This window comes from Heptranchias perlo, chromosome 3 (assembly GCF_035084215.1).
Source record: "Heptranchias perlo isolate sHepPer1 chromosome 3, sHepPer1.hap1, whole genome shotgun sequence".
In the NCBI taxonomy this organism is placed as follows: domain Eukaryota; kingdom Metazoa; phylum Chordata; class Chondrichthyes; order Hexanchiformes; family Hexanchidae; genus Heptranchias; species Heptranchias perlo.
This window is the reverse complement of record NC_090327.1, coordinates 111759802-111820768: the sequence shown is the minus strand read 5'-3', so window position 1 is coordinate 111820768 and position 60967 is coordinate 111759802. Positions and strand designations below refer to the sequence as shown.

The window sequence follows — 60967 nt, the reverse complement described above, 5'->3', positions numbered from 1 at the left end:
ATCCCAAGATAAGTGCAATAAATACCCTGCATGTTAAACTATATAAGGAAAAAACACAAATAATTAAAAGTTCTGCTGAAAAAGCATGAAGCCAAGTCTAAGCAAGCCAGCATACCAATCTCCAGAAACAACTGGTGCTCCCACAGCAAGCAGTAATAGCACACGTGGAGAGAACACACCAGCTTCTCTTGATGGTTAAGCTGGTTTGGATCATGAGTAGATGAGCTATACAGACCAGGTAGGTCCAAATCTCAACTAGCCTGCGGTGAGGGTGCTGCCATTGAACTCTGTGCTCCTGGTTCAGGGAGGGGAAAATCAGTCAGCGAGTTGGAAGTGTACACAAACGGACATCTGTTGAGGCCAGGATTGGGTTCCTCCCACAGTCTGCCAACACCGACTGTCCAGGCTCACATATAAAGAATCATCATAGGGACAGGTTACTGAATGCAGAAAGCACCATGGAACCGCACTCAAGGTAAGCAACCAATGCCTTTCAGGAGGAAAAAAATATAAAACTGACCAAGCCAAGCACCCTGCAAAGGCAAGAGCAAATTATTCCACATCCAATGGCTGAGAAAACATGAAGCCACCAAATCAACACATCTAAACAGAGTCTGGAAAAAAAGGTAGAGATCATTGGAGGAGGGGGGAGGGGTCCAGGGGATGCATACTTGAACATTTATGGCAGACAAGTGGTTTAGCCATTAATCGCCAGATCTGGCTGGACCACATAAAGCACCAATGGATCCTGCTCTCCTCTGCCAAAACTGTTCAATATTACAGAATCATCCTTGAATGCAACAATAACCCCTGGCTTCTCTTCTCCACTACAAACAGTCTTCTTAAACCTCTCACCTCCAATAAGTGCGAGGAGTGAGGACTTTTTTGTCACTAAGATTGAGACCATCTGTTCAGCTGCCTCTGCCGCTTCCCTCCCTTCCCCCTAGCCCACCAAGCCAAACTTCCCCCAAGGTTCCCCCCTGCCCTAGCCCTGAACTTGCATCTTTCTCTAGTTTCTCTCCTATCTCCCCATATGCCCTCTCCGAGGTCATCTTGTCAAAAAGACCCACCTCCTGCTCCCTCGACCTATTTCCCACCAAACTGCTGATGACCCAACATCCCTTCCTGATGTTAGCTGATATTGTTAACGGTTCCCTCTCCTCAGGTACTGTACCCCTCTCCTTCAAATCTGCCGTCATCACACACTCCTCAAAAAACCCACCCTTGACCCCTCTGTCCTTGCAAACTACCGCTCCATCTCCAACCTCCCTTTCCTCTTGAATGTGTCGTCTCCCAAATCCATGCCCATCTTTCCCGCAAATCCACGTTTGAACCCCTTCAATCAGGTTTTCGCTCTTGCCACAGCAATGAAATGGACTTTACCAGTCACAAATAAGATCCTATGCGACTGTGACCATGATAAACTATCCCTCCTCATCCTTCTCGAACTGTCTGCAGCCTTTGACATGGTTGACCACATCATCCTCCTGCAACGCCTCTCCTCCATTGTCCAGCTGGGTGGGACTGCCCTTGCCTTGTTCCATTCCTATCTATCCAGCCGTACCAGAGTATCACCTGCAATAGTTTCTCTTCCCGCTCTCACACTGTTACCTCTGGAGTCCCCCAGGATCTATCCTTGGCCCCCCTCCTATTTCTCATCTAGATGCTACCCCTCGGCGACATCATGCGAAAACACGTCAGGTTCCACACGTCTGCTGATGACACCAAGCTCTACCTCACCACGACCTCTCTCAACCCCTCCACCGTCTCTGATTTATTACACTGCTTGTCCGATGTCCAGTATTGGATGAGCAGAAATTTCCTCCAATTAAATATTAGGAAGACCGAAGCCATTGTCTTCAGCCCTCACCACAAACGCCGTTCCCTAGCCACCAACTCAATCCCTCTCCCTAGCCACTTTCTGAGGCTGAACCAGGCCACTTGCAACCTTGGTGTCCTATTTGACCCTGAGCTGAGCTTCCAATCCGATATCTTATCCATCACCAGGACTGCCTACTTCCACCTCCGTAACATCACCAATCTCTGTCCCTGTCTCAGCACATCTGCTGCTGAAACCCTGATCCATGCCTTTGTTACCTCTAGACTTGACTATTCCAATGTTCTCCTGGCCAGCCTCCCATCTTCCACCCTCCATAAACTTGAGCTCATCCAAAACTCTGCTGCCCCTTATCCTAACTTGCACAAAGTCCCGTTCACCCATCACCCCTGTGCTCGCTGACCTACATTGGCTCCCGGTCCGGCAATGCCTCAATTTTAAAATTCTCATCCTGGTTTTCAAATCTCTCCATGGCCTCACCCCACCCTATCTTTGTAAATCTCCTCCAGCCTCAGAACCCTCTGGAGATCTCTGCGCTCCTCTAATTCTGGCCTCTTGCACATCCCCGATTTTCTTCGCTCCATCATTGGCAGCCATGCCTTCAGCTGCCTAGGCCCTAAATTCTGGAATTCCCTCCCTAAACCTCTCCACCTCCTTTAAGGCGCTCCTTAAAACCTACCTCTTTGACCAAGCTTTTGCTCACCTGTCCTAATATCTCCTAATGTGGCTTGGTGTCACATTTTGTTTGATAACACTCCTGAGAAGCACCTTGGGACGTTTTACTATGTTAAAGGCGCTATATAAACTTAAGTTGTTGTAAGCGAAAAGAATTGTTCATCTCAAGATTGTTCTGTGCCAAGTATTGTTTGGTGGGTTTGGACACTTAAATCCAGACAGACACACACGTACAAAAGACTAGAAAAAGAAAGACACCGGTGGGCATGAAAGGAGTCAAATCTGCAATCAAATGTATATTATATGAATGCAAAAAATACTAGAAATAAGATGCCTGAGTTGGAGGTTAACGTGGCAGTAGGGAACTCTGATATAGTGGGAATATCAGAAATATGGCTAAATCCAGAGGATGGTAATAAATATATCATGTAAGGGTATAAAGGTGAACGAAGTTGAACCTGTGGGATGGGGAAAGCTACAAAATTAACTACCCTGATTAGACATTTCTAATGTAAAAAAAATCCAAGCTAACACTAGCAGAATATTGCAGACCTGTAGATCAGCATAAAAGGAGGATAATTTGCTCCATGAGGAAATAAAAAGGGTTTATGAGAACATGAAATTTATTTTAATGGGAGACCTCAATCAATATAAAAACTTGGGAAACCCAAGTGCTTTAGAGTCAGAGTTGATAAATGTAATGCGTGGCTAAATCATGACTCAAGAAGCAATGTTCATCTTAAACTAGTATTCGTTAATGGTCCAGACAACATACAATAAATGGAAGCGTTCTGGGGACAGTGACCACAGAAACAGTTTAACATAATCTGGGATCCAGATATACCCAAGACCAGCAGCCAGATACATAACGTTAAAATGGCTAAATTCAAAGAAATGAGGGTACAACTAAAATAAATGGATTGCAGGAGGATGTTCAACAAAACTTTAGCAAAGGCCAAATGGAACATCTTCAAAGTAATAATGCTGAGTATGCAGTACAAACATACACCAAAAATCAGCAAGCTCAGGCTAAACAAGCATAATCCTGAATTGATTAACAAAAATTAAATGCCAAAGAGAAAAAAATACCTCTACAAATTTTACAGGGAGAATGGGGGAAAGGGTTCACAAGGAGGAACACAAGAATATACAGGATCACGTTAAACGGGTGATCAGAGGGGCCAAAAGAGACTTAGAAAAATGCACATGATTGAAACAAAACATAACAGGCACTCAAAATCATTCTAAGGAGTCACTAGACACTGGAGAGGTATCAGTAAGCTAGTGTAGTTCTGGTCACCACATTACAGGAAGGATGTAATTGCATTAGAGTGGATACAGAGGAGATTTAAGAGGATGTTGCCAGGACTGGAGAATTTTAGCTATGAGGAAAGATTGGATAGGCTGGGGTTGTTTTCTTTGGAACAGAGGAGGCTGAGGGGAGATTTAATTGAGGTATATAAAATTACGAGGGGCCTAGATAGAGTGGATAGGAAGGACCTATTTCCCTTAGCAGTGAGGTCAATAACCCGGGGGCATAGATTTAAAGTAATTGGTAGAAGGATTATAGGGGAGCTGAGGAAAGATTTTTTCACCCAGAGGTGGTATGAAGCCTGGAACTCACTGCCTGAATGGATGGTAGAGGCAGAAATCCTCAACTCATTTAAAATGTACTTGGATATGCACCTGAAGTGCTGTAACCTACAAGGCTACGGACCAAGTGCTGGAAAGTGGGATTAGGCTGGGTGTCTCATTTTCGGCCGGCACGGACACGATGGGCTGAATGGCCTCCTTCTGTGCCGTAAATTTTCTACGATTCTAGTGTCTGTAGTTTTTTAAAAAAAAATGTAACAAAACAGACACGTGCAACTATAGATCCATTAGTCTCACTTCAATTCTGTGTAAAATAATGGAATTGATGAGGATTAAACTTGAGGATTATCTGTACAACAATAACATGGTTAACAGTAGTCAACATTACTTCAGAAGGGGAAGATCCCGCCTGACAAACCACCTAGGTTTGTTTGAGAAAATGACCACCAAAGTAGACTGTTGGAAACCCCATGATGTATTGTACTTAGACTTCCAAAATGTATCTGACAACGTTCCACACAAAAGGGTACCAGTTAAGCTCAAAGCTGTAGAGATTTGGGGTAAATGCTGGAAATGGATAAGAAACTGGCTGAAGGGTAGGATACAATAGGTGCTTGTTAGAAGAGTTATTTGGTGGGAGGAGGGAGGGGGAGTTTCAAGTCGGGTGGCCTAGGGCTCAGTGCTGGGACCACTATTGTTTCTAATTTACGTTAGTAACTTGGATTCAGAAATTGTATGCAAACTAAATAAATTTGCAGATGATACCAAAGTACGAGTGTCGGTGGGATCAAAGGAGTCAGCTGAGAAAATACAGAATGAAATGGACAAAATGTGTGGTCAGAACAAGCCCAGGATTCAGCAACAAAAATCCACTCCTTGGTAATCTCTGAATTCCTGCATTGCAGAATAAATGGAGGTTTGCACGGCAGGAAGCTCAGCGGGAACAACCTTTATTCCAAATAAAGCCATGATTGATAAAGCTAACTGGGCATCAGATAGAAAGAGCAGTGAATTTTTAGCAGCAGAGGAGGGAGAATGTGGGGCAAGAGGACAGCACAGAAATGTCCTTATGGTAATTAGAGAAGAAATTTTAAAAAAACATTTTTTTAAAATTATCGCTTTTAACCGCAAGAAAAAAAAACAAACATTCAGAGCCAAGAGAGATTATTTGGGAAATTAATATTTTAAAAAATGGCACCAATTTTTTTTTTTTGAGAACTCTGCAGGACAGCAGCCTGTCCCGAACATGACATCACTAGAAGCCACCTTTGACTTTATCAACATTTAAAAAAAAACTTTCCATTGCCCAACGGAGCTACTGAGGAGGCACAATACAAGTGATTGCTAATAAAACTTTTACACTACTGGTACTGGGGTTCTGCCCACCAGAGGAGGGCAAAGCATCAAGCGATATACATGGATGCTGCCAGCTCTTTCCATTGATGAAACCATCCCAGAGGCTACAACCAGATCACTGAGGCCAAAACCATGAATGCAGAGTTGTTTTTAAAAATAGGTCCAAACTATGCACTGCTATTTGTGAAACTGCCCATTTAATGCCAAATTATGGACCACAGCCACAAGGAACTGGGTTAATACTGCCCAAGCTCATTTCATGTAGGACCCTTACAGCGAGCAGAGAGAGAAAACTTTTATTCTATCGGCCTGGACTGAATTGAAAGCCAGATTCCCTCGATATTTACTTTCCAACTTGACAGTGCAGTTTATTTTTCTTTTAATCTGTCATATCATGTCCATCAATTGAATTCAAGATTTTTTTTTATACATAAAGCTCAATCAGAATTTAAAATTGAAAAGCAGTTATATCTCAAAGCAGCTCAAGAAATTAACCAACATGTAACTCAGCTATTTTCATTTGCTTATACATTCAAATGCTAAACGTAATTGCACCAAATCAGGAAAATAAAACTGCATTCATGCTGTTTACCAAAAGGTTTTAGCATGTGTTTTTCACTACAGCAAAGTTACCATGGATAGTTCAGATGGAAATGAATAGCTACTCCAATGTTACAGTCACTACAGCTCTAACAATATCTGATAGAACAAGCGATGGAACAAGCATGACAAAGTTTTAATTACTTAAAAATGATAATGCCCAGATTCAGCACCTGCATGTAGACTCAGAGTCACATCGAATCTTAATATTCTCCTGTCCATAGTTGTGCTAAAAAGGGTTAAAAAGTGTTGGATCTGGAAGAGAATGAAGAACTTAGAGATGTTTTGCAAAGGTTTAGGCTCAGTAATGAGGCACAATGAGTTTAGTCAATTGAACTCTATATTTGACAACTCTAGAGTTCCTTAACGATTTTAGACTTTATCAAGGGTTCATGTCTCTCTCTGCACTGTGTCAATGAAAGACGAGGAGATTCATGTTTATTGTGAGTTTTAGCACATTAAGGTTTGTAATGGTACATGACAGCAAAGTGAAGAAGTGAATATTGCTGTGTTCAACCATAAATAATTGCAAAACTTTGCACTCATTACATTCAGGGTTTGTATTTTGAAATTTCTTTAGTCACTTTTTAATGATTTGCTCCTCACAACAGTAGCTTTGATGAAGCAATGGAAGATTTAGAGACCAAATAATTTTTTAAAAACCCTCAATTTTTGTGCTAAACACTAGCACAAAATTAACTACAAAATGAAGGACCATCACGTAAGGCAACACGCTATCAAAAAAACTTTGCCTAGAAGTGTAAAAAATGGTTCCACTCACTCATGCTATTTTACAGCAGTTCTGACATTTGTGGTGACTGTCCAATTATATTAAAACTTTATATTTACTCGTTAAGTTCAAAATATTTAAGATGCGTATCTGTAGTGCATTTAAACTTTTGTTTCCATGACATTTCTATGGTCCCAGAGTTCAGGAACCATCATGTTCCACCAACATTTAATAATTGCCACCCTAAACCTCATACCAATCGCAACCAGATATACTTCCACTTTTAATCAGATCAGGACCATGTTAACTGGGACTCTATTCCACATAACTACTACTCTGTGCGCACGCAGGTGTGTAATTCTCTCTAATCTCACATCCTGCTTGAGGTTTGTTAATTTTGTACTTGTCCTGTAGTTACTTATTTACACATCCTAAAGGTCACGGTATGAACAGTATATTGTGCATTACTTGTTGTGAACGTAAACTGATTGCTTGCCGTGCAACCCAATTCTAGAAGTAGTGAGTTTTTCTTAATTTAGGGTTGGAAAACTGACCTGTGAACAAATCAAGGATTATGTAATATATTGGAAGATAATTTCCAGATCAGATTTAACTGTTGTGCAGCTCAGAAGCTGGGTTCCACCCAAAACATTAACCCATCTTTCCCTATCAGGATGCATACTAACTCACTGTATATATGTAACATTTTCAGCCTTTATTATAGATTTTTTTCTTCAATGCACCTCAGTTCTGAAATCTGATCTGAAAGGTAATCGATGTGACTGACAGGGCTATTGCAGTGATATGCTGAGAGTGCACTTTGCTTGCAAGCAAATTTTTTTTTGTGCTCACTTCTCCAGTCCTTAAAGCATTAACTGCTGCTGGTACACGGTTCCACGGGTATCAGACACCCTCCATACCTCACCAAGTCACCAGATGGCAATCAGGAGTCGAAACCATGGCTGTTTCTTTGCCTCTGCTGGATCTGGAGTACTGAGGCCAATTGTGGTACCCCCTACTGCAACCCTAGCAGAAACCAGCTAAGACAGTACCACCAGGGAAGCCTGAACACAAACTTTAAACTTTTCTACCTGGCAGTTAATAAAAGGGAAAGACCAAAACCATCATCTTTGGCTGCCGCCACAAACTCCCTGACCCAGTGTTTGTTTTACTTTAAACCACTCGCAAGCTGGATAAGCTGGTAACTTCACTGACACGCAAGAGATCAAGGCTCCAGACCTGCTAGGTCAGTTGCCCAGTTTTGCTTTCCACCTCACAGTCTGCACGTGCCTGTTTTTGTGCATGCACATCCTGACAAAAAAAAATACCAGGGGAATGATAAATGGCCATTTAATTTTGTAACTATAAATAATCATTTATATATTGAAATCTTTTCAATTTATAATATTCTCTACCTTCTTCCAGTGAATTTGAACATATAAAAATCTCCAGCTTATTTGCCCTGGAAAAAGTTAATTCTTCTAAAAAAGAAATGCCTGTCTTCTATCTTCTATTTTGTACTTTCTGTACAAAGCATACGCACTTAATCCTGTTGAATCGACTATTGTAACTGTTGCGTGTGCAAGAGAGTTATCTGAGGAGACTACATGATGGCTGCAACAGTAGCTGCTTAGGGAGTGTTACACCTCTCTATCAATATTTCAAGGCACACCAAAGATATCATAATTACATAACCACTAACCACTGCTCAAGATAAAATAACATTTGAATTTAGCAATTTAAACTACCATTCGATTGAACAGAAAATTATACCACATAAGAGCATTTCTGCCACTGTCTACTTTGCAATACACGAAGATAAGGCTAACTATTGACTAAACTCAATTTCTCCCTCCTCCCATAAGCACAAAATTAACTACAAAATGAAGAACCATCACATAAGACAATACAGTATCAAAAAATCTTTTCCTGGAAGTGTATAAAATGGTTCCACTCACTCATGCTATTTTACAGCAGTTCTGACATTTGTAGTGACTGTCCAATTATATTAAAACTTTAGATTTACTCGTTAAGTTCAAACTATTTAAGATGCATATCTGTAGTGCATTTAAACTTTTGTTTTAAAAATAAAAAGAATGTAACGAGCTCACAAAAGTAAGTGTTATGGATGCTAATTTCACAACACATGTGCTGTGGTCAAAATACTTTATAAAGACATGTAAAGCCACCAAACGTCTCAATCCAAACATCCTCAGTCATTGTTCTCGGGGTCTTCAACTTTGCTGGAGTCCGGCAATGCATGTACAAGGAGAGAAGCGGAACCCTTGGTACTACTTGGCCGTGGATAGTGGGGCACGAGGAAACAGCTACTTTGTAGTGTACGTTCCTCAGCGTAGTCGCCTCTTGGTGTTAATCTGTATTCAAGGATAGACATCAATTAAATAAACAATAATCAATGTAGTGTAGTCTTCAGGTGAAGCAGGATTAGAGGGTGGTGGATAATTGAAGGTCGTGCAGATGAAATTCAGTCCCCATTTTAAAATTATACATAGATTTTATATTATTTAGCAAAACGTACAGCAATTTGGGAAGGAGAAAAGTAGAATGGTTGGAACTGTTCTCTGCAGAACAGACGGGGGAACCAGGAGAAACAAAACTGTGATGCTACAGTGGAGGTGTAATTACAGCGTGACAAGTTTACATAGGCAGTTTCCATTATAAATGTGGATATAGGAATTTATAACGGGATAAGATTGAAAAAAAGCGTGACAAAAACTTGACAGCAGGAAGTAATGTTTGCAGATAGGAAATGTGAGCTGACACAAGATTTTTAATACATTCTAGATTTAATATATACATGCCAGAGACTGACAGCAATCGTTATACCACCCAAAGGGCACATGTAGTCCCTCTTCTTCCTCACCTGTGGTGGTTTGGGAAACATGCTCTTTGCTGTGTTTCTGGTACTCCATTCATAGCACACTTGACATGTTGCTGGATTTGGGCTTAAAGTTGTTCCCTCTCCGTATCTTGCTCTCCAGCAAGATAAAACTAGGGAATACTATTAGAATTGTGGTCCTCAACAAAATTATAAGGATTCTGTCCCACAACAAAAAGTTTGTGGGCAACACTGTCAGAAACCTGACGATTTCTTGAAGCAATATAGTAACATAGTAAGTAACAAAGTAATAGTTTCAGGCAGGAGAAGAGCTTCGATCCATCTAGCCCACCTATCCACAGTATCTGCTCGGTGCATTTCTAATAACCCTGAATCCCATTTGTTGACCCCGGAACTTGTCTAATTCCTTCTTGAAACCCATTAACGTATCTTGTTCTACCACCCATACCAAAGTTAACTTCTCGCAGATGTGAAATGAACACTGCGGCTTTAAGGCAAATTTCATGTTACCCATCAAAATAGATGGTACCCATTTTGAAATTAAAGTACAGTTGAATACAGCTACAATCTACTTTAAATTCCAAGTTGCTTCAATCAAATCTAACTTTTTTTTTTTAAGCACTACATTCCCACTTTGCTCCGTTGTATAATTCAAATTATTGGCCAATTTAAATTTATTTAATGCAATAAAACTACTTCAAACTGTCAACATACTTTATAATGATCAATATGGGCCCGCCTCCAACTGGTCATAACATATAAATTCCTGTGTTTCCATGCACTGTGCAAATGCGACAGAGGATTAGAACTGATTTTATGATTTTTATTTGCAGAAAAACAAAAGTGCAACACTAAAAACAGCAAACAACAAAGAGAAACTGAGTCACATCAATCCAGTTTGAAGTGTCTTTAATAGACATTCCCACAGCTTGTGTGTGAAACAGCAATGCAAATCATTTCAAAATTGATTCTTATAGCCGAGGGCCTATTGATCATTGCAACAGAGTGTGATCGCACTAGCATAAATGGGAAGCAATTTTGGAAAGTAAGATTTGATCCATAAAGTTGAGTGTTCACTATGGTGATCGTTAAAGGCGAATTCCACTGTACTTTATATACCTGTGCTGTAATCATTAAATTATGCAGCAAACCATTTGTTTCTTACCGTCCATCCGGGACACGCTGCAAGCCTTCAGACTGGGTGCTAATTCTGCCGGATGCACTTCCCCCCTTACTCCTTTTCTCTGGCAGGTCGGCAGACACCACTTGGCCCGATAAACTGAGTGAAGCTTGTTCCCCGGTGGAGGCGTTCAATACAGAAGGGGTATCGGGAAGAAAAGCATCATGCTCATCGATCTCCTGGGCGGATATTTCAAGAAAAGGTTTAGCCTCTGAAAATGTCCCTTGACTGAAGGATTCGTGATTGGTTGCAGGCAAGGTTGATGTCCCATGATTTGCCATGCCTGTAGTGGACGTCCCCATGGATTTAGAGATTACCCTGAGCTTATGGGAACTTGCCTTGTGTTTCTTTTTGTGCTGAACTTTAGAATTGTGCTTTAGGAAAAATTCACAGGACTCCTGCAGCACCTTCCGACTTTCAGTTATAGGGCTAAGAAGACGAGAAGAAGAGAATATTCAGAAAAAAATAATTGCCAGTCATTGATATTGCTTAAAAAAAATCTTTCAATATTTTCGAGGTGGACATGTTGGTTATGGCGCTGGACTAGCAACCCTGAAGTCACGATCCAAATCCCACCATGTCATGTTGTGAAACTGAATTCAATAAATCTGGTAATTTGTGGGCTAGCAACAGAAAAAAATGACCATGAAAGGTGCTGGATTGTGTTTAAAGAAAAAAAAATTCAGTGATGTGCTTTAACTCCATTAACAGTTACCAAATTGCCGTGTGTTCAATTGCTGTACATAAACTAAAACATTACAAAAGGCCAAAAGATTAGTGCTGCTCTGAAACTGATGCGTGCACAAAAGCAGCCTGGTGGGATTCTCCTCCACATGGGGAAGCACCTGGCTTCTCCTCACTATATCCCATGGCTGAACTCCGTATGTGGAGGTTTGCAAGTGGAGGCCTATGTCCCATCCCTCCATTGCTGCTCTGAATATCCACCACCTCATTGCAGCAGAGCAGCTAAAATCCCATTCTGCCCTCCCCCACCTTCCCTCTCTCACACAACGGACGCACTCTTAGTGAAGAGATTAAAAGCTGGTCTTACTCTCGCTTGCGGGCACTGTGAAAGAAATTGGCCCATTCAGAACAGGTCTTTCTACTGCCAACCCAGAAAACTGCTGGTATACCGACAATTAGTGTCATCAGGTATTTCATCATAAAAAGAGACAAGTCAGGCCTGGTCAGAGTTTTTACCTAAAAAAACACAAACACAAACACAACCAATTACTGCATCAAAAAGATATTCCAGAGAAATACCAGAAAGCAGCATCAACCTAATTAAAACAATGTGCCACAGCACCAACAGTTTACCAAGATAAATAGCACAATTCATTTAATCCAAGACCACTGTCAAGGACAAAATTAATTCTCGCTTGGAGAAGCATGGGTTAATAAGGGATAGCCAGCACAGATCTGTTAAAGACAAATCGTGTCTGACTAACCCGACTGAGTTCTTTGATGATGTATCAGAGAGGGTTGATGAAGGTAGTGCAGTAGATGTTGTATATCTGGATTTTCAAAAGGCATTTGATAAAGTACCATATACCAGACTTATTTGGAAAATAGAAACACATCGGTATAAAGGGATGTTGGTAACTTGATACGTAATTGGCTATGGCATAGGAGGCAGAGAGTAGTGGTGAACTGATGTTTTTCTGATTGGAGAGTAGTATGCAGTGGGGTCCCCCAGGGATAAGTATTAGGACTGTTGCTTTTCTTGTTATATATAAATGACCTGGACTTGGGTATAGGGAGTACAAATTCAAAGTTTGCGGATGATACAAAACTTTTCAACATAGTAAATAGTAAAGAGGATAGTAGTAGACTTCAGGAGGACACAGATAGACTGGTGAAATGGGCAGACACATGGCAGATGCAATTTAATGCGGATAAGTGTGAAGTGATGCACTTTGGGAGGAACAACATGGAGAGGCAGTATAATCTAAATGGTCCTATTTTGAGGGGGATGCAAGAGCAGAGGGACCGGGGTGGGAGGGGGTACATATTCACAAATCTTTGAAGGTGGCAGGGTAAGTTGAAAAGGCGGTTAAGAAAGCATATGGAAAACTTGGCTTTGTGTACTTGGCTTTCTGTATTTTGGGCACTGAATACAAAAACAAGGAAGTCATGCTAAACCTTTACAAATCACTTGTTAGACCTCTGCTGGAGTACTGTGTACAATTCTGGGCACTACATTTTAGGAAGGATGTCAAGGCCTTGGAGAGGATACAGAGGAGGTTTATCAGGATGATACCAGAGATGTGGGGCTTCAGTTATGTGGAGATTGGTGAAGCTGGGATTGTTCTCCTTAGAGCAGAGAAGGTTCAGGGGAGACCTAATAGAGGTAATCAAAATTATGAGGCGTTTAATAGAGCAAATAAGGAGAAACTGTTTCCTCTGGCAAGTGGGTTGGTAACCAGAGGTCATAGATTTAAAATAATTGGCAAAAGAACTAGAGAGGGAATGAGGAGAAATTATTTCACACAGAGGAATAAGATCTGGAATACGCTACCTGAAAGGGTGGTGGAATCAGATTTCATAGGAACTTTCAAAGGCAATTGGACATGTACCTGAAGAGGACTAATTTGCAACGTTATGGGGAAATAGCTGGGGTGTGGGACTAAATTGGATAGCTCTTTCAAAGAGCCGGCACAGGCCGACAGGCCGAATGGCCTCCTTCTGTGCTGTAAGATTCTAAGATTCTAAGTTTTAAACCAGGATTACAGACTGCAATTCATCAATAGAAAGAATCTTCTAAGCAATACTATTATTAACACAATTAAGCTCCAGGTACAGACTGCGCCTGGAATTTCTGTGGTGGTTCTTCCGATTGCGTGCCGTAACTTCGACAGAAACCTCGGAGAAACGGCGTAACTAGCTGTTTATGCCCTTTCTCCAGGGTTTCCTGGGACTTTTTACTACGCTAAAGGCGTTATATAAATGCAAATTGTTGTTGTTTCTGTCAGAGTTATGGCAGGTGATCAGGGAACACCCCTCCCCCTCCTGGAAATTCCAGCCACAGGTCTACAATAGCCTCAGAAGTATGGGGAAATAAAAGAGAGCAGAATTCTGTGTAATTAAAAAAGTCAGAATATGGTTGCCAACAGAATCTTCTAAACATTAAATAATGCAAAAGCAAAATGTATGTTATTAAATAGAAGTTTAACTCATGAACTATTACTTGTAGCAATTACTTAAGTGTAGCACAGTTTACCTCTGAATATCTATAGACGTGCAATTAACGAATTGTACCTTACTTTAAAAATAAATTGCATTTAGCAAACTACATTGAATATATCCCTGCTACACATTTGTTAAATTTGATCACAAATGCAAATCATTTTTTTTAAAGTATGCCTTGTGTATATCCCCTTAAATGTACAATTGTGCAAAAATGTAAATTTGTGTTGCCCCCTGCAACAATTACTAAACAGCTGAAGGAACATTAAAAGGAAAACATTTCAATATCCAGTATACTATGCACAGAGTTAGCAAAAATCATGATGAGATTGCATTTGATGATCAGGATGTAATTAAAGATCCCAAACGCCAATTGGATCACAATCGTCTGGTCTCCATATTATACCATGGTACATGGGAGTAAAAAAAATTCACAAGTGCTCTGTAATTCACTGATCTCCTGAGGCTGGCTGTACAGAGTACCCTGCCCTTTCATTGTGAGTGTGCTGGGCTAATTTTTTGACACCTGTTCTTTTGCACACAAAAACACATTGAGAGCTGCTCACAGAATAAACATTTTTGACCCATAAACGATCAAGGTAAATCAAGTAATCCAAAATCCATGCTTTAGCTGCCAACATACCACAAATAGAATACAGCAACACTGTGATACTGAGACCGAGCTAGCTCGTCCTGGGATGGCAGGACTGTCATATGAGGAGAGATCGGGTCGACGAGGCCTGTATTCAGTCGAGTTTAGAAGAATGAGAGGGGATCTCATTGAAACGTATAAAATTCTGACAGGGCTAGACAGACTGGATGCAGGGAGGATGTTTCCCCTGGCTGGGGGCTCCAGAACGAGGGGTCACAGTCTCAGGATACGGGGTAGGACATTTAGGACTGAGATGAGGAGAAATTTCTTCACTCAGAGGGTGGTGAACTTGTGGAATTCTCTATTACAGAAGGCTGTGAAGGCCAAGTCACTGAATATATTTAAGAAGGAGCTAGATAGATTTCTAGACGCAAAAGACATCAAGGGGTCTGGGGAGAGAGCGGGAATATGGTATTGAGTTAGAGGATGAGCCATGATCATAATGAATGGCGGAACAGGCACGAAGTGCTGAATGACCTACTCCTGCTCCTATTTTCTATGTTTCTAGCCTGCATTCCCCAATACTTCCCTCTGTAGGTTCATTTCAACAAATCCTTAACAAAATGTCTGTAGACATGTTTATGGATTCATTTAAACTACTGGCTTGAAGGAGGAGGGACTGTTGACTTTGCCATTGATTACTGCCCATCTAGCTACCACCTTAAAACTCTTACACCTCAGAAATGGAAGCCTCAGTGGCTACCTGTAATCACTGAGCAGTAATTGCAATGAGAATTTGAAATACAGAAAACATTCTGAAATATACACTTTCTTTGAATGTACCTGATTGGGGCATGGGATGTGATAATCCTGACAGTGATCATAAACCCATGTAGTTTCCCAAGTTGTCCGAAGGGCTTGCTCATAAATATAGCATCCCAGGAGAGCAACCAAAGGTACCAAGTACAGGCCGCTAAAAACTCCGATTCGAATCATAAATTTCTTCAGCTTCTCTTGATTTCTTCCATCATGTTGGATCACCTGTCGTACGTGATTCAAGGAAATAATTCCTGCCAACAGAAGGGACAATCCCACCACCACACAGAGGCACAAGGGCATCAAGATAAAATAACGCAAAGCATTCAAGTCATACAGCCCGACAAAGCACACGCCACTGATATTGTCGCCTTCAACTTTGTTCAAGGCAAGCAGCATTATTGTGAATATCCCAGGCATTCCCCAGGCAACAGAATGGTACCACATTGCTTTCTGTTCAATCGCTTCACAACTCCACTTCAGTCCTGCTGCCAGGAACCAGGTTATGGTCAGGATTACCCACCAAACAGTTCCTGCCATGGTAAAGAAATACAACAACATGAAAAGGATGGTACAACCCTTATTCTGCGCTCCTATGACAACTGTTTCCACGGTGCCCAGTTTTTCATCCGCCTCGTTGCAGACTATGTTATTACCAGCGACAAAACCCACAAAGTACATTAGAGATACTATGCTATAGCATACCGCATAGAAAATGATTGGCCGTTCAGGATACCGAAATCTTCTAACATCGATAAGGAAAGTCAGGAACGTAAAGAGAGTTGCACACAGACAAAAGATGGAAACAATTCCAATGAAACATTTGGCAAAGTTTAGTTCATCTTCTTTGAAGAACATGTTAGGACATGGCGGCAAACAATCACCTACACCAAGAAACGAAGTGTCGTGCCCAGTAGGGGTCTTCAAGGGCCGCGGACACCAAAATCCATAATCCCTCACTACCGTTTGTGATGTCTTCTCTGTAATTGATCTTGAAGTTGGGGCTACTGCTGAAGAGTGTTGGCCATCGTCACAATCTTCCAACCTTGAAATAAAAATTCACATCAAACTCCTCTTAAAATCAGGTTAAAACTCAAATAATGCCCATTTTTAATCACACGCCACCGGGAATTTTATATACTCCTCTGTTTTTTTATTTTATGTAGTCATTCCTCACACTCATTATTCCTGCTGAGAAGATGAGAAACCAACTTGCTACCTAACTTCTACTTTTAGTGCTTTATACTCATCGAAAAACTGACTAATTTTAACTTTTGTTGTACAATTAATTCTCCTTTACTTGAAGCCTCCCCTTGTCAGAAAGGCCGACAATGGAAACTGACCGGGATGAAGCCAGGTCTTCCTATATAAAATGCAAAATACTGCGGATGCGGAAATCTGAAATAAAAACAGAAAATGCTGGAAATACTCAGCAAGTAAGGCAGCATCTGTGGAGGAAGAAACAGAGTTAACGTTGCAGGTCGTGACCCTTCGTCAAAAGTGGAAAAAGTTGAAGATTAAGCAGTTTTTAAGCAAGTACAGAGCCAGGGAAAGGGGGGGGGGAAGGAAAGAACAAAAGGGAAGGTCTGTGATAGGGTGGAGGACAGGAGTGATTAAATGACAAAAGAGATGATGGTGCAAGGCAAGGAGGGTGATAATAGGACAAGTAAAGAAACAAGAAGATGGGTCTAGAGGAGCTGTAAATGGCAACATCAGAACCATTACCAGCACCTGCTGTCCAAAAAAAAGGGGAGCAGGGGTTATGATCTGAAGTTATTGAAATCAATGTTGAGTCCAGAAGATTGTAAAGTGCCAGATCTTACTATGCCTTGATGGAGCAAACTGCAACTCTTGGCCACCACTAATACAGTACTTTAAACACACCTGTTTCAAGTCTATAACTTGTGTACAAGAGCAAGCTCTATCCCTTCGCAATATTGTTCAAATTAAACATATATGGAACCTTTATTGTAGTGAAGCCTCCCAAGGCACTTACCAAAAAGGCCAAGGACGAATTGTGAAAGGGTTAGGGGAGGTGATTGAAGGAGTACTTGAGCAATTAGCTTTTAAAAAGGCTTTTGAAGGTGATGAAAGACGTAGCATAACTACATGTGGCGGTATGTAGAAGGGAAATCCAGAACGCAGGGCATGACAGTTCACTGGAAGGAAGAGGGACTGGATAAAATGGAGCTGTGTGCTTAGAAGTTGGACTTCAGGAGGTTGCAGATTTAGGGTACTACGAGGCTGTGGAGGAATTTAATTTCAAAATCCCCATCCTGGTTTACTTTTAGCTGGCAGAAAAGCAGTAATAGAGGTTGGCAAGGACAGAGGGTGATAGGCAAGTGGGACTGAGCATTGAATAGGGTATTAGTGGCAAAGTTTTGGTTAGAGTGGAGTTCAGGAGGCCAGCCCAAAGGGCACTGAAAACGTCGAGCCTGTAGGAGACAAAGTGTGGATGATGGCTTCTGCGGCGGTGGGAGTGAGCTGGAGATGCAGGCAGGTAATATTTCAGAGGTGGATATCGCAGTTTGACGATGGATGGGATGTGGAGTTTGAAGCTCAGCTGAAAATTGAGCAGACCAAGTTTGTGCACTTAAATTAAAACAAACATGTAAATTTAAATACAGAAACAGAAAATGCACGAACAGTTTCTAAAAGCAGAAGAAAGGTTAGCATTGCCTCCGTGACCCGCCATCAGATTTGTTTGTTTCGGATTTCCAGCGTTTCTTTTTATCTCGTAAATTTTTCTTTTTTTTTGCTCACACTTCACTGCCAAACATGGAACAGTTGCCAAACAGCTTGTACTGTAAAGGTTTACTTTTTCTTCTCTCCAACAACGACAGAGATGTCTACCATGCGATCTAGGTCAGGTACTAGTATTACTCCTCTTACCGATCACACTGCAGCTCCTCAGGCCATGTGATCCCAAATGTCTCGATGAGTTTTTCACAATCCCGGAAAACGTTCTCACAAAGTTTTCTGCAAGGTGGGACAATCTGAAGTTTTTCTGTACAGGCAGGCACAAACGCGCTGCACAGAAACATTTGCACATCCGGTGAGCAAAGCAGGTTTATAAGTGGAAGAAAAGGCTGCAAGAGGAGAAAAACATTATTAGTTTGGTCTACCCTGCATTATACAATTTCAGCTCATTTCCTATTGGATAGTATCACATCTTTCACAACTATCTGGAACTACTTTAAAAGGGTATGAACAGTGCAGGATGATCTCTGCTGTATGGTACTGGATTATTGGGACACGGGTCAATTGCCAACTTTAGTTTCTCCTTTTCGGGCCCTTGCACACTACACACCATTCCTCTGGCTAGTATTTTGAATTTTTAACACCATTTGCATTTCCACACCATTCACCTGAGGAAGGAGGAAGCCTCCGAAAGCTTGTGGAATTTAAAATAAATTTGTTGGACTATAACTTGGTGTTGTAAAATTGTTTACAATTGTCAACCCCAGTCCATCACCGGCATCTCCACATCATAGTATTTTGAAAGGGAAGGGGCAGAAAGAGTTGAGAGTGGAGAGTCTTCCCCCTGAGTCTCTCTCAACTGCTTGCTAGGAAGTGTGTGGGAGTAGCAGAAGTCTCACTCCCTTAGCAGAAAAGTATTTTAGTGCTGACTATATTAAGTGTAAGGAGTCTTTCAACACCAGGTTATAGTCCAACAGCTTTATTTGAAATCACAAGCTTTCGGAGGCTTCCTCCTCACCTGACGAAGGAGGAAGCCTCCGACAGCTTGTGATTTCAAATAAAGCTGTTGGACTATAACCTGGTGTTGTAAGACTCCTTACATTTGTCCACCCCAGTCCATCACCGGCATCTCCACACCATGACTATATTAAAGGTCTTAGACGACAGATTCACAAAGAAAAAATCTCTTCATAAGGTCAATAGGAGATACCCCTACACTTAACATCGCAGCCTTCAAAACTACTGCAATGTCTCCCAGTTCTACAGAATACATGAGGAAATTAATTGATTATACCAACCAGAAGAAGAGACATAATTACGTACAACTGCGGCTCTGACAGTCGGTGGGAAGCAAATTGGATTATATTGCTTGAGAATGTCACTCTCTTGGGAGGACACATACTCTTCTTCCCCCTCTCAGTCCAATTTTCTTGAATTTAACTCCAATGCAAAAAATATTTACAGCTACAGATGCAATTTTGCAAACCAGCAATCACATAAAACATTCTCTTTCTGTGAATGATAGTAGAACATACAATCCATGAATGAGTGATAAATTATGCACGATGCATAGTAATAGGTTTCATAATGCTGACTTGCGTTGATCTGTAAAAGAGATTCATTTTTGCCAATGAATCATTCTGCAATATAGTTAAATAACCCGCTTACATCTACATTGCCCACACTTTCTTGGGTGGGATTCAGTTTTCCAGCAGCACGTGCTCTAAAATTGTATCTAATGCGCGCCTGTTCCGCAAGTCTTTCCTCCCAACTACAGATTTAAGTCCCTGAATCAACCCTATTTTCTGCTTTTTTTCTCTTCAATCGCTTGTTCCCAATTTACTTCCGATATTGACCATTCCTCCATCCCCAACTACAATTCACTTCAGTTTTCTCAAAGAGTTCTCTATCTACCACTTCCCTTGAGATGGAGGTTGATGGCAGTTACTAAATACTATTTTGTTGCGTCTTAACATTATTATCCCAAATTTCTTGGGTCATCTCCACCTCTGCTGTTATTTGATCTCTTTATTAATAATGTCGCTATCGCCATTCCTCTGCTTAGCTTAATAAGACTGCCTTTGTAAAATATTCTTTATCCACTTGGGTTCACCTCCATCCTGCAGCCATGTTTCTGTGATGTCATGGTCAGTATTTTATATCACATGTATCAATGAAAACGTGAGTGGGTGCAAAGGAGATTTACTAGAATGATACCGGTTATGTGGAGAGACTAGAGAAGCTGGGATTATTCTCCTTAGAGCAGAAAGGTAAAGGGGAGAATTAATAGAGGTGTTCAAAATTATGAGGTGTTTTGATAGAGTGAATAAGGAGAAACTGTTCCCACTGGAAATAGGGTCAGTAACCAGAAGACACAGATTTAAGATAATTGGCAAAAGAACCAGGGAGGAGACAAGGATAATTTTTTTATGCAGCGAGTTGTTATGATCTGGAATGCACTGCCTGAAAGGGTGATGGAAGTAGATTCAGTAATAACTTTCAAAAGGGAATTGGATATTTACTTGAAAAGGAAAAATTTGCAGGGCTATGGAGAAAGGGCAGAGGAGTGAGACTAATTGGATAGCTCTTTCAAAGAGGCACAATGGGCAAAGCAAATTTAACTGAATTTCATGAGGTCTGTCATATTTATATTGTTACACATTGGTACATTAAAACTGAGGATACCGCTCTACAAGATAAAATAGTGACACAGAGCTAAATGTAGAGAGACAGAGAACATGTGCTGGAGAATTAGAAAAAAAACCAAGGATTTTTTAAACGGGTTTGAACGTATTTTACATAGTGTGCTTTATTCAGCGTAATAGCCATAAGCAAGACAACTGATTTGAAGCTTTCAGGGATAAATGGACAGAATCATGGAAGGCAATTTCCAGAACATCAGTAACAAAGCTCTCAATCCCATGTACTTAAAACAGAGTTTGACTGATTCAGTCATTAGTTTTTTTTCTGTACAAGTGCTATAGCACCACCACTGGCAGAGAGGACATGAGGAAAAACTTTTTTACCCAGAGGGTGGTGGGTGTATGGAATTCGCTGCCCGAATTGGTGGTAGAGGCAGGGACTCTCAACTCTTTTAAAAAGTACCTGGGCCTGCACCTAAAGTGCTGTAAGCTGCAGGGCTACGGATCGGGTACTGGAAGGTGGGATTAGAATGGGCACCTGGTTGTTCTTCGAGCCGGCGCGGACACGATGGGCCGAATGGCCCCCTTCTGTTCTGTATCTTTTCTATGGTTCTAGGAGGGTGTAATTATAGCATGACAAGTTTATATAGGCAGCTTCATTGTAAATGTGGACATAGGAATTTCTAATAGATAAAGCGGACATAAAATTGTGACAAAAAACATAACAGGAAGCAAAGTTTTGTTTAGCAAGAACAACAACTTGCATTTATATAGCACCTTTAACAAAGCAAAACATCCCAAGGTGCTTAAGAAGTGCATACAAATGCAAGATTTTTAATGTATACGTGAGTAAGTTCAAAAACATTTTATTCTGCGGTGCGAGCCACTGGTCTGTGTGACCAAGTCAGTCGAATTCTGTTTTTGTTAACATGGAATTATGGGATTTTTACCAGTGTTTTGGAGGTCGTATTCTAACCATTTCTCTGTGAACACAGCAAACAGGTAGGCTTGCTCATGATCTAGTCCCCCTCACAAGTTGTGTAAACATTAGTTAGCTTTTCAGTATCTGTATTCGAAAAATGAAGACCAGCGCAAGCCAGTCACTCCCTGAACTGCAAAATGAAATTCAGTTTAAAATGTATCCGAGAATCTCATTAGTGAGCATTGGGTGTTTCACAATTCCTATTGTGAGTAGTAGTCTTATTTCACAGAGTGCTAATGGATATACAGTTACAGTTTTACTTGTCCTGCAAGACACAAAACTGAAACTCAAAATGATAATAACTGCTGTTATTCACCCTTTTACTGAAGTGACTGTTCTGTGAAACTTGGTGCCACATTCTTATTTACATTCTTTGTGTGAAAAGTAAAATATTAGCTACTGCATCAGGTGTCGAGAGATTTGATATCCATCAAAGTGCGACCAGGGGCAGAGCAGGCATTCCATACATCCTTCCTGCACAGCTAGGAGGAAAAGAGGTATTGTCCACAATCATCAACTTGCTACTCCCAGCTTACTAGTCACGCAGCACAAATTTTAAAAAAACTTTCCATTTTTAACCTCAACAAAGAGAATATTTTTTACAACTTCAGAGAAAACTCTGCAAGTCCTATTTAAACACACTATAGATTAAAGAACGGGTCTCTTTATAATATATACTCCCATCAACACTGTCACTTTACAATCTGTCTTGTGATGTAGTGTCTTTATTACGAAAACACACCCTTGCAAACCTCAGCCTGCTGTGGCTTGTGAATACATGACTGAAATGATACTTTCACCCCAGTGAGAAAGAACATTTGAATATGTGAATACAGTTAGCAGTTTCAAAAGCACATAGTTCTAAAACAAAAAATATGAACATTTATTTTCTGGAAATTTTTAAGTGGATTTAAATTTCTGCATTAAGAAAACCAATGGAATCTTAAATTAGTTTTTTTTCTGGGTAACAGTACCCCAATTATACTTGCCAGAATGCCCACAACTATGACCTAGAAAGAGATAATCATAGCTCAAAAGCGCAAGATTAAACTCGATTTTTCACTTGTATTATTCAATAGACTGTATTTCTACAGAACGCTACAGTTCAAAAGCCATTTCTTCCCAATTTACTTCCCCGCCCACATGAACGTTCAAACACTTCTGTGTATTAAGCGCTGATTGAAAATAAATGAGCATTTGAAAGCTAGGTGACGCGGTTGAGATTTTCGCACACAGATTTCATAGGAGAATGAAGAAGCCAGTGAGGTACACTGCAGCGATCAAGCATACTAAAAACTGGCAGCAGCAAAACAATTGGTTTATCCTGAGCGATGAACATTGGTGCGGAGCACAGTGCAAGTACCTTTGAAGAGGCTTAGGCTGTTAGAAAAACATTTGAACATCTACACGTTCTAACAAACTGCTTCTCTCCAAAAAGGCTGTTTTTGCTACATTCCCACTCGTCTCAAGAAAAATATGTCGTCTTAACAATTGCTTAAGTTCACACATGATATGAAAGGGTTGGCTTCAACATGAAAATTGGTTTCATGGCTGAAGTAGAGCAATTTAGCCAGGGGTGTTTAAAATTTATTTAAACCTGGAAAGGGAGGAGGGGGAGGGGTCAGATACTGCACAGTCTTTAGTTGTAAAACAACCATTATAAAAAAGGCTTTCTGGGCACTTATTAGATTTTACAAGTCATTACTTACTATTTCAGTTCCATAAAGCACTGAAATCTGCCCATTTGTACTCTATGAGGCAGAGAATTGCTTCAATCTATGCCTGCAGTTAAAATTACATTTACCAAAGGGTATTTCCTTTTGTGCCAACAGACACCACACCCTGTCCCTTATGAATCCATTTCAGTAGTCAAATTGGCAATCATAGACTAGCTGATTTTCTTCAAAGTGGTTAGAAGGCCTGAACAACATGACCCCAAATCGGCATTCATCAGTGAACACGTTGGGGCTTGTCTCAATTGTCAGATGAACTTTCAGAATGAGTTGAATTGCAGCAAAGCCAAACTCATAGAACATTAGTGGCTATAATTCTGAGGTCTTGATCCTTGAGAACTTCTGTTGTGGAAAGTGATCAAAAACAAAATCTATTTCCAATAAGATCTACTTTCAGATCAGTAGTTATGTTTCTTCTGAACGTAATGATTTTTGTGATAAACTTTGTCCTAGCCCACCACTACACCTCTCACTCCACCCGGCTGTTGGGGCTATTCAGCATACCCTAGCCTATAATTATTAGCCAAACTGGCTGCACGGGGTCCATGATCCAGTCCAATCCATTTGTTGAAAAATTTCACTCTTATGATGCTCTCTCTTCAAACACACTGAATTGACTTATTGGGCTCGATATTACCAGGGCTGCGGGTTCGCGGCGGGGGGGCTATTGGGTAACGCGCCTGGCGAAATCAGTCTGTCCCCCCCCTCCACCGCGATCGCAGCCTAATTGGATCCACTTACCTGTTCCTCCGGGTTCCCCACTGCTGATCTACACGGCGGGCGGACTGCGCATGCGCAGAAAGGTCTGTCAGCTGGAGGAGCTCCATTTAAAGGGGCAGTCCTCCACTGACTGATGCCGCAACAAATAGGAAAAATTACAGCATGGAGCAGCCCGGGGGGAGTGGGGGGGGGGGGGGAAAGGCTGCTCCCAGTTTAATGATGCCTGACTCCAGGTATCATTGGATGGGGTGAGGAGGAGGGGGAGGACAGAGATCTTCCCCCCGGCGGACGGGAGGAAGCGGCCTGCCTCTGCCACCAAGAAGGCCTGGCTCGAGGTGGCAGAGGAGGTCACCTGCACCACCAACATATCGCCCACCTGCATACAGTGCAGGAGGCGCTCCAATGACCTAAGTAGGTCAACCAAAGTGAGTACACTTACTCATTCCCCTACACTCCGTCTGCCACATCACCGCCCCCACCCCACATCTCCTTCTGCACTGCCAACACTACTCTGTCACATCACCCCTCATACCCACTCAAACCTCATCCTCATCTTACCTGCACTTACTCACCTCGCCAGTACTCATCCCGCCACTACCACTCAACCCAATCCTCATACAATCTCATGGCTCTATCTCATACTCACCCTCTCATGCATCTCTTTCACGGTCAGCCTCACTCAACCTGCCACTACCTGTGCCGCAGCCACAGGGCATGCATCACATATGTGCAGTAGGCAGCGTAAGGCAAACGAGTCGTGAACATGAAGGGGATGCACAAGGGTGTTTGAGGGTTTGTCATGGTTTTTACTTATATTGAATTTCTGACCAACTCACATTACATATTATATTGGCACCACTACTGCCACGTCTTTGCGAATCTTGTCTGGTTTGTGCAATAATGCCCTTTCCTGAGGATCACAATGAAGACCCACAACTGATGACACCCATTGTGTCACTGCAGAGTGGGTGTAGGTGTATTTGCAGGGCTCTTTTGTGCAGATGACTGAGAGACGTCGGCGATGTCCCCGGTGGCACCCTGGAAGGATGCGGAGGAGAAGTTGTTGAGGGCAGTGGTGACTTTGACAGCGACAGGTAAGAAGATGGTGCTCGGGCCAGCCAGGAACAGCTCGGCATGAAGGAGGCTGCAGATGTCCACGACTACATGTCGAGTGACTCTAAGCCTCCGTGTGCACTGCTGCTCAGAGAGGTCCAAGAAGCTGAGCCTCGGTCTATGGACCCTATGGCGAGGGTAGTGCCTTCTGCGACACATATCTCTCTGCGGTTGCCCTCCCTCCTGCTGTGCAGGTGGATGTGTCACAGCACTGTGTTGTGGAGCTCCACGTGTCAGAGGTGGACGGCGTGGCCGGCGAGGCTGGTGATGCTGTTCGCCCTCCGAGGAGGACATGACTGCAGCTACGGTGGCCCCCATCCGGAAGATGTACATCTGAGGGGGTCCGCAAGGTAGGTACATGTCTCTGGACCCCCCAGAGTAAGTGTGCAAGTTGGTGAATTTTCTTGTCAGGAGGAGGGTGGTGGAGGCCAAACTTTGTCCGAAGTGACAGAGTGACCTCCTGCAATGAGTGAGGGTCTCCCTCCCCCCCCCTTTGCAGCTGCCACAGGCTGACAGCTGCAACACGTCCATTTGAACTGGGAGTGTTTCCCCCAGTACGGGAAACAATCCCAGTTGTCCATAAAATTCCACCCCTCCTCACATATTCCCTTAATCAGGTCTGTTAATGACCTGAAATAGCTAGATAAATATTGTTAAGTGGCACCCCGCCGGCTTTAATTGCCTGCGGGAGTCCCACATGCGGGGGCTGCGCGCGCACGTCGGCGCGTCTGTGGGGAACCCGGAAGTGGGCGGGTTGGAGCCGGGCTCCCTAGCCGCCCCGGGATTCCCCGATTTTCAGAGCCCCCCTGCCAGGAACGCACCCGGTAGCGGGTGCTAAAATGAAGCCCATAGTATCTGCTTCTGGAGAACCATAAAGTTCACCAACCCATAGCTAGTCATGCAGGGTCTTTGGAACTTGGCATTTCTCCAACCAGGTCTTCCTTGAGTGCCTGTGAAAGTAGCACTGGTGGGGATGGGGTCACTGCCGATAGAAAAATGGGCTTGGTGTCCCAATTGGGTACACCGTCTTTCTGCTGTTCTACTGGCAACTCCCCCATGACAAATAATGGGCTGGCATGTGGCAAAGCAGTTGGTTCCTCCAAGGGAAGGTGAACCTTCCTAAATCACGTATGGACGTAAGCTTGAGTACTTTTTAAGTATTTTTATATAAAGCGCCAATGATGCTCAGGCAGGGGAAGTTACTCATAGATTGACAACTTTAAATTATTATCTATGAATGAAAGGCATGCCTCCCCTGACTGAGTTAACAGAGGCATTCACTGACTGATCGCTACACTCTCAGGTCTCCTTGAGAGTGTAACACAGCAAAGTTAACAATGACTTGCAACTGCACCCTTCATATACAATTTGGTGGGAGGAGGGAAGTATTTTTAATTGAAAGTATTTCCACACAAGTGATCCCTCCTCTTAAAAAAGAACAGCATCTGGAACAAATTAAAGCATGACGCACTTTAAACTCATTTGTGTAGCTTTTATGTGCAGCTTCATACAAGAGAAAAATACACAGGTAGTCTTCAAATAGGTCTTCTTCACTCATGGAATAAACTACATTCCATTGTTTGCCTTTTGTGTAGATTCTCTATCATATGGAGTTTCAAGGACCCATTCCCTTAAACAGAATACCATTAGTGTAAGGATCCTTTTACTCAATAATCCTTTGAGCAAACTGTCACCTCAAAAATGTGATCAAAACATCAAAGCTGTATACTTTAGGTAGGAGTTATAGACTCGTTCACTTTTGCTGTTTCATAAAATTACATACAAGTACAACACAGGAACAGGCCTTTCAGCCCAACCAGTCCATGTTAGTGTTTATTCTCCACACAAGTAGTAGTTCCAGTCCCATGTGCTCTCTCTGTTCCCATATCCCTTTATCTCCCTTAGTTTGAGTTTAAGAGGGCAAATAATTTATAGAACAGAAAACAAATCTCTGGACAGCTATTTTAAGGTGCATTTATACTACATGTTTAGCATTGGTACAACGTTTTTCACTTTGCATTGATGATAAACTTGTTTAGTATAATTCAGGCAATTAGGCCCAAACTGACTCCTAACTTCACTCTGGTATCGTCAGTCCTGACTCTGGATTCAGGCTGACTTACATATGTAACTGTCGGTGTGAAGCAAAACCACTTTGCATCATCACTACAGTTGCAGTGTAAATGCACTGAAAGTTATCTTTGGAGGATTAGCACTGGCTGCATGTAACTGACTACGGGGCCATTTATAATTGTCACTATGTTCAGAAGAACATATTACTTAACAGGAGGGGATTAATACTCCTTTTATAGCTTAACAAACAAAAATAAATGATTCATTCTCACCATGTTTTATAGTTTTCTTGTGTAAAAAAAAACTACAATTACAGATGGTCCTAAACAAGCTCAAGTTCTTTTTGTACTACAGTTGTATGTTTGGATTTGTTTGAATTTAAAGACATCTCTGAAATGTATCTAAACTGGGTGGGATTGGGGTGCTGGTTGAAGCTTCAATGTACTCATCCATGGAATGGTGATGCGCAGGATCTCATCCACAATACTATATGCTCTTTATTTTTTTTTAAAAAAGCAAAAAGTTGGTGGGATACTTACCCAAAACCACTCTCATATGCCTCCTACTGGCTGGTCAGAGAACAGCAAAGACAGGACCCTAGAGGCAGCTTGCCTGTCTGCACTCAGTTGGGAATGGTGAATGAAGATTGTTAGAGAAGGAAAAATAATAAACTATGACATTTAAACTACGACAATTTATTTCAAGGTAAAACGTTCCTCAACTCAGGATTTAAATTAGGCTTCACAGTACACCAAAAAGGTTCAGTAAACTATAATTTGATTCCAATACTGGTAGTTCACTGGAAAAGATGCAGTGTAATGACAGAGAGTATTACCATCAGTTCAGAATAAGATCTGTACTTGATCTGACCTTTCTATAACAAAATAAAACACAAGATACTGCAGAAAAATAATGGGAGAAAAATAAGTTAATTGGATAAAAATAACAGCAATTAAAAATGTTTAAATTATGAAAGAACACTAAAAGAAAGGGGCATCACACTGTCTGCAGAATATTACATTACGTTGCCCTTATGCAGAAACCGACTAACAGGTCCAACAATGATAAATATCACAGTGAAGTACACTAGACTGCCTGGCTAATTATCTGTAACTAATATCTTTTTAGACTTGTCAAGGGATGTTTTCCACCCACTGGGCTGATGCCAGTAAATTGGTGTTATTCTAATCCCTTGTCTATGTACTCAAGATCAACTTAAAATTATTCCAATTGTCATTAGTATATCGCTGGGAAGAGCAAGTAGAGTCTGGGGCTCCTCCAGCCACCAACATACATCACTCATGCAAACAACCTCAAGGGAAGGTGGTTCACATAGCTCACAATGCATCTCCTGTGTGGTTTACAAAATTAAAGATTGAACCACCTAATGTTAACCTAGATTAAAAAAAAATCTGAAGTAAATCTATTCTGAATACAGGATTCATGTGCTCAGAGCATCTTTCTGGAAAAATACAAGTCGTATGCGGCAGCAGTCTGTCAGGTTACCCAATTGACTTGATCTGTTAACCTTCAGGTAATGGGAGTGATTAGCAGGCTTATCTTACTAGCATGTCACAACCTCAGAAGAGCACCCTTACTGCACACCAACATGAAATTTCCATTTTTGAGGTCCAAGTAAGACTTGTCAATTTTTTGCCATTTATTGGCAAGCAAGAGTAAAATCTTCTGAATAGTGTACTTCTGTTTTCCAACCCAGATCACTTGGAATGGCTGTGGAACAGCAAAAGTAGACAAGACCGCTGACGGGTGAGCAGAACTTAGTGCAGGACAGGATAGGGGCAGCTGTGTTTTGAAAACGTTGTACATGGACCTTGCCTGTGTCTTTTCATCCCTCCAACTATTCCACTTTGGTTCTTTCCATGTCTGCATTTAGCTCCTAAACCGTTAGGTGATGATCTTTTACATCACCTAACGGTTTAGGAGTTTGCAGGTCATGCAGCACATGTGATTAGTGTATCTATTTGTTTTCTCTTCTATTTTTCATTTACTAAAATGCCAGTTTATCTCTCAGCCGTCAGTGCAATGAAGGGTGCATACCCAAAAAAAAGTCACAACCCTTGTCTTTCCATTTAACAGATGCTAATTGACTTGTATATTTCCAGCATTTTCAGTTTTATTTTATTGGGAGTAAGAGAGTCTAAACTTGACAAAAGGGCATCAATGATAAGGGGGGCGGGTCTGAGATATGATTAAAGCGTAAAAAGGGAGGAGGGAGCAGGGGGAGAAAATTGGTAAGGAAAAAACAAAATCAAGAAAACAAACTAAAATAAATTAGTAGCACATTATAACACTTGTGCCCATAGTTACCTTCAAAAATATCAATTTACTTGATCATACTTTAATGTTAATATTACAGAAGTGAAGTAAGCTGTCTTGATGATGGTGAGGATGTGGAGCATGACGTTCAGCTCAGGGTTGAACATGACACAGAGGCTGTGCAGCCTGCGCAAATGGCTAGGGAGGGGCATCAGCAGCTAGGGAGCAATGCTTGTGACGGACGCTGAAAATTATGGCTTTGGACTTCCCGATGTTCAGATGAAGGAAATTGTGACTCATCCAAGATATGATGCCAGACAGGCAATCCAACAGCACGGAAGTGATCGTAAGGATCCAGAGAGGTGATGGAGAGGTAGGATTGGGTGTCATCAGCATAGATATGGAAGCTGAAGCCAGTGCTTGTAGATGATGATGCTGAGGGACAGCATGTAGAAATACACTGTTCAAACAACAAGTGCCGATCTCAGATGGCACACTTACACTACACCCATTGATTCTATACTGGTAGAAGGTGGAGCGCTGCAAGCAGACAACTCTCAAAAGTGGGGCAAATTAGAGCTCTACACATGCATTCTTAAATGCATAAACAGAATTCTGCTCACTGGCCAGCGACATGTTAGGGATTAGAAAAGAGCTGATGGGGGGAAAGCCTAATGTTAAAAACTTAGGCAGTCTGGGGCTGATTTTAAACTCAGTTTAATACGACTTGGCAAAGTGGTGGGAAACTACCTCAAGTGGTTTCACCCCCAAATCAATATGTCAAATGAACACCAGTTTGGTTGCAACCATGCTGAACTAACAGGGAATTCATTGGCGTGAGGAATTGCTGAGGCCAATAACGTGAGGCACCTAAATTTACACAGAGTTAAGACTAAAGCACCCTACATAGGAACAGGAGTAGGGCATTCAGCCCCTCGATCTGTTTCACCATTCAATTAGATAATGGCTGATCTCTACCTCAAATCCAGTTAACTGCCTTTGATCCATATCCCTTGATACTCTCACTTAAAAAAAATCTATCCATCTGAGTCATGAAAATTTCGATTGGCCCATCATCCACAGCCTTTTGGGGGAAAAGAGTTCCAGATTTCCACTACACTTTGTTTGAAAAAGTGCTTCTTGATTTCACTCCTGTATAGCCTAGCACTAATTTTAAGATTGTGCCCCCTTGTTCTGGATTCACCCACCAGAGGATATAGTTTCACTGTATCTACCGTATCAAATCCCTTTATCATTTTAACACCTCAATTAGATTCCCCCTCAACCAAGGGGAGAGCGATAAACATGGTAACTACTGGCCAATCAGTCTAATGTCTGAGTCATTGTGTGTGCTCAAGACTGAGATTGATAGATTTTTGGACACTAAGGGAATCAAGGGATAGGGCGGGGAAGTGGAGTTGAGGTAGAAGATCGGCTATGATCTTGTTAAATAGCGGAGCAGGCTCGAGGGCCATATGGCCCACTCCTGTTCCTATTTCTCATGTTCTTAAGGGATGATGGTAACTTGGGTATGTAATTGGCTAAGGGATAGGAGGCAGAGAGTAATGGTGAATGGATGTTTTTCTGATTGGAGAGAAGTGAGCACTGCGGTCCCCCAGGGGTCATTATTAGGACCATTGCTTTTCTTGTTATATATAAATAACCTAGACTTCGGTATAGGGAGTACAATTTCGAAGCTTGCGGATAATACAAAACTTTTCAACGTAGTAAATAGCGAGGATAGTCTTCAGGAGGACATAGACTGCTGAAATGGGCAGACACATGGCAGATGCAATTTAATGCAGGTAAGTGTGAAGTGATGCACTTTGAGAGGAACAACATGAAGAGGCAGTATAATCTAAATGGTACTATTTTGAGTGGGGTGTGAAAGCAGAGGGACCTGGGGGTACATATTTACACAACTTACAAGTTGATAAGGTGGTTAAGAAAGCGTATGGAATATTTGCCTTTGTAAATGGGGGCACTGAATACAAAAACAAGGAAGTCATGCTAAACCTTTACAATTCACTAGTTAGGCCTCAGCTGGAGTGTTGTGTACAATTCTGGGCACCACACTTTAGGAAGGATGTCACGGTCTTGCAGAAGGTACAGAGGAGGTTTACCAGGATCATACCAGGGATGAGGGACTTCAGTTACGTGGAGAGATTGGAGAAGCTGGGATTGTTCTCCTTAGAGCAGAGACAGTTCAGGGGAGACACAATAGAGATATTCAAAATTATGAGGGGTTTTGATAGAGCAAGTAGGGAGAAACTGTTTCCACTGGCAAGTGGGTCAGTAACCAGAGGTCATAGATTTAAAATAATTGGCAAAAGAACTAGAGGGGAAATGAAATTGTTTCACAGAAGTTTGTTAAGCACTACCTGAAAGGGTGGTGGAATAAGATTCCATAGGAACTTTCAATCGGCAATTGGACATAAGAGGACTAATTAGCAGGGTTGTGGGGAAAAAGCTGGGGTGTGGGACTAAATTGGACAGCTCTTTCAAAGACCAAATCGCCTCCTTCTGTGCTATAAGATTCTACGATTCTAAACTCAAGGGAAAAAAGCCAAGTTAATGCAACCTGTCCTCATAATTTAAGCCTTGATAGTATTCTGGTGAATCTGTGCTGTACCACCTCCAAGGCCAATGTATCCTTCCTGAGTTGTGGTGCCCAAAACTGAAGGCAGTACTCTAGATGGGGTCTGACCAAGGCTCTGTCCAAATGAAGCATATCTTCCAGCTCCCTTGAGATAAAGACCAACATTCTATTAGCCTTTTGATTACATTTTGTAACTGTGCACAAGCTTTCAGTGATGTGTACTTGGACACTCAAGTCCCTTTGCTCCCCCACAGCGCCTAGTCTTCTGCCATTAAGAAAATATTCTGATGTGTCTTTCTTTGGATCCAAAGTGGATGACCTCAAGTCCCCATATTGAACTCTATCTGCCACAGTTTTAACCACTCACTTAATATGTCTATGTCCCTTTGTACTTTCCTGCTCCAATCTACACAATTTATTATGCCTAACTTAGTGTCCCCTACTAACTTGAATATACAACTCTCTATTCCTTCATTCAAGTCATTTACATGTCTATTGTGAAAAGCTGAGGCTCAATACAGATCCTTGTGGAATACCACTTGTCACATCCCACCAGAGTCCATTCCTTTTATCCCTACTCTCTGTCTCCTGCCTCCCAACCAATTATCAACCCATGTCACAAGGTTACCACCAATTCTGTATACTTTTATTTTTGCTAAGAATCTCTTGTGCGAAACCATAGGATTCACTACATCAGATTGAGTAAGAGGGGTTTCAATGTGGTCCTGCACCCTTGTGACCCATCTCACTAGGAGGGCTGTAAAAGTTCCAACTGTGATGGGATGAGCTAGACTAAAACAGGTAGAATTATTTAAAACAAAATATACAAAGCTAGGTTTTTCCCCCAATGGAGAACTGTAGAACAAGTCTATTAAAGAGCATTGTTGTGGAATATTCCTCTAAAGCAAAAATATTCAAAAAGTCAATGTAATAGGAGAAATTAAAAAAGGTGCTGGAATTGATTGTAATTCTTTTGTGCCAATTTCCTTTTCAAAAAAGTGTGCAGTTATTAGTATTTTTTTTAGTTCTGTTGTCATCACTTGGAAAGGGAAACAGTTTGAACACCCACGCATCATTCTCACTGCAGTGATTTTTGTGACAGAATGACACATTTCAAAATGAAATGCATCAGTGCATTGAACAGGTTTACCACTTTTTAAAGAAGAGACTGTGCCTTCTTTAAACCTTGAATAAAATTGTATGTATGACTTACTGGAAATGAGTGTAATGGCCCTCACTGCCATCATGAATACTCAAAAAGGAGAGCAGGGAGTTCAACCAGCATTTGTATAATTTCCACTGACTCTCCTCTTCTTAACCACCCCCACCCCACTCAAACTCACAAGTGTTATTTCTCAGCCAGGAGGATGGGGAGGTAACCTGCTCTTGCTAATTGCACTATTAACTTTGTGTGTGGATTGGAGGTATGAAGAAATGGCCCTGGATGACTTAACCCATGATTTACATTCCCTCCTAGTGGGGCGGCAACTGGACTCCTTTCACTCCAACATGCTTTCTAAACACAGTCTAGCCTGACTACTCTCTCATTTTTAAAATTATTAAGCAAACGCGTTTACTGAACAGTCAGAAACAAAGCGAGGCTGATCCCTTAATAAGATTGGTGGACAGGCAGCATGATGCCCACCCATCTACCTAGAACGCGTAATTCACAGGCCACTATTTAAAGGGTGAATGCATAAAAAGAGGTTGCACTCAATGTTAAGACTGCGTTCAGCTTGCTTTATTACTGTGCTGCGGTTAGGCGATGGCTGGAAGGAGAGGTAGGGTTGCTCTCAGGTTTTCAGATGCCTCCCTGGAAGTGTTGCTGGCAGCAGTCAGGGCCAGGAGGGAAGTGCTGTTTCCACAAAGTGGCAAGATGCTCAACAGCCTGACCAAGAAAGCCTGGTTGGAGGTGGCAGAGAAAATTAGTTGAGCATCAATGCATCGCTACCTGGAAGGCATTGTGCTGGCCCTTCTTCCTTGCCTGCGCACACCTACTCATCAGAGGATGGTTCTTTTTGTCCGTCTGCAACGCCAATCCTTTCTGAATGGCCAAGTTGTGTAGGATATTATACAAGAGACTCTGGCCAGAGCATATTGAAAAGGAGCACCTGGACCTATCAAAGGCACTTGACAGTGTTGTTTCAGGAGCCAGACGGTGAGTTAGAAGATCCTGTGTGCTGGCATGGATGTCGTCATACCTGATTCGCTCAGGCGTGGTGGGGTTGCGAAGTGGGGGGGGGGGTCATGAGCCATGGGTGAAGGGGGTTGCTCGACCCCGAGCACCCATCCTTGAACATCCCTGCCAGGTTGGAAAAGTGATGGGATATTTGACTGCCGCAAAATGAATAAATCATGGGAGCAACCAGGGAACCAGGCACAGACTTGCATGATGCGTTTGATGTGGTCACGTACAAGCTGTACGTTGATGGAGCTCAAGAAAGCTCCTGGCTAGTCCTGAGTGCTCTGAAGGTACTCGGGGGTAGTGACCCATTGTTGCGAACCCCAAGTCTCTCATTTTGACTGTTGTCATTGACGAGGAAGGATATATATTGGCTCGCTCTTGCAAATAGTGGGTGGTTTTCTGCAAAACCCTTGTGGCGTCCCCAGTAACAGCTTGGAAGGATCCTGAGGCGTCGAAGTTCAGGGCATCGACAGCCTTCACAACTACTGTCACGGCATGACCCCCTGGTCCAGCAGGAGGCTGTAAAGGTCAGCAGCTATCTGCCTGGGCAAGCGCAGCCTCCTCTGGCACTACTCATCAAACAGTTCGATAAAGGTGGCCCTCGGCCTGTAAACCCTGTTGGGTGGGCAAGACCTTCTGCTAACAGCCCCCCTCACCTACTGCCTTCTGAGGGGTACAACTGCAGCTCCTCCTGCATGCTACTGCTGCTCCTCTTCCTCCATCCAAAAGAGTGCAGCTAGAGCACCATCCAACCTAAGATTTTACAGTCTCTTGATTTGGGGGGGTGGGGGGGGTGGTAGAAGCCGGTTAAAATGGAAGCCCAAGTATGACAAATCAGCAATTTGTAAAATGCCAGATCACTCAAAATCCAACTAAGTTACTCAGATGCAACTGAGGCCTCATTTGGAATACTGTGTGCAGTTTTGGTGTCCTCGTATGGCGAGTGATATTAAGGCTTTGGAAAGGGTGCTGAGGAGGGCCACTAGACTAATTCCCAGCTTAAAGCATCTTAGTTATTAAGATAGGCTAAAAGAGCTGGGACTCTTTAGAGAAGTGTAGACTGGTGCCCGAGTCAGAAGGCTGTGGGGAAGAGGAGGATGAGTGCCACCTCACTTTTTGTATGCATGAGCACCAACATTACTGCAAAATCATATTCAGCCCTTTCTGGTTTTGATGCATGTATCTGACACCCCGCACCCCAGCTCCAAAAGAGCTGACATCACTCACGTGGACTACAAATTCCATCTGATGTTAAGCAAATACTGGGCGAGTTCATTCAAAGTTTTAACACGATTCGGAGCCCTATTTTGGTTTATGGGAAAGTCAGTTAACAGTTCACAAACAATGTGATTCTGGGATTTTTGTTCCAGGAGAGATTTTCTGCACATTGCGAATGGCTGTATTTGTACTTTTTTAAAAAAAAAGTACAATACAGAAATTTGCATTAGACTTGTATAATGTGAAATGTGATGGACGGGAAATGCACAAAAACTTATTATAAAAGCAAAATCCAGCGGATGCTGGAAATCTGAAATAAAAACAGAAAACACTCAGGTCAGGCAGCATCTGTGGAGAAGAACAGAGTTAACATTTCAGGTCGATTACCTTTCATCAGAGCTGGAAGTTAAAGATTTAACAGTTTTAAACCAAGTGCAGAGCTAGAGAGAAAAAAAGGTGGGGGGGGGGGGGGAAAGAAGGGAAGTTCTGTGATAGAAACAGAAAATGCTAGAAAAGCTCAGCAAGTGAGGCAGCATCTGTGGAGAAAGAAAGAGTTAATGTTTCAGGTTGAAGACCTTTCGTCAAAATGTAATCTTTCTTTCTCCACAGATGCTGCCTCATTTGCTGAGCTTATCCAGTATTTTCTGTTTTTATTTCAGATTGCCAACATCCACAGTATTTTGCTGTTGTAGTTCTATGATGAGGTGGAGGGCAGGAGTGATTAAATGACAACCAGATGACAGTACAAGGCAAAAGGGTAGACAAGTAAATAAACAAAAAGATAGGTCCAATGGAGCTGTAAATGGTTACGGTAGAACCATTACTAGCATCTGCTGTCTCAGAAAATTGAAGCGGTGGTTATGATCTAAAGTTGTTGAACTCAATGTTGAGCCCAAAGGCTGTAAAGTGCCTAACCGAAAGATGAGGTGGTGTTCCTTGAGCTTCACTAACAGTGTGGGAGGCTGAGGACAGAGAGATCAGAGTGGGAATGGGATGGAGCATTAACGTGGCAAGCGACCGGAAGCTCACGGTCATGCTTGTGGACTGATCGGAGGTGGTTAGCAGAGCGATCACTCAATCTGTGTTTGGTCTCCCTAATGTAGAGTAGAGCGCACGGTGAGCAGCGAATACAGTATACTAAGTGGGAAAGAGTACAAGTAAATTGCTGTCCACCTGGAAGAAGTGTTTGGGGCCCTGGATGGCAGGAAGGGAGGTAAAACAGCAGGTGATACACCTCCTGCGTTTGCATAGGAAGGTGCACTAGGTGCATAGGAAGAACATCTAATGTTATAACCATAGAACGATACAGCACAGGAGGCCATTCGGCCCATCGTGCCTATGCTGGATTTTTGAAAGAGCTATCCAATTAGTCCTACTCCCCTGTTCTTTTCCAAGTATTTATCTAATTCCTTTTGAAAGTTACTATTCGATCTGCTTCTACCATCCTTTCAGGCAGTGCATTCCAGATCATGACTTGCTGCATAAAAAATAAATTCTCATCTCCCCTCTGGTTCTTTTGCCAATTACCTTAAACCAGTGTCCTCTGGCTACTGACCCTCCTGCCAGTGGAAACAGTTTCTCCCTATCTACTCTATCAAAACCCCTCAATTTTTAACACCTCTATTAAATCTCACCATAATCTTCTCTGCTCTAAGGAGAACAATCCAAGCTCCTCCAGTCTCTCCACATAACTGAAGTCCCTCATCCCTGGTACCATTCCAGTAAATCTCCTCCGCACCCTCTCCAAGGCCTTGACATCCTGCCTAAAGTGTGGTGCCCAGATTTGGCCACAATATTCCAGCTAAGGCCTAACCAGTGATTTATAAAAGGTTTAGCATAACTTCCTTGCTTTTGTACTCTATGCCTCTATTTATAAAGCCAAGGTTCCTGTATGCTTTTTTAACAACCATATCAACTTGTTCTCTCACCAAAGATTTGTGTATGTGCACCCCCAGGTCTCTTTTCCTGCACCCCCCCCTTTAAAATTGTACCATTTAGTTTACATTGCCTCTCCTCATTCTTCCATCAACATTGTTGAACTCAATGTTGAGGCCGGAAGGCTGTAAAGTGCCTAATCGAAAGATAGTTACAGAAGATTAGGGGTAATATATTCGCATGGATTGAGGATTGGTTAATGTACAGAAAAGAGAGTAGGAATAAATGAGTCATTTTCAGGTTGGCAGGTTGTGACTATTGGGCTGCTGCAAGGATCAGTGCTTGGGCCTCAGCTATTTACAATCTATATTAATGACTTAGATGAGGAGACAGAGCGTAATATAGTCAAGTTTGGTGATGATATAAAGCTAGGTGGGAAAGTAAGCTGTGAGGAGGACGCAAAGAGAACAGACAGGTTAAGTGAGTGGGCGAGAAGGTGGCAGATGGAATATAAAGTGGGGAAATGTGAAATTATCCACTTTGGTAGGAAGAATAGAAAAGCAGAATGTTTTTTTTTAAAAACGATGAGACACTAAAATGTTGGTAGTTAGGGGGATTTGGGTGTCCTTATACACGAATCACAGAAAGTTAACATGCAGTACAGCAAGTAATTAGGAAAGCAAATGGTATGTTATACTCCAACCCCCTTGAAAAAAGGCTAAGAGTAAGGAAGTCTTGCTGCAATTATATAGGGCTCTGGTGAGGCCACACCTGGAATACTATGTACAGTTTTGGTATTCTTACCTAAGGAAGCATATACTTGCGTTAGAGAGGGTGCAACAAAGGTTCACTAGATTGATTCCTGGGATGAGAGGATTGTCCTATTAAGTAGAATGGGCCTATAGAAAAATGAGTGATCCCATTGAAATGTATAAAATTCTTAGAGGGCTTGACAGCATAGATGCCGAGAGGCTGTTTCCACTGGCTGGAGAGTCTAGAACTAGGGGTCATAGTCTCAAGATAAGGGGTCGGCCATTTAGGACCGAGACGAGGAAAAATTTCTTCACTCAGAGGGTTGTAAATCTTTGGAATTCTCTACCCTAGAGGGCTGTGGATACACAGTTGTTGAGTATATTTAAGACTGAGATCAATAGATTTTGGGACACTAAGGGAATCAAGTGATTATGGGGATATGGCGGGAAAGTGGAACTGAGCTGAAGTGATGAAGGTGTCGTCGACAGTGCTATCAAGCGGCACTTACTCACCTATGCTCAGTTTGGCTTCCACCAGGACCACTCGGCTCCAGACCTCATTACAGCCTTGGTCTAAACATGGACAAAAGAGCTGAACTCCAGAGGTGAGGGGAGAGTGACTGCCCTTGACATCAAGGCAGCATTTGACCGAGTGTGGCACCAAGGAGCCCTTGTAAAATTGAAGTCAATGGGAATCAGGGGGAAAACTCTCCAGTGGCTGGAGTCATACCTAGCACAAAAGATGGTAGTGGTTGTTGGAGGCCAATCATCTCAGCCCCAGGACATTGCTGCAGGAGTTCCTCAGAGCAGTGTCCGAGGCCCAACCATCTTCAGCTGCTTCAATGTCCTTCCCTCCATCATAAGGTCAGATGTTCGCTGATGATTGCACAGTGTTCAGTTCCATTCGCAACCCCTCAGATAATGAAGCAGTCCATGCCCGCATGCAGCAAGACCTGGACAACATCCAGGCTTGGGCTCATAAGTGATGAGTAACATTCACGCCAGATAAGTGCCAGGCAATGACTATCTCCAACAAGAGAGAATCTAACCACCTCCCCATGACATTCAATGGCATTACCATCGCCGAATCCCCCACCATCAACATCCTGGGGGTCACCATTGACCAGAAACTTAACTGGACCAGCCACATAAATAGTATGGCTACAAGAGCAGGTCAGAGGCTGGGTATTCTGCCGCGAGTGACTCACCTCCTGACTCCCCAAAGCCTTATCACCATCCACAAGGAACAAGTCAGGAGTGTGATGGAATACTCTCCATTTGCCTGGATGAGTGCTGCTCCAACAACACTCAAGAAGCTCAACACCATCCAGGACAAAGCAGTCCGCTTGATTGGCACCCCATCCACCACCCTAAACATTCACTCCCTTCACCACCGGCGCACTGTGGCTGCAGTGTGTACCATCCACAGGATGCAATGCAGCAACTCGCCAAGGCTTCTTCGACAGCACCTCCAAAACCCATGAAGTCTACCACCTAGAAGGACAAGGGCAGCAGGCACATGGGAACAACACCACCTGCATGTTCCCCTCCAAGTCACACACCATCTCGACTTGGAAATATATCACCGTTCCTTCATCGTCACTGGGTCAAAATCCTGCAACTCCCTTCCTAACAGCACTGTGGGAGAACCTTCACCACACGGACTGCAGCGGTTCAAAAAGGTGGCTCACCACCACCTTCTCAAGGGCAATTAGGGATGGGCAATAAATGCTGGCCTTGCCAGCGACGTCCACATCCCATGAACGAATAAAAAAAGGTAGAAGAGACTGAAAGGCAGAGAAGGCTCGAGGGGCCACATGGCCTACTCCTGTTTGTTATGGAGCTGCTGTTTCTCAAGCTTCACTGGAACTGCGCAGGAGGCCGGGACAGAGAGGTGGGAGTGGAATGGAGAATTAAAGTGGCCAGCTCCCCTTGTGATCAACTCGACGCAACTTCATTGGAAGTACTGATGCGTCCATTAAAAAGGTAGTACAAATCCAAGTTAATCTTGATTCAAGTTGGGAATCAAAGTTAAACAGGTTTATTCAGATCCAAATGATATCAGTTTTCTCTACCCTACCCCCTTCAAATAACAGTTCAAGGGAAATTAATTAGGTGCCAACATTTCAAAATGCACTTTAGGCAAGATTTGAAATCACAGATGGGGCTTCAGAATTTGAGGAAAAAGGTGCTACAGTGCCGCAATGGAAAGTATCTGCTCTACATTAGGATCACAGCTGCTTCCTCATTACATTTTTTAAATTTAAAAAGATTCTGTTTATTCCGTTAGCCAGCATGCAAAATTGAGAGATATTTGCAAGTTATGAGGTCTCTGTGAAAAAGCATCACCTTTCACTACCTTCTCAGCAGATCTCTGCCAATATACTTAAAACTAGACTGCATTCACTAGTTATAATTCAGTAAGAATTTTCACTGTGTAAACAGAATCCTCCAATGGAAAATATCTTTCACCAGCAGGACCTGCAGTCTATGCATACCGTTATTACTTATGGGTTTTGTGACCTTCCAAATTTGAGTGTTAAGCTTCATATTGCACACTTCCTTACTTGTCATCCTTCATGTATACCCCCACCCCAGAGTTGTTCCATTAATGACTACAAAGCACAAATTCACAGATAGCTGGTAGCTAGAGGAATGGCCAGGGTCAAAGATAAAGAGCTGCCCTACAGATTTTTTTTTGGGGGGGGTGGGGGGGGGGGGGGGGGAAGGATAGAGCGGGAAGAGGGGAATTCAAACATGAGTAAAGTCGTCACTTGAACAGTAGCAATTTCTCTTATACGCAACACATTTGCTGTCAGATTGAATCTGAATACCGAAAAAGATACTGGTTCCCTGTGAGCACGCGCTATGAAATGCATGCAGGAGGCAACTACATTTGTCTCACCCACGAAGTGTAGCTTTCAAAGTTCTACATCTTATTCGTGTCTCCTAGAAAGAGACACGTTTGATCTTGTTGCAAAGCTGATGATTGATACCTTTCTACCCAAAGGAATCATAATGAATAAAAAGTATTCCAAGTATCAAAGTACATTTAAAAAAGCCAAAATGGAGCTTCATTTCCCACATGAACTTCACAATGAATTTGGGCCTTATGAAAAACACACACTGACTCAAGTAAACCGAAATTTGGCACGAATTCAAAATAGGTGAGTTTCCTGCAACAGTGTAACTTAAGAAAACAATTACTTCTTGAATTATTGACATCTTTATATTGAAAGAGGTACAGTTAACAGTACACAAAAAGTTCACATGGATTTAATGAAGGATCCCACTTGGAAGTTGCCAGCTGCCCCAAAGGCAAAACCATCAAACAAATGTTCGCTTGCATACAAAATAGACCGTTTCTATAAACAAACACTAAACTGAAAAAAAGAGAGAAATTAAAACTAAGCAATCAGATGGCCTTTGCCACAGGGCTAAACCAGTCATCAGTGGAGGGACAAAATAAAGAATGCATTAAATAATAATTCCAAACAATCTTGGTGTCCCACAGCCACCTGGATCTGAACCACGTCACATCACCGAGGGGGCTGAAACCAGAAGGACAGCCACCTTCAGACTCCAGTGGCCCATAACCGAATATTGTCAGACTTTTGATTTACTTCCTCTTCCTTGCCAGGGCTACAGTAATGTAACCCAACTACCAGACATGGAGACAGAGTTTTTAAAAAAAATCAGCTTCTCTCCACCAATTCGTATACCTCAAACGTCCCAAGGGTGAATATATCCACATTTTTAAAAAATCTAACAAAAAGGTATTTCATCTATACTGTGAGCTAATCAACCACACAACACAATACTCAGTCACAAGCTGCATCACCACGTGCAGTGCTAGACATTGCTTAGCTTATTTTCATTGGAGAAAACAGTGAGGTGGGTCATTATCCAGGCTTTATAATGATGGGACAATATAAATGTAGGAAAACTATTTAATCTGGATGGACATAGAACTCAGCAGCACAAGTAGAGTTAACAAACTGCAAGTTACATTCAACATGAAAAAGATTTTCTTGTCTACCCAGAATAATGGGTGCAGGAACAGGTTCCCAGAAAAAGCAGCTGATGCTGGATAACTATCTAATAGAGATGGCATTAAAGGTTTAGGGACTACAGAACTCTATCTAACAGAAATGAGATTAAAGGTTTTAGGTATGCCCGATAACTTTCTGAATAGAAATTTCAGAAATACTTAGACATAGACATAGACAATCAAATATTCTATGAGAACACAATAGTTCCTGTGCTGCAGTGATCAAAGGGTTGCACAACACGTCTGATTTTAGCAGTAGCAAAGCACTCACCTGAGGGGAAATTGTGGTGGCCAGCCAGCTCTTGTAACAGCAGTTATAACACACTCTTACTTTATTCAGTTGTGCGCCCCTCCCCCACATCCACGTTGGGTATTAACAATCACTGCAAGTGTGTGCCATAGCAGAAAACATTATATAGGCTCAACTAACAATCTAACCGAAATCTGTCATAGTAGACAGTATTTTGGCAGCCCTACATTGGTTGCTATGGTGATGCTTGCACTTCATTTTCACAAACCAGTTTTCTATTCATTAAAAAGGAGAATCATGAGACTCAATTTTGTGTGATTTGACAGTTGGATATAAATGAAAGGGTTGCGATTAATTGAGAACAGTCCTAGTCTTATTTGTTTCAACACGTTTTGTTCACTTCTTATTCAACACTCGAATAAGACGCCATGATAAGAGTCTGTTCTGCCCAATGCAGTTTCTATCATTCCAGATTGTATGGGTGGATGTATGGCATAGATACCTGCAACTCCGTCCTACTGAGTACAACAGAAAACAGTCAACAGGCCACTAAAATACTTATATCCATGCTTTTAAAAAAAAATATTTATTTACACACACCCACCCACAAGGGGATCCTCTATAATCTTGCTCAAGGGTGGTTGTCAAGACCAGAGGCAGATGACTTGGGGCCCAGCTCCAGGAAACAAACTGAGCATTTTTAATAATATGGGCTGAAACAGCCAGCTGGAAGTCTGGCACTTGCTGGTCACTGAGGTTGCACATGTGAAACAATGTTTATATTGGTCACAGGGAAGAGAAGGCACTTCTGATTTCCTATGACAAAAAAGTTTAGCCTTCCATGAGTGTGCTGCATTGTGTTTGGCGTAAGCACACAATGACGTTTCTCAAGGCAAGGGGGTCAGTTGGGTGGGCAAGTCAAATTACAGCTGTCTTTTGAAAGTTTTCATGGTTTGCATATAAATGTTTTCAACAGAAATATTACAAATGATTTTCCCTTCAAAAGGTTTTCTAAGGGAGACTAATCTCAGCAGCTCCTTACCTAGAACTGCCCCATCATTTTAGAGATGGGATTATTAAAATTGGAAAAACCAATATTCAACTGAAGAAAATATTAACTAAATTTGCATAGTTTTTCACCAAATATCTCTGCAACAGGAAACAGACATACTAAAAAGGTTCTGCTTAAAATAAACATTTAAAATTAGTATTTTTATTCAAACCTGAATAATGGTACAGTCCTTCCAAAATTTTCCACTTCTATTAACCTTTGTTTTCTATTGTCTTTGAGTTCTCTATCAAATATGAAAGGAATGCAGCTGCTCTAGCCATTTATAGATTACAGAATATATAAACATTAAAAAATGGCAAAATTTCACTTGCCACACACGCACAGAAACATGAAAAATACTGGAAAGGCAGCAAGCTGAACAAAGCAAACTCCAGAAAGGAACGTAGCTCAAGACCCAGGCTCCTGAGAGAGAGTAGGCCTCAGAACACCAAAACTGATTAGATGGATTTCCAAAAGGTCATGGATAATTTTATGGATTTTTAAAAGTTTGTGTGTTCATGTTACAAATTATATTTTTAATACTATATCCTTCGGCTACTGACAAAACTAGATGGCAGCCAAAAGCATTTTAAAAAATATTTTTTGATTTTGTTGGTTCCCTTTCTCTGCTTCTTGATTGGTAGTTTTCATACTACCTTGTTTGTTAGTAGGTTCCCTACATGTTCAGCTGTGATTTGTTTTCTTTGAATATATTTGAGCTCCAATCAGGTGCAGATATGACAATTTGCACATGTAGCAGATAAATGTTAGATGATGAACAGTTCTATTATAATAAATGCACACCATTGAAGGTAGAGTGAAGCAGAGGTCAGGTGCAGGCTTGCATCCAAAGCCAGGTTCACACCCCAGGGAACAGAACAGAGGTATCTCAAGGAGAGTGGAGCAAAGACAGCAATATAGAGAGTGGAGGGAGTTGGTGCTAAGGCCAGGAGAGAACAGGAAGGTTGGGAGCACCTGGAATGGCAAGAAACTGGGGAAACCACTGGCTCTAGAGCAATGATGTGAAGGTGGAAGCAGGGTCCAGAGTTTGGAAGCATTTGTGTTAGGCGAAGCATCTGGGAGCAATCTGCTGACAAGTCATTTCCCTTGTGCAAGTGCAAAAGGCAGCTGACCAAGACAATGGAATATTGAAGTCTCTGTGCTCAGACACTTCCATGATCAAATTGGGCCTCAGTTCCACAGGTTTTATTTCCAGCTAATATGTGACTCCAGCTGCACAATTCACTGTGTTGCTGACACACAATAACATTGACACTGGAAGATTAACAACGGTCATATTATCAAAATGATTTCTAGTAAATCATCAGGAAACTCTAAGTTTAGTATATACAACTGTAAGTTACAGTTAGTACTATTAGAGGCTGGGCAACATCCTGCATGGGAACACTGCCCTTCCTATCTGGAGAAAGGAAATTAAATAAAGACAAGATAAAGGTCTCCTTCCATTAATTTCAAGGGGCAACAAGAGGGAGGGTTTGCAATCCCTAGAGTTTCTCAAGGGCACGTGACTACAATCTTGAACTGCCACAAGTCGGAGGTGTTGTGGTGCATTAGAGCACACACTGATATTGCTCAGTGGTTTACCGATTTGCTCAAAGGGGAATATCATCCTTAATATGGAGAAAAAGACCTCAATTGCAAAAATTATGCAGAATATGACACTGATTAAATTGTGCTACAAACTATAGGAGTGTAAAATTAACAATGTGAAAAGCACTCTTCAATTTGTTCTTAAGTTTTTAAAAGCAAGTGAAAAAGCAGTAACATTTTCACAAGAGCTTTATTAAAACCTTAGTTTCATCATAAATCTTTTTGCTTAGTGGTAAATAGCATAATTAAAGAAATACTTACATTAGTTGCTAAGAAACAATGCAAAAACATTTTCTAGCATGTTATCTAATAAGTTGCACCATAATCTTATAAAAAGGCACTATTGGTCATGTTTAATAAATGATAATGTTAAAATGTAATTGTTCATGAATAGATAATTTTGCATTCTCTTCTCACTTCATCCTTCCCACACAGCTTACTTGCTCAAGTTTAGCACAGCTGACACGTGGGTTTCACCCTGTCCATGGGGATTAAGCAAACTCTCACTATTTTAATAGCCCTAACAGAAGTAGTCGAAATGAAAACAAGCAAACAGATGCATCAGAATGGAGGAGTGTTATCAGAGGTGGTTAAAAATGAGGCACCTCCACCAATCATTGAAATGAAAATGTTTTAAATACTGTATTTGATTTGACAAGTGCCAGAATTCAACATTTAGATGGATTCCCCGTGCGGTGACAGTTACTATATAGGGCCGAGACAATGGTTTGTATCTACGATGTCCTGACAAGCTGAGTTTTTTAAAAAAAATCTCAGCATGCCTCCATAATTAGTCACTAAATGAATCATAAGTGCTTCCAACAGAGGAGGAAAGAATATTTCAAGAGTCACCCAGAGACATCTTGCACATATTCTGATGGACAGTATCAGTAGGACACTGATGGAGGACCAGGAGCAGGTTGCCATTCTCTCAGCTGCATATGTTTTGAGTGGGAGAGAGCAAATGAAAAATATAAATCTCTTAGAATCCCATCCCCCAAAAGACTCATTGGTCACTTGCCTATCTACCCAACAGTAAATCAACACTCCATTATACAACATCTAATGAAAATTTCTGTACCACACTTAATACTGAGCCATAATGTTTGCAGCTTCTGAATTGACCTTCCTACAAAGAAAGCCCTGGTTCTGATCTGTAACCTGACCTGTGACTGACCCAAGCATTGATTTCAAGACTGCAGAGCAATTACACTTCATAGCCTTAAAAGGAACACCTGTAGTTTAAGCAGCAGAATAATGATGTGTTTTACATGGACTAATATTCCTGTTATAAAACACTATCCTCAGAGTTACCAAGAACAGTCACAGGAAATTTGCTATTATGAAAACAATGTTACACATTTCTGGTCTGGCACATCACACTTCCTGTGGCACAATTAATTATAGGCAAATTTATTCCATTTCTCCCATCACACTTAAAAGCAAAAGCAAAATTCTTCTACCTGATTACCAGACATCATACTGCAGATGTCAGACTTCACTACAGATGCAAAACAATATTAAAAAAGGGGAGAAAAAATTACTTAAAAGCTGGGTGTTTCCAACCAATGAGAAACTAACAAGTACTTTCAATCTGCAAAATTTGCTGACTGAAATGCAATTAATCTGTGGCCTTGCATGTTTTTTTAAAAAACAGCCATTCTGGCCTGTAACTGATCCAAACATTGATTTGAAGAATTTTGAGCATTTACATCTTGTACCCTTAAAAAGGGATATACATTACATTTTGAAGAGTACACAATGTTACATGGTACAGTGCAGCACTACAGGAAAATCACAATATAATAAAAACATATCTTCTCCATCACTTGCCAGAGATCACACTTTGTTACTGATGTAAAACAAGCTTAAAATGGGTGCTTCCGACCTGCAGCTTGAAACTGACACTTTTCATTCTGCAAAGTTACGTCAAGTTACATCAAAACTACAGAACAGAAACAGACCATTCGGCCCAACTGGTCTATGTTGTCACTTATGCTCCCCATGAGCCTCCTCCCTCCCAATCAGCATACCCTTCTACTCCTTTCTCCTTCATGTGCTTATCTAGCTTCCTTTAAACGCACCTATGCTATTTGCCTCAACTACTCCTTGTGGTAGCACGTTCCACATTCTTACCACTCTTTGGGTTAAGAAATTTCTCCTGAATTCCCTATTGGATTTATTAGCGACTATTTTATATTTATGACCGCTAGTTTTGGACTCCCCACACGTGGAAACATTTTCTCTACGTCTACCCTATCAAACCCTTTCATTATCTTAAGAACCTCTATCAGGTCACCCTCTTCAATGCATCTATATCCTTTCTATAATAATATGGAGACCAGAACTGTGCACAGTACTCCAAGTGTGGTCTAACCAAAATGTTATACAAGTTTAACGTATCTTCTCTGCTTTTCAATTCTGACTTGTGTATCTGTAACCCTAGATTCCTTTGCTCCTCTATCCCATTTAGATTCTTGTGTATACTATGTTGACGTGTCAGCTGTGGCTCAGTTGGTAGCACTCCTGCCTCTGAGTCGGAAGGTTGTGGGTTCAAGCTCCATTCCAGTGACATGAGCACAAAATCTAGGCTGACACTCCAGTGCAGACTGGAGGAGTGCTGCGCTGTCAGATGCCCTCTTTCAGATGAGACGCTAAACCAAGACCTGGTCTGCCCTCTCAGGTGGGCATAAAAGATCCCATGGCACTATTTCAAAGAAGAGCAGGAGAGTTCTCCCCGTGTCCTGGCCTATATATTTATCCCTCAAATCAACTTTACAAAAACAAACGGATTATCTGGTCATTATCAGCTGTTTATGGGACCTTGTTGTGCACAAATTGGCTGCCGTGTTTCCTACATTACAACAGTGACTACACCTCAAAAAGTATTTCAGTGGCTGTAAAGCACTTTGGGATGTCCTAAAGTCATGAAAGGTGCTATATAAATGCAAGTCTTTCTTTTATTATCCAAGTAGTATGTGGCCTCCTTATTCTTCAAACCAAAATGCACCACCTCACACTTATCTATATTGAAATTAATTTGCTAATTACACACCCATTCTGCAAGTTTATTAATGTCCTCTTGCATTTTGATGCATTCTTCTTTTGTATTAACTACACCCCCCAATTTAGCGTTGTCCACAAATTTTGAAATTGTACTTCCGATTCCCAATTCCTCAAATTGTTAATGTAATTTGTGAACATCAGTGGTCCCAGCACCGATCCCTATGGAATACCACTTCCCACCTTTTGCCAGTCTGAGTAGCTACTCTTAACCCCTACCCTCCTTTGTTTTGTAGCCAACTTGCTATCCATTCTGCTGTGGGTCCTCTGACTCTACATGCTCTGGCCTTAGTCATGAGTCTACAATGTAGTATCCTATTGAAGGGCTTTTGAAAATCCAAATATATTACATCTACCGCATGACCCTTGTCTACTTTGTTACTTCTTCAAAGAATTCAAAAAGGTTGATCAAACATGACTTTCCCTTCTGAAGTTCGTGCTGACTATTTTTTATTATATTTTCTTTCTCCAGATGTTTTTCTATTACTTCTTTGAGTAACGATTCCATTATCTTTCCTACCTCCTACCACCATCATCAAGCTAACTGAGCTACAGTTGCCTAGACGTGTTGTAGCTCCCTTTTTAGATTTAGGCATCACATTAACTGTCCACACACATCTTTTTTGACCTCTTCTTCTAAAGCCATGCCCACCTTGTTAGTCTCCCTGGTAAATACTGAGGCAAAGTAACTATTCAATATTTCTGCCATTTCATGGTCACTACCTGTGAGTTTATCTTGTGCATCCCTTAATGGTCCTATCCCTATTTGGTTTTTCTTTTGTTATTTATGTGTCTGTAGAATACTTTACTATTTCTTTTTATATTCCTTGATAATATTCTTTGCTTTCCTAATTGTTTTTTTGACTTCTTCCTTAACCTCTGTCATCCTCTCTTATTGTCTATGTACTTACAGTATGCCTTTTTCTCATTTCAATTTTACCATTATCTCTTTATTCATCCATGGTGATTCATTATTGGCTAGTTCATTCTTGCTTTTTAGAGAGATCTATTTCTCCTGAACACTATTGATCACCATTTTAAATACCTCCCACTGCTGTTCTATCGCTTGTCTGTCAAATATTTTTCCCAGTTTACCTTCCCTAGTTCCATTCGCATCCCCTCAATTGTTTTTTTCCCCCCCCAATCTATTACTTTGGTCTTTGTCGTACCAATCATTATTTTAAACCTTATTAAAGCCCACGGGATGAAAGGGACAGTGGTAGCATGGATACAAAATTGGCTAAGGGACAGAAAGCAGAGAGTAGTGGTGAACGGTTGTCTTTCAGACTTGGCGGGTGGGGTGGGGGAAGTATACAGTGGTGTTCCCCAGGGGTCAGTATTAGGACCATTGCTCTTTTTGATATACATTAATGACCTGGACTTGGGTATAGAGGGTATAATTTCAAAGTCTGTCGATGACACGAAATTTGAAAAATGTAGTAAACAATGTGGAGGATAGTAACAGACTTCAGGAGGACAGACAGACTAGTGAAATGGGCAGACTCATGGCAGATGAAATTCAATGCAGAGAAGTGTGAAGTGATACATTTTGGTCGGAAGAATGAGGAGAGGCAATATAAACTAAATGGTACATTTTAATGGGGGTACAGGAACAGAGAGACCTGGTGGTGCACATACACAAATCTTTGAAGGTGGCAGTACACATTGAGAAGGCTGTTAAAAAAGCATAAGGGATCCTGGGCTTTATTAATAGAGACAGAGTATAAAAGTAAGGAAGCTATGCTAAACCTTTATAAAACACTGGACAGGCCTTAGCTGGAATATTGTGTTTAATTCTGTCCAGCACACTTTAGGAAGGGCATCAAGGCCTTGGAGAGGGTGCAGAAGAGATTTACTAGAAAGGTACCAGGGATGAGGGACTTCAGTTATTTGGAGAGACCGAAGAATCTGGGGTTGTTCTCCTTAGAACAGAGAAGGTTAAGGGGAGACGTGATAGAGCTGTTCAAGATCATGGAACGGTTTTGACGGAGTAAATAAGGAGAAATTGTTCCCAGTGGCAGAAGGGTCGGTAACCAAAGGACACAGATTTAAGGTGATCAGCAAAAGAGCCAGAGATGACATGAGGAATTTTTTTTTTAAATGCGGTGAGTTGTAACGATCAGAAATGCACTGCCTGAAAGGGTGGCGGAAGGAAATTCAATAGTAACTGTCAAAAGGGAATTAGATAAATACTTGAAAGGAAAAAATTTGCAGGGCTATGGGGAAGAGAAGAGGAATGGGATTAATAGGATAGCTCTTTTAAAGAGCTGGCGCAGGCACGATGGGCCGAATGGCCTCCTCCTGTGCTGTACCTACTATAATTATGTTATTATCGCTTTTGCCTAGATGTTCCCCTACGCTTACTTCTCTTATCTGCTCTGGTTCATTTCCCATTACTAGATCCAGTGATTCCTCTCTTGTTGGGCTTCACATATTGGGTAAGAAAAGGAGTCCTGTACACACTGTAAAAACTCAATTCCCTTTTCCCCTTTCCCTACCTCTTTTTCCCAGTTTATTTGGGGGTAACTGAAATCTCCCAAGTTACCGGATCGCAAAAGACAATTGAGACTCTGTTTACATAACAAATCAGACTTTGTAACCTTAAAAGAGACAACTCCACTTTAGCAGAATAATACATTGTGTATTGCAGTCTATGATCTCACTTATTATGCGCTGAAGATCTGCTGATATTAAAAAAAGGAAAACAAAATTAATTGCAAAAACTATGACAAAGGATGACCAATAGAAAAACAAAAGCAAGGATAACACTAATACTTTCATCCTGATTTAATCTCAGACTTACAAGAGGTACAGCCTACTTCTGCAAATATATTAACAAGGGTGCACATGGGTAAAGGTTGAAGTAATAATCTGTACCAGTACCAATTAATTAAAGAACCATTATAACATGAGCTCCATGCATTTATAGGCTTTTTTTTCCTATTGGTTCATCTTTTGTTTTGATATGCACATGCATAAATACATATACACAACATAAATAAAACATACCTCCATTGAAACTGCAGCAATGTCCTGGTCATAGTGTTCCAACTTATTGGGGAAAAATGTCATGTTGTATGGCAGACCTTTACACCGGTGGATAGTTATGGGTTCACAGGTGAAAAGACTATGACCCTGAGTCAAAGGTACCATCAGCAGGACTAACAGACATATGAAGATGAGCACTGAACCTTTCATTGTGGGACTGTAATTGAAGAACTTCGGTTGCAGAATTAATGACACTTTGATCTATCTCCAAGTGTCAAGAAACAGCAGCAGTCTTTATCCACTCTTGATAGTGAGCTGCATTCTTTATTCTGCTAGAAGATTGCATTAACAGTACTGATTAATGCAAATTGCTTTGCATCAATAGAATGCTTTTGAAGCAATGAAATTCCAAAAGTTCATCTTCTATTCGCCAAACTGAAATCAATCCTAGAAACAAAATATTTGAAATTAGTGCACCAAAAACATTTTAATCCTGTATATCAATACTAGTTTATCATTTACTAATTGTCATTGATGTTACTCCCAAATAAAATGCTCACACATGAAAGTGCTGTGAAGTAAATGTTTCTAGCAGAATTGCAACTACATGGAAAGCAAGGTGACCAAAAATATTGTTTCACACTACAGGGTGGAAAAAAGCTGTAGGGAAACTGGCTGTTGGGAGGGGTTTTTCTCCACTTAAAAGTATGTCTTGTTCGCACTTAGCATTAGTGTGACAAAAATGAAGTCAAGCTCTGAAGAGCTCTTCTCCAAATGGGCAAACTACAAGGCTGCTCCCAAGATAGCGAGAGTGAGCAATGAAGATTAGAGAAACTCAAGCTCTACAATCTAGAAAGGCAGCAGTTAATGGGAATCTCACTGAGCTAAATTAAATATTAAGGGGAATAGGACTTCAAAGTAAACCAGGAGAGCAGCACCAGAGGGCATAACTTTAGATTAATAAAAAGTACATTTAAAACAGATATTACAAAGAACTTCTTTACGCTTGGAATCAGTTGGCAGACAAGGTAATGGAGACAAAAGGCACTATGAATGCTCAAAATGCAGCTGGATGCTCGAGTGAGTGTGTTTAGGGTACTAAGAGGATGAGCTTCAGTGAGCTAAATAACTTTTTTCACACTACTTATTTTTCACATATTCTTAAAACAGGCCTTTACATTTAGAGAACGCATTTGATGCTGACATTTTTTTCTACTTCAAAAAAAAATGAACTAGTGTGTACCATCAGCATTTCTCCACACTTCAAAGCTCACCCACAATTTCTTCAGGCACATGAAAGAAATGGTTGGCATTAGCTGATAGAGCAAAAAAAAACTTTTCTAAAATGGCTTTTCTCCACCACCGACAAAAATAAATTACACTACATTTGAATTTCGAAGGACTCCTGGACTTTACACACTTCTACTAGAATTAACAGAAGAGGGAGAGCTTCCCCCCACACACCCATCCAAATCGCTGCACGAAAGTTGTGATTGCAGAGAAGTCTAATCAACCCCTCCTTCAGCACAATATCCCGTTTTGTGAGCATCATAAACAGCCTGCACTTTTAATAGGGGGGGGCGAACCCTTCAGAACGACTACAATCCCCAGGAGCAGCTCTGCCGCCTCCGTTGTTTCCGCATGCTTCACCACCAACACACGGTTCTCACGCCACAGGTTATTTGCAGAGCTGCCCTCCTCGGTTCCGACCGCCACCGTCGGCCCAGGCCCCCCCCACCACCACCACTTGATCCAAACACCGAGCATTGATTGTTTATCCACCTCCCTCCTTCGTCTCAGCAAACGCGATCACCTATAAATCCCCTCGGGCGGAATCCTCCGCAAGGAAGAGCCGCGGCTCCCGTCTGGGCCTGGGAGATGCTACAACAGGACGGCGAATGTATATTTAAAAAAAAAAGACTTTTACAAAAGGAGAAAAGTGAGCTGCCCCCCCCTCCTCCTCCTCCCTCCTCCTCCTCCCTCTCTGCCGGCGCCTCACGCTTTCCTCTTCCAACCTGTTGCTTCCTGCGCGTGGCGGCTGCTGTCTGTGGGAATGGAACCCGGCCCGGATCAGAGCCACGCCCCCTGACCAGCAACAAGCGAGGACACCCTCACAAACCTGACTACTGCACTCTAGTGTTGTCAGATCCAGGATAACAGGTGTGCTGTGAGTTCCAGTGGGCCTACCTGTATGCAAAAACTGAGGGCCAGGCCCATCAACGTTTATCCTATCCTACCCCGTGCACTGCTCAGTGGGTTTTTTTTTTGTCTGTGTGTTTTAGGCCCCTCTTGTATAAGAAGGGGAATAGTGGGGTGGTGGTGGTTAGGGTGTGTTTTATTTAAAACATATCAAAAAAACCAAAATAAGTGTCAAATAATAATTTTATTGGAACGATCCAGGATGCACTCCAGCCCCTGCCGGTTGCAGAAAACCTCAAGCGTTACCGGCAGATACCGCATGCTCATTGGTTTTTTTTCTTTTTTTTTATGATGCTTTTTCTTTTTATAAGAAAGGAGGGGGGTTTAGGGTGTGTTTATGCGCAGAAATACCAAAAAAAACTAAAAATAAGTGTCAAATTAAAGTTTTATTAGAACGATCCAGGATGCACTCCAGCCCATGCTTTTTTTCTTTTTTTTTTCTTCTTTTTTTTTTCTTTTTTTTCCAAATTAGGCCCCCCTTTTATAAGAAGGGGGGGTGTGGGGTGTGCTTAAAAAAAACTAAAAACCAAACAAACCAAAACCAAGTTTTCAAATTAAAATTTTATTATCCTCGCTCAGGATGCATTCCAGCCCCTGCGGTGCCCACCGGTCGCGGAAAGCCTCAAGCGTACCGGCAGACACCGCGTGCTCAATGTTAACTCCCGGGAAAGGCAAAAAAAATAAACTGGCCAATTTCAGAATTTGTCTCGTCCAAATGCAGGTCTCTCTGTATGGCAAGATTGTGCAGAAAACAGCACACCACTACAATGCAGGGGACTTTCTGCGGCATATTTCAGCTTTGGTGGAAGTTCAAACGGCTGCTTTGCAAACTGGGCTCAAACCTGCACTCTGCCTGGGAGAGGCAGATGTCCATCTCGGAGAGATTGGTGGAACAAATAGATGGGGGCTTTCAAGGAGTCATTCATCTTCTGCAGTCTGCTCTCCCGCAGGTCAGTGGAAGCAATGAGCCCCAGTCCCACGGGAGGGGCAGTGGCACAAAGGGTGCAGTACCTGTTGCCCTCTCTCAGGATGTCAGAACCTCTGCTCCTTTGCCACTCCCTCAACCAATACTCACCATGGTGCCAGGAAGTCAACTGGGCCAGACTGAGCTGACGTGCGGCAGTCTGCATCCAGGTCCTCACAGGCTCGAGCACCCATAAGTTACCGGACATGATCATCTCAAGGGTCCCCACATGAGCAACAGCAATCTTTCACCAGCTTTGCTGAGGCCCTTAGGGGAGCACCTTGTAGGAGTAGTACAATTAGGAAACCTTATAAGAAAGGCACCATGGGTTGACACTTGAGCGAGAAATGAATGGAAGGCGATTATTGTGCTAAGGTGATAAATTTATCACATTTGGCACTTTAGTCTGCAGTGTGGTTGATAGCAGCTTCTGAGTCTGCATTATCAGTATGTCATTGATTATAGAAGCTGGCTGAATGGTTTAAATGTTCCTTAATGCAGGATTAAGGGAGTGATTAAGGATCTAACAAGGACTGTTAATGCAAAGGGGTTCTAAGCAAGTTTTCAGGGCAGGGTAATGAGCAGATAACTGGAATCGCTGAACAATTAATTCATCCCTCACATCTCTTGCTGCAAGGCATTTAGGTGGCTCTCCTACTCTTTCTTGCCTTCCTCCTAGTCTTCCTTATTTGATGGCGACTGCTCTTGCTCTGCATCCTCCAAATGCAGGTCTCTCTGTATGGCAAGGTTGTGCAGTATACAGCACACCACTACAATGTAGGAGACTTTCTGCAGTATATTGCAGGGAGCCCCAGATCTGTTGAGATACTGCTTCAGCAGCCCTATGGTATGCTCAGTAATCATCTTGGTGGACCCCGGCTTTGGCTATACATGTGTTGCTGAGGTGTGGTGCAGTTGTGGAGGGATGTTATGAGTCATGTGTGTAGGGGCTATCCCTTTCCCCCAGCAGCCAGCTGCCACGTTCTTAGAAGGGTCAAATATAGGGGGGGTTGGTAGACTGTCACAGAATATATGCATCACGACAACTGCCTGGGTACCTTGGATAAAGTTGCATGACCCTGTTTCTGTGATTGGGCACTACCTGGACAGAAATGATCTGGAAGCCAGATCCTCTCCTGACACTCCAAACAGCACAGTGGCACACAGATCCTAGGATCCAGTTACTGGCTGTTGAATCTCCCTTTAAAGACGGCTTCAGGGCTCTGAGAGACCTATCCTGCTAGGTTTCATTGGCAGGCTATGCACTGGGCATGACTTCTGCGAAAAATGGCTTTGAGATCCTAACTTTGTCAGAGGACCCCCGGTATACATGCATCTATCCATGACAGTATTGGTAGCAGTGACCACCACACAGTCCTCATGGAGACAAAGTCCCGTCTTCGCAATGAGGATACCATCCAACGTGTTGTGTGGCACTACCACCGTGCTAAATGGGATAGATTCAGAACAGATCTAGCAGCTCAAAACTGGGCATCCATGAGGCGCTGTTGGCCATCAGCAGCAGCAGAATTGTATTCCTGCACAATCTCTAACCTCATGGCCCAGCATATTCCTCACTCTACCATTACCAACAAGCCAGGGAATCAACCCTGGTTCAATGAGGAATGTAGAAGAGCATGCCAGGAGCAGCACCAGGCGTACCTAAAAATGAGGTGCCAACCTGGTGAAGCTACAACTCAGGACTGCATGCATGCTAAACAGCGGAAGCAACATGCTATAAAGAGAGCTAAACGATTCCACAACCAATGGATCAGATCAAAACTCTGCAGTCCGGCCACATCCAGTCATGAATGGTGGTGGACAATTAAACAACTAACGGGAGGAGGAGGCTCTGCAAACATCCCCATCCTCAATGATGGCACGTGAGTACAAAAGACAAGGCTGAAGCGTTTGCAACCATCTTCAGCCAGAAGTGCCGAGTGGATGATCCATCTTGGCCTCCTCCCGATATCCCCACCATTACAGAAGCCAGTCTTCAGCCAATTCGATTCGCTCCACGTGATATCAAGAAACGGCTGAGTGCACTGGATACAGCATAGACTATGGGCCTCGACAACATCCCGGCTGTAGTGCTGAAGACTTGTGCTCCAGAACTAGCTGCCCCTCTAGCCAAGTTGTTCCAGTACAGCTGCAACACTGGCATCGACCCGACAATGTAGAAAATTGCCCAGGTATGTCCTGTCCGGCCAATTACCGTCCCATCAGTCTACTCTCAATCATCAGCAAAGTGATGGAAGATGTCGTCGACAGTGCTATCAAGCGGCACTTACTCACCAATAATCTGCTCACCGATGCTCAGTTTGGGTTCCGTCAGGACCACTCGGCTCCAGACCTCATTACTTCCTTGGTCCAAACATGGACAAAAGAGCTGAATTCCAGAGGTGAGGTGAGAGTGACTGCCCTTGACATCAAGGCAGCATTTGACCAAGTGTGGCACCAAGGAGCCCTAGTAAAATTGAAGTCAATGGGAATCATGGGGAAAAATCTCCAGCAACTGGAGTCATACCTAGCACAAAGGAAGATGGTAGTGGTTGTTGGAGGCCAATCAGCTCAGCCCCAGGACATTGCTGCAGGAGTTCCTCAAGGCAGTGTCCTAGACCCAACCATCTTCAGCTGCTTCATCAATGACCTTCCCTCCATCATAAGGTCAGAAATGGGGATGTTCGCTGATGATTGCACAGTGTTCAGTTCCATTCGCAACCCCTAAAATAATGAAGCAGTCCATGCCCGCATGCAGCAAGACCTGGACAACATCCAGGCTTGGGCTGATAAGTGGCAAGTAACATTCGCACCAGACAAGTGCCAGGCAATAACCATTTCCAACAAGAGAGAGTCTAACCACCTCCCCTTAACATTTAACAGCATTACCATCGCCGGATCCCCCACCATCAACATCCTGGAGGTCACCATTGACCAGAAACTTAACTGGACCAGCCATATAAATACTGTGGCTACAAAAGCAGGTCAGAGGCTGGGTACTCTATGGCGAGTGACTCACCTCCTGACTCCCCAAAGCCTTTCCACCATCTACAAGGCACAAGTCAGGAGTGTGATGGAATACTCCACTTGCCTGGATGAGTGCAGCTCCAACAACACTCAAGAAGCTCGACACCATCCAGGACAAAGCAGCCTGCTTGATTGGCACCCCATCCACCGCCCTAAACATTCACTCACTTCACTACCGGCGCACTGTGGCTGTAGTGTGTACCATCCACAGCAGCAACTCGCCAAGGCTTCTTCGACAGCACCTCCCAAACCCAAGACCTCTGCCACCTAGAAGGACAAGGGCAGCAGGCACATGAGAACAACACAACCTGCACATTCCCCTCCAAGTCGCACACCATCCCGACTTGGAAATATATCGCCGTTCCTTCATCATTGCTGGGTCAAAATCCTGGAACTCCCTTTCTAAAAGTACTGTGGGAGAACCTTCACCACACGGACTGCAGCGGTTCAAGAATGCGGCTCACCACCACCTTCTCAAGGGCAATTAGGGATGGGCAATAAATGCTGGTCTCGCCTGCAACGCCCACATCCCATGAACAAATAAATTTTTAAAAAATACACGTATTCATGAGGTTCCTGACTGCCTGTGGTGGGCGCCTTGGCTGACTTAGAAAACTGTGTAGTAATGGCAGAGGACAAGAGCGCGTTGGGAATGCAGTGGTAAGTACTCCACTGCTAATTTAACCACCCGACTGCCCCATCCCCATCGGGCAGGCATGGTTTAAAATTGGCCCTTTAGTCTTGACTCACCTCGTGTAACGCCACAGGAGATCAACTGGTATACATGAAATATCTTACTTCTACACACACTTCCTGTCTGTAAAATCTTACTTCCTGATGTTATCTTTTTGTTACATTTTGTGTCAAATTTTCCATTATAAATTCCTGTGCCCACAGTTATAATGGAAACAGCCTATATAAACTTGTCATTCTGTAATTATATCCTCTTGCCAGTGGTGTAAGAATCCCCTTGGAGGCCACGAAAATGGCATATCCTAGGTCTCACAGCAGTGAGCCTGTGGGAATCTCTACAATCTCGGAAAGTCTGACATGAACCAATTGATAATGGTTGAATACTTTATTTGTAATAAGAACAGAGTTAAGTACACACAGTACAGTAAATAGCGATTTATACTGAACAACAAAGGCAAAGCTCATCTGGGTGGTGTTCAGGGCAGAGTTATATTCTGGCGCCAGTGCAGTTGGTCCGGACTGTTGCACCTTAGTCGTGCTATTTCTCTACAAAAAGTATGAGTTTTGGCTTCATCTTTTTAGCAGGAATGATGTCTGATGATCGGCAGGCATTAACCCATTCGGGTTACTTTCCCCTATCTCTAATTAGAGTTGGCCAATGGAGGGCTGCCAACAGTGGGCCCTGGGGCTGGTGATGTTTACATGTCCAAGGGTTACCTCCTTCTAAGTGGGAGACCTTTAACCTTTCTTTGTTCAACTTTCTTGCATACCCTGAATTTTTCGTACAACTGTTTCCAGACATGGGCCTCTGTAAGTTACTGTCTTGTCAAGGCTGTGCTTGGACTTGCTCGCCCTATCTCTTTTGGGGAGGATAGCCTGTCATTTCCCAAACCTACAAAACTCGTTTACGTTCAAGAAACTTACAAAGAAACATTATGCTTATGAATGTATTACAGAAGTATCTGAAAGCTTGTGCAACTATGTTAATGATTATATGGTTCAAGCTACTGAAGGCTAGCATGATTAAGTTTAAATCAGACATCGTTTGTTTGACCAAACTACCTGCACAATTGCCTGGTTAACATACTAAATAAATGATTCAGTTAAATGTTAAATGTTACATGGTGAATGCAGTATAAAATGAAGTTAAGTGTGATTAAACATAAGTGTAAATGAAGTATAAACATACACAAAGAAACAGAGGGTTTCATTTTCCTTCAGTGGTGGTGCTCTCGCACTTCAGTTTTGCATCTCCTACTGTTACACCCCTGCATTACTCTGTCACATAATTAGATATTGGGCAGCACAGGCACACTCTTGAATTTAAGACATTCAGACCACTTATGGGAATAATCAGCACCACTGTAACTGAGAAATATCTTAAAATCGTACGTTCGCGCACCCTGGTCCAAATATATCTGCTTCACTTGATAACTACTCTTGGGGCAGCATTTTAGCACCCGCCAGCGGGTGCGTTCCTGGCGGGGGGGGCCCCGAAAATCGGGAAATCCCGGAGCGGGACCAGAGCCCGCCTCGAACCCGCGCACTTCCGGGTTCCCCGCTGACGCGCCGGCGTGCGCGCGCAGCCCCCGCTGGTGGGAATCCCGCAGGCAATTAAAGCCAGCGGGGTTCCACTTGACGTTATTTACTTTGCTTGTTCAGGTCATTAACTGACCTGATTAAGGGATTATGTGCGGAGGGGTGGAATTTTAGAGCAAACTGGGACTGTTTCCCACACTGGGGGAAACACTCCCAGTTCAAATGGACCTGTTGCAGCTGTCAGCCTGTGGCAGCTGCAAAGGTCCATTTGACAGGTGGGGTGGGGGAAGACCCTCACCCATTGCAGGAGGCCACTCTGTCACTTGGGACAAAGTTTGGCCTCCACCACCCTCCTCCTGACAATCAAAGTCACCAACTTGCACACTTACCCCGGGGTCCAGAGACATGTACCTACCTTGCGGACCCCCTCAGATGTACATCTTGCGGATGGGGGCCGCCGTGGCTGCAGTCATGACCTCCTCGGAGGGCGAACAGCATCACCAGCCTCGCCATCCACGCCGTCCACCTCCGACACGTGGAGCTCCACAGCAGAGTGCTGCGACACATCCACCTGTACAGCAGGAGGGAGGGCTACTGCAGAGAGAGATGCATCGCAGAGGGCACTACCCTCGCCACACGTTCCACAGACCGAGGCTCAGCCTCCTGGACCTCTCTGAGCAGCAGTGCACACGGAGGCTCAGAGTCACTCAACATGTAGTTGTGGACATCTGCAGCCTCCTTCATGCCGAGCTGCTCCTGGCTGGCCCAAGCACCATCTTCTTACCTGTCGCTGTCAAAGTCACCACTGCCCTCAACAACTTCTCCTCCGCATCCTTCCAGGGTGCAACCGGGGACATCACCGACGTCTCTCAGTCGTCTGCGCAAAAGAGCCCTGCAAATATACCTACACCCACTCTGCAGTGACACAATGGGTGGCATCAGTTGTGGGTCTTCATAGTGATCCTCAGGAGAGGGCATTATTGCACAAACCAGACAAGATTCGCGAAGACATGGCAGTAGTGGTGCCAATATAATATGTAATGTAAGTTGGTCAGAAATTCAATATAAGTAACAACAATGACAAACCCTCAAACACCCTTGTGCATCCCCTTCATGCTCATGACACGTTTGCCTTACGCTGCCTACTGCACATATGTGATGCATGCCCTGTGGCTGCAGCACAGGTAGTGGCAGGTTGAGTGAGGCTGGCCGTGAAAGAGATGTACGAGAGGGTGAG

General features: G+C 42.5%; 1 protein-coding gene across 2 annotated transcripts; it reads right to left on the bottom strand.

The window, feature by feature from the left end:
• Positions 1 to 990: 990 nt before the first annotated feature.
• Positions 991 to 53209, bottom strand: LOC137319087 (frizzled-6-like). 2 transcript variants are annotated; one of them, XM_067981462.1, is made up of 7 exons: positions 53122 to 53209; positions 51330 to 51755; positions 18318 to 18514; positions 15453 to 16470; positions 11883 to 12031; positions 10817 to 11260; positions 991 to 9166 (listed from the first exon to the last, which is right to left on the bottom strand). In XM_067981462.1, exons 2-7 carry the CDS (start codon positions 51516 to 51518, stop codon positions 9004 to 9006), a joined length of 2160 nt encoding a protein of 719 aa, XP_067837563.1. In that variant the 5' UTR covers positions 51519 to 51755; positions 53122 to 53209; the 3' UTR covers positions 991 to 9003. The 2 variants fall into 2 exon arrangements, with proteins under 2 accessions (XP_067837563.1, XP_067837565.1); XM_067981464.1 differs by lacking the exons at positions 991 to 9166; positions 11883 to 12031 and having other exon boundaries at positions 11158 to 11260.
• Between the last annotated feature and the right edge of the window lie 7758 nt (positions 53210 to 60967).

Coding starts and splice junctions, on each gene's coding strand:
- LOC137319087 (XM_067981462.1), bottom strand. CDS start 51,518: ATGAAAGGTTCAGTGCTCATCTTCATATGTCTGTTAGTCCTGCTGATG. Junction 16,471..18,317: donor GAGGAGCTGCAGTGTGATCG/GTAAGAGGAGTA, acceptor TTTTATTTCAAG/GTTGGAAGATTGTGACGATG. Junction 11,261..11,882: donor CACAGTGCCCGCAAGCGAGA/GTAAGACCAGCT, acceptor TCGTCTTCTTAG/CCCTATAACTGAAAGTCGGA.